The 72,089-nt window shown below is 34.3% G+C and overlaps 2 protein-coding genes across 3 annotated transcripts; one reads left to right on the top strand and one right to left on the bottom strand.

Annotated features, from left to right (window-relative positions):
• Positions 1 to 39,412: 39,412 nt before the first annotated feature.
• Positions 39,413 to 60,163, bottom strand: LOC149580063 (uncharacterized). 2 transcript variants are annotated; one of them, XM_089788799.1, is made up of 2 exons: positions 59,981 to 60,163; positions 39,413 to 39,820 (listed from the first exon to the last, which is right to left on the bottom strand). In XM_089788799.1, the coding sequence occupies exon 2, from the start codon at positions 39,806 to 39,808 to the stop codon at positions 39,521 to 39,523; it is 288 nt and encodes a 95-aa protein (XP_089644925.1). In that variant the 5' UTR covers positions 39,809 to 39,820; positions 59,981 to 60,163; the 3' UTR covers positions 39,413 to 39,520. The 2 variants fall into 2 exon arrangements, with proteins under 2 accessions (XP_089644925.1, XP_089644916.1); XM_089788790.1 differs by having other exon boundaries at positions 60,015 to 60,163.
• LOC149580064 (fructose-bisphosphate aldolase, cytoplasmic isozyme 1) lies at positions 43,255 to 47,460 on the top strand. The gene is made up of 2 exons (XM_089788778.1): positions 43,255 to 43,339; positions 46,266 to 47,460. Exons 1-2 carry the CDS (start codon positions 43,312 to 43,314, stop codon positions 47,309 to 47,311), a joined length of 1,074 nt encoding a protein of 357 aa, XP_089644904.1. The 5' UTR covers positions 43,255 to 43,311; the 3' UTR covers positions 47,312 to 47,460.
• Positions 60,164 to 72,089: the final 11,926 nt, after the last annotated feature.

The raw sequence follows: 72,089 nt of genomic DNA, 5'->3' as shown, positions 1-72,089 counted from the left end.
AGTGTTATAAAAAGATCTATTGTAGTAGTATGAGAATAACGAAAATGATTATGTAGTGCTGTATGATACTCCAAAAGATGATGTTCTAGTAGTTCCTCATGATCTACAATAACCACAACAAAAAATACAACACACCCCAATGAATGTTAGATGATCAACAAGGCTAAGTAGACCTCCATAAATATTTTCTCCCTCTTTGTACTCTATTTTATTAACTAATTTTGGTGAACTTGAGTGTTATGATGAAGCTATGTAGGGGGATACAAAGATTTAGTGGGAATGTGCAATGAAAGAAATAAAATCTTTGCTAAAAAATAAGACATGGGATTTATGCAAGTTTCTTGTAGGTAAAAGGGCTTTATAGAATAAATGGGTTTACATGTTGAAAGAAGAGGATGGAGGTAAGATAAGATTTAAAGTTAGGTTAGTTGTAAAAGGATTTACATAGAAAAAGGACAATGATTTTGATGAGATATTTTCTCTTGTTGTTACAATGACTTCTATTTGTACCAATATTGTGGCTACTAAAGATTTATATTTCGAGTAGCTTGATGTTAAAATAGTCTTTCTTCATGGTGATTTGGATGAAGAGATATATATGACACTAATAGAAATATAAGAGGAGTAACTGAGAGGGTAGGGGTAAATTAGTTACCACAAAAAAAAATCCAAGATCCCTTAAGATATTAAAACAATATAAAACCAAAACTCTGTTGAAACTGAAATACTATTGTAACTTCGTTAGTACAAGAACAATTAGTTTACTAAGAATTATTGTCACTCAATAAACACTAAAATAATAATTTCTTAAGATGTTTAGTGTGTTTAACCTTGATTAACTTAGTTGAAGAATCATAAAGAAAATAACATGAACATAAGAGACACCAAGATTTAATATGGAAACCCAATTTGGGAAAACCACCAATTGCAACTAGTTACATATTTTTCACTCTTTGGAAGTGATCCCTGTTAGGAGTCAACCATATTAAAGGTTACAAAACACACTGTTAGGTGTGACCCTATTAAAATATTTAGTTTACCCTATTAGGCACTTCAATCTAGAAATACCATCTTGTTAGAGGATTTGGAAACTTGTTGTTAGGCTAACTCTATTAGGAGATTTGACTCACTACTAAAATTATTAGAGAGTAACAATGATGACCTAATTGCTCATGCAACTACCTTTTCTGATTTCATATCTATGTTCTAGATTGAATACTTGATCCTCCTTGATTAGAATGTTCTTTGTAGCTCGGTCAACTCAGATACTTTGACATTCTTCCAATTTGCTTCCTTAATTTATCTTTGTCAATCCTATGCTACTTACAATTCAATCCTCAACTTGACCTTATATTTATATGATTTACCTTATCAAGTTGGCTTGAATACACTTTCAAACAAATAGTATTCATCCCTTGAGTTAGCTAGAACTAACCAACAAAACTGTCAGATCCAATATGTTGATACAGGAAAATCTTTTGTTAGCTGACCCAACTTGGTTATCACTAACTCAAAAAAGACTTTTCTTCAAAATTCCTTTGGTAATCAAGAAATCTTAGTTAACATTGGTTCCATGCCAACTTTCCTTAGGTAACCGAGTGAACTCAATTAACATTGGTTTTGTGCTATCTTTCCTAGAATGCTCGACATACATAGGAAACTTCCTTCTATACCCAACTAAGCTCGGTTGACATTGATTTCTTAGTAAAGACTTGACATTTGTGTAACATCAAAGAAAAATATGATTAAATTATTGTATCCAACAATCTCCCTCTTTGACATTGATGGAAACACAACATATCATGATACAAAATTTTTTTTAGAGAAAAATAGAAGTAAGGATAATATCCTTAGTTTCATTCTGATTCTCATCCATGAGGACTCCCTCTATCAATTTGAATTCCCTCTAATATCAATCTCTTTGATTTCTTTGATTGCAATTTCTTCTCTAGTAGAAAACTCTCCTCTTTGAAATCTCATGCCAAAGACAAAAATCATTGTATTTTTCATGTACTTGATGTACTGATTCATTTGAAATTTGCTCTATCAATACTACATCAACTTGTCTGATATTCAAAGTGCTCGATTGATGCATCACTGAGCTTTAGATGGGGAATGAACCCTAGCTTACCTCTTAGATACAAAAATTCATCCTTAGGAAATGGCTTAGTGAATATGTATGCAATCTATTCTTTTGTATTTACATATTCCAATCTCACCTCCTTGTCTTGCACCAATTCCCTCAAGAAATTATATTTTATTGCAATGTTCTTGGTTTTGGTATGCATCACTTGATTCTTGGATACTTTGATTGCATTAGTGTTATCAAAGAAGATAACAACTGGATCCTTGATATCCTCCTTCATACCTGACAATAGTTGTTTGAACCAAATAGTGTTGGAATAATTGACTGCTACAAAAACATATTCTACTTTTGTTGCAGACTGAGAAATATAATTCTGCTTCTTGCTTGTCCAGGATACTAGCCTATTTCCAAGAAAGAATTCTCCAAAACTAGTGATCTTCCTATCATCAACACTTCCTACCCAATCAACATCAGTATATGCTTTCAATTCAAAGTTACCTCCTTTCTTATACCACAAGCCATAACCTCTAGTACTTGTCAAATATCTCATGATTCTTTTTATCACCATCATATTATTTTCTTTGGGATTAGCAAAGAATCTAGCCACCACACCAACTACTAATGCAATATCAAGTCTTATGCACACTACATACTAAAGTTTTCCAATTAATGATCTATATGCAGTCTGGTCTGCCTCTTTTGAATCATCATTTTTGGAAAGCTTATGTCTAGTAGACATAGGTGTTCCAACTAGTCTAGAATCTTCCATTCCAAATTTTTTCAATATTGCCAAGTGATGTATTTTGATTAAGTAATGTAGATACCATCTTTCATCTGTTGAATTTACAAGCCAACAAAGAATTTAATCTCCCCAAACATTGACATTTCAAATTCTTTACTCATTTTCACAAAAATATATTTACACAAGTCATCATTTCTAGTAAATAATATAGCATATACAAAGATTTTTGCCAACACTATCTTGTTATCTAGTCCTTCTTTGATGTATAGGTTGTTGTTATCATTAGTCCTTTGACAACCAATCTTTATGAGATAATTATGTAATCTTTCATACCAGGATCTAGGGGTTTGTTTGAGACCATACAAGGCTTTGTGTAATCTATAAACCATATCCCTCTTTCTAGGATCAATAAAACCTTCTAGTTGCTAAATGTATACTTTTTTTCTAAGATTTCATTCAAGAATATTGATTTCACATCCATCTGATATACTTTGAATCCTTTGTGTGTTGCATATGCAAGTAGTGTTCTAACACCTTCTAGTCTTGCAATAGGAGAAATAGTCTCTCCATAATCAATACCTTCTTCTTGAGCATAAACCTTGCATACTAACCTTGCTTTTTTTCTTCAAACTTCTTCATTCTCATTCAACTTATTTCTAAATACCCATTTTGTGCCAATTACATTTTTATCCTTGGGTCTAAGAACAAGAATCCAAGTTTTGTTCATTTCAATCTGATCAATCTCTTATTTCATTGCATCAATCCAACTTTCATTTTCTAATGCATCTTTAATAGTTCTAGGTTCAAACTCAGTAAGAAAATGTGTATCTTTTAATTTTTTCCTTGTCATTATGCCTTTTGATCAATCTCCAATGATTTTCTTGGGTGCATGATGCCTTTTAACATATCTAGAAAGTCTAGGATCCTTTTTGAATTCACTTGGTTCACCATGATCTTCTGAATCATGCTCAGGTCCAACTATCTATTACTGAGGTCCATCAGATGACTCAAGTGCTTTTCATTGAGATTTAGGTCCTTTAGATTGTGACTCGAGTTACATTGGCTGCAACTTGGGTTTAACTAGGGATTTTGGGGACTTGGGTGGTGAAGACTATTGATTTGTTGGAACATTTGGTAAAGTATCAAGTTCACAATTAACAAAGTTTATGTTATTTTTGGTTCTTTTCTACTTTTTTCTTCACATCTTCTACAATTTCATCAATCTTTACATGTGTACTTTCTATAACTTTGTGAGTAGATAGATTCAAACATTTGTATGTTTTTCTCTTATTGAATTCTTCTAAAAATATGCCTTCATCACTTTTCACATCAAGTTTTCCTTTTCTTGACTCCTTCAAGATATAACATTTGCTTCCAAATACTTTGAAATAACAAACATTAGGTTTATAACCATACCATAATTCATAAGGTATTTGATCTAAGTCTTTCTTTAGCTAAACTCGATTCAAGGTATGAACTGTTGGGCTGATTTCTTCCTTCTAGTATTTGATAGCAATATTCTTCTCTATCATTAGTATCCTTACACAATCCATAATTGATCTATTTCTTCTCTCTACTATGCCATTCTACTAAGGTGTACTAGGTGTAGATACTTGTCATTTGATTCCTCTTTCATTTTAGAATTCATTGAATTCATTTGAGATGAATTATGTTCCTTTATTTGACCTTAGACACTTTAGTTTCTTTTCTATTTCTTTCTCAACTCTAGCTAGATACCACTTGAACCTTTGAAAATATTTTGATTTATCCTTTAAATACATAAATTTCATCATCCTAGAATAATCATCAACAAACAAAATAAAATACTTATCTCCATAGTAGCTTTTTATGTGAATAGGTCCACAAAGTTCTATATAAACTAGCTCCAAGAGTTCTTTAGAATGATAATTCTTTCTTTTGAAAGTTGTCTTTCCCATCTTTCCAATTTGACAATTTTTGTACATGCCCATATTAGGCTTCTTTAGGTTTAGAATTCCTCTGACCCTTTTATTCTTGCTTATCTTGGCCAAGTTATCAAAATTCATATGACACAACCTTTTATGCCATAACCAACTTTCTTCTACTTGAGCTATGAAACATGAATTTTTATTTAGATCTAGGTAGAATAGATTACCTCTTGTTTGATTGTCAGCCTCAAGTAGATTTCATTTTCCATCCAGTAGCTGGGATTTCCTATTCATGAATTCTACCTTGAATCCAATGTTATTCAACTGTATCACACTAAGTATATTGTGTTTCAGTCTTTCAACCCAATAAGCATTGTCACATCTAAGTTCATTGGTTAGTGCAATACAACCTTTTCCTTTCACATAACAAGATTCATCATTTCAAAATCTGACACTCTCACCATCATAGTGTTCCAAGTGCTCGAATTTAGATTTATCACCAATCATTTGGTAAGAAAAACCACTATTTATGATCCATGTATCATTCTTACTAAAATGAGAAATGGTGACCATCTTATCATTCTCATCATCTGATTCATCCTTAATAACAATGTAAACCATTTCATCTTCATCATTACTATTAGAATATTTAGCCATGTAACAAGATTTATTATCTTTATATTTGTAGTCTTTATAGATTTTGAAATCTTTCTTGCCTTTGGACTTGTCATGCTTCTTGTCTTCTTTTCTATTTTTGTTTGAAAACCTAGCATCAATGTGACCAACTTCTTCACAAGAAAAATAGATCAAAGGAATTTTGCCTTTGTATTTTTCTTTTCCATTGGGAAATCTTCTTGCAAGCAATGCTTCAATGACTTCAAGATCATCATTAGAACCATTTTCATATTCACTGTCAGACTTTTTCTCTTAGATTTTGCAACTTTCTTTTTGAATGATAGTTTAGCTTGAAATGGAGACTCAATGTTACCAAAATTAGGAACAAAGTTATCAAAGTTACCCAAATCAAAGGTTGTCAACCTTCACACTAGTACATCCAAAGTTATATCATTCTTAGGATCACATCTCATTTCTTGAATAGCCAAAACTCTAATTTCATAAATAGGAAGAAAATTTTTGAGTACCTTATTGACCATTGTTACATCATCAATTTTCCCACCTAAGGCTTTGATTGCACTTACACTAGCTTTGATTCTTTCATTGTACTATGTAATGTTCTCATCTTCTTTCATCGTCATTTGATCAAACTAAGCTTTAATATTTTCTATCTTAGCTCTCCTTACATTTTCATCACCTCTATAAATATCTTTCATCTTTTTCCACATTTCATGAGTAGTAGAACAATCTTTGACTTCATCAAATTTAACATAATTGAGAGTAGAAGAAATGTTAATCATCATTATGTTATGATTCTTCTTTTTCACAATCTAATCCACAATGAAAGTTCCAGTAGGGGCCACATATTTTATCTTCAAATATTTTAGGCCTTTGTTACCAATGGTTGCCAAATGGAGCCTCATGAGTTCCTCCCATGCTTGGATGTTATCTTTGTTCAGCTTAGGAATCTCCCTTCTATAAGACAACTTGATCTTTATCTTTGGTCCTTGAAACCTTCACTGCAAGCACAAAAAGATCTAATACTAATTGTTGGAAATATAAGAGGAGTAACTAAGAGGGGAGGGGTGAATCATTTACCACAAAAAAATAAATCCAAGATCCCTTAAGATGTCAAAACAATACAAACCAAACACTCTGTTGAAACTAAAATACTAGTATAACTTGATTAACACAAGAACACTTAGTTTACTAAGAATTATTGTCACTTGTAAACACTAGAATAATCATTTCTTAAGATGATTAGTGTGTATAACCTTAATTAACTTAGTTGAAGAATCATAAATAAAATAACATGAACATAAGAGACACCAAGATTTAACATGGAAACCCAATTTGTGAAACACTAATTGCAACTAGTTACTATTTTTTTACTCTTTTAGATGTGAGCCCTATTAGGAGCCAACCTTGTTAAAGGTTACAAAACACGTTATTAGGTGTGAACCTATTAAATGATTTAGTTCACCCTATTAGGAGTGGCCTTGTTAAAGGTCTTTATAAACTTCAATCTAGAAATGATGTAATGCAAGGCAAGAGAATCCCAAATGGAGATGTCCTAACCCCCAGTAAATAACCACATAGTGGAATATAAACAATAACACAAGATCTAATACCAATTTACAAATCTTTATTCATAAAACAACTGATTGTAGTCAATGTGTTAGGTTGTAAGGCCTTCCTAGTTATGGCCAAATATAAAGAAATCATAATATTTCTCCAAGATCCCTCAAGATCCACCTCAAATCATAGCTAGCCTAGATCTATAACACAACAACAATCTGGTAAAAACTTCTAAGATCTCAACTATGTTCGTAAGCCACCAAGCAATCTCCTTATTTCTAAACCACAACCACTAGCTCTTCTCTGAATTCATTATCTAAGCTACTCCTCTAATAATGATATATAATCCTCCAAAGCATGTTCCATAATCATCCTCCAATGATCCACACTAATCCCATAATGATTTCTACTTCAACGCAAGCTCCTTATATAGCTAGCTAAGCCACAAGTTAGCTAGTCAAGCAATTAATTACAATATAGGTCCACATTGGAAGATTAAACCAAAGCTATAACAAACATGAAAAAAAATGACAAGTGATATTTATATTTGCACATGACCCAATAACATGTCCCTATCTTAACAAGATCCCATTTTCTCATACAAAATTGCTCAAGATGAAAACTCCACACGTTTCCACAAAAACTACTTGAAAATTGATACCTAAGGAAAATGACGATATCTCCTAGCTCTGATTGAATTAGAACTTGTGATTTGAACTAAAATTATTAATTTAGGTCCTCTATAATCTATTAAATGAGAAAAATCTAATTCATTAAGTATGACTACGCATCCATCCTGAAACTCATGCACATAAACTAATCATGAAAACTAACAGAAATCAATACTCTAGGAGAATTTCCATTTCTTCCAACCAATAATGAATTAAGACTTTCTCTATTAAATAAATATATTTATATAGGCCTTATTCAATCCTTGAAATTTTCAGCCTCTGAATCACTATGAAAAATTAATTACATGGCCTACAACAGACACCTAGAAATTAGAAAATACAGCTCTAGCAGCAAGGTAAAACAACTCTAACTTCAACATGATCCATCCAATATCTATGAAATCATGAGGAAAGGTTACCCAGTGTGTATCCAAAAAATCACTAACCATGAAATTATAACTCCACCAAAATAGAAGTTCGATGCTCTTGCATCAAACTCCCTAGGTAAATAGAAAAATGTGTCCCATACTTTGATGCCCAAAGAAAGATCTACAACCAATTTCATCTTTACCAAAGGCTTACACTCCATCAAAGTCAATAGGAAAAATATGAAAATCAATCATCTAAGCTTCATCCACTGAAATATTAGAATCAAATAAATCTTAGCAACTTAGTCAACATGCTCACTCCCAAGAACAAACTGAACATCACACTTCACCAAGAATCTTTGTAACTGATCACAACTAGTACCAACAATATCCTCAAACATGTACTCCATGTTAGAAACATCATGTAACTCCAAAACCAAGTTAGAAACATGTAATTTTAAATTACCAATAAGAAAAACATGTAAATCCTTAGCCATGTCAACCACAAGTAAATCAAGAACATACAGATCCACGGTATCATGTAGATCCAAAACCAAATAAAAAACTAGTGAATCCACACCAACAAGATCAACAAGAACATCCATATCCTCAATCAAATCAGCAAAAATATATGAATTAATATCTATATCAATGACCATATTAGAATCCTCATTCATAGGTAAATCATCATAATCAACAATCTCATTACTCACAACAAGATGCTCTGCAACATGTAACTCATCACCAACAACAACTTGATTATCCATGACCAAGTGCTCTACAATTTCCATGTCAAAATCAACCAAAGGCAATAACCATAAGTTGCTATATAGGTTTCACATCAGACTCCACAAACTGATTAGCAAAACTAACTTCTTCCTCCTTGACCTTTCTATGTCATCTTCTCTCTCGAAAAAGTCTTCTAACAGGCCAGACAACTCTCTTTTGGATTGGTAGACTCTAAATCCAATAGCATACAATTTCCTTCAATTGTTTCTCAACTCTTTCAGAAAAAGTAGCATCCATAGCAACATCCACTCAAGCTATTGTCTCATTAATCCTTCTCTTCACTATATCATGGATATTCATAATCATCTCAATGTCCAATCCTCTTGGAGCCATCTTCCAAGATATTCACAAATCCTTTGCTACAAATCCTTCCCATGCTCCTTGTGACAACCTAAAATTTCTTGCAAGTTAGATCTCAACCTACCACCTCACATGAACAACCAGAAAAAAATCACAAGTCTAGGAACATTGATCTGTAATACATAAACTCTCTGTGATCATGCTTAGCAAGATCAACCTTCCATCTTTGTGTCCATCGATCCATCAACAAGTCCTCTACCAATGTAGGTGAGATTAGAATCTACAACCTTGCACCAAGAATCATAAACTAGGACTCCAAAGAAATCAATCCTCAACACAATCACCACTAGATCAAGATCTTCTCAGATTAACTTCTTGCAACCCAAGGTCCTAGTGCAAACTACCTTAATTTCGACAATCTATCCACACACTTAGGAATAACTATGCTTTGGTAAGTTCAAAAAACCAAATCAAACCTTTGCTCTGATACCACTTGCTGTAGTGCAAGGTAGGAGAATTTCTAATGGAGATGTCCTAACCCCTAAAAAATAACTACACAGTGGAATATAAACAATAACACAAAATTTGATACCAATTCACAACTCTTTATTCATAAAACAACTGATTATAGTCAATGTGCCAGGCTATAAGGCCTTCATGGTTATGGCCAAATACAAAGCAATTACAATAGTTCTCCAAGATCCCTCAAGATCCAACTCAAATCCTAGCTAGCCTAAATCTGTAACCCAATAGCAATCTGGTAGAAACCTCCAAGATCTCAACCATAGCCACTAGCTCTTCTCCAAATTTTCTATCTCAGCTACTCCTCTACTAATGATATAGAATCCTCCAAATAATGTTCCAAAATCATCCTCCAATGATCCACACTTATCCCATAATGATTTCTACTTCAACAAAAACTCCTTATATAGCTAGCCAAGCCACAAGTTAGCTAGTCAAGCAATTAATTACAATATAGGTCCACCTTGGAAGAGTAAATCAAAACTATAAAAAAACATGAATAAAACTAAATGAAAAGTGATATTTAGGTCCACACATGACCCAATAACATTTCCCTATCTTAACAAGATCCCATTTCCTCACACAAAATCACACAAGACAAAAAATCCACACATTTCCACAAAAACTACCTGAAAATTGATACCCAAGGAAAACAACAATATCATTTAGGATTAAACCATTAAAAAAATAACAATTACATACAAATATAAAAAATATCAAAAAATAATAGATCACATAGAAAAGAATAGAAGATACCAAGATTTAATGTGGTTCACCCAATCCTTGGGCTACATCCACCAAATAACAAGTCCAATATTTTACGATCTGGTGATTACAACTAGGTTACAATTCGTAATACCTTAAAGCTCAATATCGCCACAAGAACCAATTTTCACACCACACCTTATTATTGGTGTAAATACATATTTACTATTTACACTTACTTAAGTTTACTTAGTTTAATGCATTATTTTATTATTTATTTTGTGAGACACTTAGGAGTTTGTGTACCTTTATGAGTTATCATGTTGACAACACAAAAGTACGCAACTCTAATTCAGCACATGGTGTCTACAACACTAGAGTTCACTTCATTGACTGAGTTGTCATGTAGACAACATAGTTATTCACAATCTCTTTTTAGCAAATGTTGTCTACAACATAAATTTGCATGTTACACCCTTGTAGGCTTATCCTCTCATCATTACACTTACTTTTGTGCTTAATGGAAGATAACCCATATCTAGTGGACATATGCCTGATTGTATGACTTATTATGTAGTTGATTCTTAGGCATTCTAGATGCATCTTAGAGGCCTTTATATAAAGGCACTCCTAGTGTACTTTCATTCATATTGAATCAAATACACTATTATTCTAATCATACTCCTTTATGGTCTATAGTCGTGCTTGTGTTTGAGTTCTTAGTTCTTGGGTGAATTTTTTCCTAAGGAAAATTTTTACATGGTATCAAAGCTTGGAGAATTTCTCTTCACATAGCCATTTGAGACCATTTTTGCTTCAACACCTTAACCCAAATCTGGAGTACCGTAGAAATTGGGAGCATCTAGAGCCAGAACAAACCTCGCCATTGTGTCCAAAATGTCGATTCGGTGCAAATAGGTTATAAATTCAGCTACCCTAGGCCAAATTCGATTGTGAGGCAATTTCTTTTTGCAAATTGACACCTGGAGGCCCCAATTTTCAATTTGGGTATGATCTATTAGATCTATAATTTAATTTAATTTAGATCTACATTTTAAATTCTTTGTATTTTTGTCACAATATTTTGGCTATTTTCATAATTTTAAAAAAAAAAATTTAGGCCAGACGACCTTGCAGAGAATTTTTTTTATAGGTACCGAGCAGTCACACCCCATCCCTGTATAGGCTAAGCATATTCTAATCAGTGGGCATCATAGTATTATTCCTGAGAGTATAGAATAAATTGGTGGCATATTTTGGCTTTATAAATTTTAGCACCACATACATAACTAGCAGCCCAACAAAATTTTGGCTTAGCATTCTCCACTGGTGGCCAACTCACAATGGGTGCATTTTTTTAATAACCAGCTATCTTTGTTCTTAAAGGTCTGCAAATCCTCCAACCCCATGCATGTGGACAAAATTTTATAATTTGAAGCCCAACAGTATAAACTTTTGGTTGTCACTTTAATAGTTACAACAACTATTAAACTCCTATTATGGCACCAACCTTGACATGCGTCACTTGCACTCAAACATGTGTTGCCCATGGCCTCTCACAAAAATCCACATAGATCCTTTCCTAGCTACCACATGCATTGATGGAGATGCCAGCTCAACTAGCCCAACCTCCATAGCACCCAAGACACGTGGCCTGCCAAGTCAGTAGACACATAGGCAGGAAATAGTCAATCCATTTCACCCACCAGTGACACATCAACATTCAGTTGTCAACCAAATCAGCACTTTTCCATACTTTCCATGTGGCATATTTGTAAAGTCCATACGATCTAGTCATACTAACATGTTAGCCTAGGCAGACCTTTTTTTGCTGACATCAACCAAACACGGGAAAAAAATTGATAGTCATCTAACCATCAAAACTAGACCTTTTTTAACTTCTATGATGACCATTTGACTGTCAAATTTAAGCACACAATTCTCTGCCTAGACCCCTCTCCAGATTGCTTTTTGATTTGGTAGCCTAATTTTGTGAGCCCATAACTTGGTCATTCAGACTCCAATTTAGGTGTGATTTTTTTTGTTTTTGGGTAGAATTTCAATGAACTTTTCAATGATGGTGTTCTTTTCAAGTTTTGGTGCAAGGAGTTTTCAAAATTTGCATTTTTGGCAATTGTACCTATTCAATCCTACATTTTGCAACTTCAAACACTCCATACAGGCTCATCTGGACAAGAAAATAGGTTCTATTTTTTTGAAAGTGCATTATTTTTTGTTTGCTTTCTAGATCTATAGTCAAATTCTAGGGTTGTGTGGACAAAAATCTCACTTTCAAAATTAGGGCTTTTTCTGCATTGCAATGCTTTGATTACTTTTCAAAATTGTTGTACATCTGAGCTATAGTGCTTAGTTCCAAATTTTGGCCTCAAAAGATAGTTGTAAAAAGAAAAATTAGAAGTCTAATTATTGGAAATCTAATTGAAAAGATTGTTGTGGAAAGAAGATTGATTAAAAGAGGGAGATTGTTGTTAAAAGAATGTTTTCAATCATTGTTTTTTCATTGATGTCAAACCTACTATTTATAGGAATGACAATTTCTTATAAGATCTAAGTACTATCACTTAGTTGATTGATGAAGAGGATTTAATCAACAAGATGTAACAAGAGTACCTAAGGGAAAGGTTGATTTATGGTTTTGAAATGAAGTGCAAGGATCAGTTAAGACAATGGTTAAATGATGTATTGATAACATATTCATAGACACGAAGGATGGTCACACTTAGAAACATTAGAAGTATAAGTAAAAACAAGGTTGACTATAAAGCTTAAACTAAGTTAGTTAGTGGGTGCCGAGCAAGCTAGTTTAAGCTAGCAAATTTTTAGTTGGAGCCGAAAATATGAAAAATCTAGTGTGAGCCAAGTGAACCTTAGATCCCGAGTGAAGTTCAAGTGCCAAGCAAAGTAACAAATGTCAAGCATAAAAAAATCTTAATAGATGATAAGTGAATTCATAGTAGGTATCGAGCATCAGTAAAACACAGTTGATGCCAAGTAACACAATATGTGTCAAGCACTAGAATTTCAATAGTGTCAAGTTCCTACATTATTGGAAATGACAAAGATTTGCCAAATCTGAGCCAACAAAGTTGTTACCTCAAATTTTTTGAACTAGTTGGATGATAAGGATGACAAGTTGGTAGCATAGAATTTTATGTAAACCATTTTTGCGTGAATTCAAGAGGATTCTTCATGATGTTTCTAGAAGAAAAAAAATGGGTTAGATTCAATGAATCCTACCTAATCCATATGAATTGAAATTAAAGGAGGAAAGAATTGAGCAAGAAAAGAAATTCCAAACTTCTATTTAAGGAGTCATAGGCCAAGAAGCAAGAGCTGCTAGTGTGTCAAATTGCTAAGTGGTTGAAGGGTGTCAAAGAGAAGGCATCTAGGAGAAGGAAGAACAGAGCATAGAGACTCTACTTCGACAAGTGGTCAGAAAGAGAGGATTGCACTGGTACATTGAGCATGGAGACTCAAGGAGACTAAGATTGAGAGGAGGGCAAGCTATCAAGAGTTGTAGAGACTGAAAGCTGGGCAATGTCATGAGTTAAAGAGTGATCTAAAATCTGCAAGCTAAGTTGTATGTTGTAATCAGGTCAAAACCTCTTATTTTTATTCTCTAGCAATTGCATCAATTAGGGTAAAAGAAAATCCTATGGACTTAGGTTGGTCTAACATCCATTTGTAAATCCTTTAACAGGGTGGCATTCCAAGTGAATGTTCTAAAGTCCTCTAACCAGACCCACTTCTAATATGGTGGTTAAATCCTTTAACTAGGTCACATTTAATAGTGTGTTGTAGCCTTTAATAGGGCAAGCCTTTCACGGGGCATCACTTCATAATAGTGAGAATTGAGTAGCATGTTACTCGTGGTTTTTTCCAAATTGGGTTTCCACATAAATCACTGTGTTATGTGTTGATCTTTTTATGTGTTATGCTTGCATGTTGACTTACAGCAACTTGCTGAATAGGAAAGTTAAAGCTTGGATGAATGAGTAAGTTTGATGGGCACACTTTACTTGATGAAAAAGTTTTAATAGGACATTTAGACCTTGAATAATTGATTCACCCCCCATCTTGGTTATTCTAAACTATTTCTAACACACTTTGTACATTTTGACATGTGGCCTAATGTATACACAATACATATAAAGTGCCAAAAGCATCTTTTTTGGGGCAATCTTTTGATTGAGTGAAAGAGGGGGTGTGTACTATGTTCTTGTGTCTCTCTTTTGTGCTCTTTTCATTTTATGCATCATGGCTTCATCTAATGTCCACTTCTAACGTCACATAATTATTCTATATCGAAAGATATTGCATGGAGTATATTAATGGAAAAAGGTTACAATATTTATGTTGATGATACAATACCCAAACCCACCGGTGCTAAAGAACTCATTAATTGGAAAAAAAAAGACCAATAGGCTTTAGGAATTATTAGGAGTTGTGTACATAGAGATCTCTTCTTCCACATTGCCAGTTTCATGGAATCCAAACTTGCATCGAGCAAACTTGAATCATTATATGGTAAGGTGGATGAGAAAAAGGGATTTCAGATTGAGGATGATGTACTTCTCTAGGATCCAAAGAACTTTGACACAATTCAAGATTACATCAACAAAGCCAATGAGTATAGGGTACTACTTAAAGATTGTTGAAATCACATGAAGGATGACAAGTTGATTCATCACATCCTAAAGAGGCTACCTTCAAAGTATGCCTCCTTTGTTTTGAGTTATAATACTCACATGTTGACCATGGGAAGTGCTTACTAGAAGCCTACATTTGATGCTTGTGCAGAAATGTTAATTGTCAAACAATCTCACTTGATAGATTTGGGATTTCTCATGACATCAAAGACCAAAGCATTGGTGGCTAGTGATGATAACCAATCAAGTCAAGGAAGAAGAAGTTCTAACAACAGCAAGAAGAAGTAGTGGAAGCAGAAATCACAATCTAAGACACAACAATCCTCCTCATAGCAAGGAAATTCTTCTTCCAACAAGAAGGGAAGTAATGAAAAGAAGGACAAATTTTTTTGTGCATAATGCAAAAAGCCAAATCATGATGAGCATCATTGCAAGACTAAAATAATCGATGAGTTGGAAAACCTACTAAAGAAGAAAAAAATTCAAGTGCCAAGTACTTCCAAGGATTCAACTCTAACCTCTTCAAAGGGAAAAGGGCAAGCACTTATGGAAAATACAAGTTCGTCTTCAAAATGGATACTTGACTCAAGTTACTCCTGTCATATGGGTTCTTCAAAGGGAGCCTTTTCTTCATTGAAGTAGTCATAGGTACCACACATCTTTGTGGGAGATGATACCAAAATGGAAGTTGAAGGGAAAGAACATGTGGAAATGGAAAATGGGAAATTCAAAGATGTTCTCTATGTTCCAAACCTTAGCTCCAATCTCCTCTCAGTTTACCAAATCACTCACCTTGGAGATGGTCACAAAGTTGAGTTCCTTCTAGATTCAGTGATGGTGTGCAGTCTTAAAGATGATTCATTGGTTGTAGTGGGGAAATTCAATCATGACAAGAGGCTTTATTCCTTCTCCCACTTTGTGCCTAAGTCTCCTTCACAAGCCTTGTTAAATCACATTGATAAAACAAACTATGGCATGAGCAGTTTGGTCATCTTGCCTTCCACCATCTTTAGCAACTTTTCTAAAAACACATGGTCAAAGGTCTACCTAACATCAAATTTTTTAAGGGTGAGTGTTCATCATGTTTAGTGGATATGCATCTTGAAGAGAAGTATGATAAAGGGAAGTCTTCTAGAGCTCTAGTTGTTCTTTAGTTGGTTCACATGGTATTAGTAGGACCCCTTGCAATGACTTCAGTTAGCCAAGGCTACTACATCCTTACTTTCATTGATGACTTTTCACGCTTCACATGGGTCTACTTCCTTCATCATAAGAATGAAGTGGTCGATAACCTTCAAGCCTTTAAGATTCATGTTGAACATAAATCAAGGAAAGCCATCAATCTTCTTCGGATGGACAATGAAAGTAGATATGTGGATAGAAGACTTAAAGATTTTTGCAAGCTTGAGTGAATTGATCTTTAGAATCCACCAACATTTAGTCTGCACAAGAAAAATATTACAATAGTGAGGATTAGGACTCTAAAGCTCATGGAAAGTTGCATGATAAAATCCAAGTCTCTTGATCCAACACTTAAAGTTGAAGCTATTAGTAGTGCTACTCACATACCTAACAAGTATCCTCATAATGCCCTAGATGGGAAGACTCCTTTTGAGGCATGGTGTGGCAAAAAACTAGTTGTGAGTTACTTTAGAGTCTTCGGTTGTCTAACATAGGAAAACCTATCTTCTAAGGGATGCAAGGCACCAACACCTAGGCCTTGTACTTTCATTAGGTATGAACACAGTGTTAAGGCTTATAGAATTATGAATCTAGAGACTCATGAGATTTTTGTGGAGAAGGATGTTCATTTTGAGGAAATCTCACCCAGCTTATCCTCTAATCCTCTCTACACCTCATACACTATGGAAACTGATAGTGACACTAGTGATAGTGCTTCAATAGATTTAGACACGTGGGGTTCTATTGATAGTTACAGTGAGAGGTCACAACATTAGTGTAGTCCACATGCATACATTTCGACAATGATAGGTTCAACATAGCAGGGTACCCTTTGTCTTCCAACTCCGGCAACAATTGATGACTACATGGCAGACATTGTCGGTTTGTTCCTGGAGTCACACACCGCAGATTTGGGAGATAGCCTTGATGATTTACATTTTCTCTTTGATGAAGATGATCCTTCTACAATTGTTGTGAGGGCTCACTCTAACCCTCATGTCCATTCTCTACATGATTGATCTTTACAGGTTGGCATGATTGTGGATCCTTATGTATAGAAGTTGTTGGAGGTCCCTTTATCAATTGAGGAGATAGATGGCTCATTGGAATAGGTTCAACAGACATCCTTGCTAGATCCACATTCATTCTTTTCAGCACTATTGGAAGGGGCGACCATCAACACCAACATAGGGACACTTGAGCAGGTTTTAGGACCACCATACATCTTCAAGATTGTACCTTTGCCATTGTTTCTTCCAAAGGGGAGGAACATCATTTTGTACTCATGGAGAGCTTCTTCCTTGGAGCAGTAATCACTAGTCGACATTCTTCATGGGGAGGGGGGGTGGGGTGGGGACTCCCTTGTCTCTCTTCCTCTTCTTTCTTATGGGGGGGATTTTTTCCTCTTATGAGGTTTTATCTCTCTCATCCTTCACTTTTGTATATACTTGATGTATGTCATAATGGGGGGGTCTTGATTACTCCATCCATCCATGCATCTAGTCCTTTTTCATCTCTCCTTTTGGGGGAGGGTTTTTCCCATGAGGTTTTCCCTCTTTCTCTGCTTTATGAGAGATTACATTTTCATTATGTACATGGGTACCTAACATGGCCCAATAGCTAGGACCCATCTTGCATTTCATTCTAGTCTTTGTAAGCTTAAGGGCATTCCCCTAAGTTGCACTTAAGGGGGTGTTGGTGTAAATACGTATTTACTATTTACACTTACTTAAGTTTACTTAGGTTAATGCATTATTTTATTATTATTTTTTTTTTTTTTTGTGAGACACTTAGGAGTTTGTGTACCTTTATGAGTTGTCATGTAGACAACATAGTTATTCGCACTCCCTTTTTAGCAAATGTTGTCTACAATATAAATTTGTGTTACACCCTTGTAGGCTTATCCTCTCATCATTGCACTTTCATGCTTAATGGAGGATAAGCCATATCTGGTGGACATGTGCCTAGTTGTATGACTTATCATGTAGTTGATTTTTACACATTCTAGATGCATCTCAAAGGCCTTTATATATAGGCACTCCTAGTGTACTTTCATGCATATTGAATCAAATACATTGTTATTCTGATCATACTCCTTTATGGTCTACAGTTATGCTTGTGTTTGAGTTCTTAATTCTTGGGTGAATGACAAATTCTCACACTTATAAAACAATCCCTAACCCTAAGCCCTTTTATACAATTTTTTTCCACTTTAGGGTTAAAACTAGTTACAACATGTTGGCCATAAATTGGCGAATATAAGCAATAGCCAATTGTCAAATATTATCCATTGGCGAATAGTAGCCCTTTCTTTTTTAGTATGCACGATACTTCCCTAATCATTCACCAAAAACTAACAATATCTCCTAGCTCTGATTGAATTAGAACTTGTTCTTTGAATTGAAAGTAGTAATTTAGGTCCTCTACAAGCCCTTAAGTGCAAAAAGGTTGATTCATTAATGATAACTACACATCAATCCTGAAAGTCACACAAAAAATTTAAAAAGTATGTATAGTACTTCCCTCATCAGTCACTACAAACTAACAACCTCCCACTTGGGGACTGATCAGACTCCACACTAGACAACAATCTCCCACTTGGAGATTGATCCTGTAGCAATACCACTACCACATAGGGCTCCCACTAGATCAAACCACCCTAGACTCTGTTGTTCTTTTATTCTATTTAGTCTAGAAGACTAATGAAGCTGAAGAGGAATTTTGCTTCTCCCTTGTAACTACCTTTGTAAAAATATCCATTGAATTTTCATTTGTATGTATCATATCCAACTTTAACTTTTCATCATCCAAATCTAACCAAATGAAACGGCACCGCAACTATAATTTTTTTTCCTTTGAATGTAGAGCAAAATTCTTTGCAAGATGAATGGCACTCTAACTATCTGTAAACAAATAATTATCCCATTGAGGGTGTCCCAATTCTTCTAAGAAGAACTAAAGCCATATTATCTCCTTGGCTGCCTTTGTAGCAGCAACATACTCTTCCTCTATAGTGGATAAAGCATTAACCTTCTGTAACCTAGAAACCTAGCTCACAATTTCTCCATCAATAGTAAATACATAATCCATAGTACTTTTCCTAGCATTAATATCCCTTGCCAAATCTGAGTCATTATAGCCCTATAAATTAGTAGTAGAGCCCCTAAAGTGTAAACACTTACTGGATGTTCCTCTCAAATATCTGAGAATCCATTTGACTACATTCCAATGTTCAATTCCTAGATGACTCATATACCTGCTAACAACTCCCATTGCATGTGCAATATCTGGCCTCATGCATACCATAGCATACATTAAGCTTCCTATAGGTGAAGCATAGGGTACCTTGGACATCTTATCCTCCTCTTCTTGTGTCTTTGGACACATCTACTTAATCAACTTCAAATGACCAGGTAAAGGTGTGCTGACAGCTTTAGCATTCTCCATAGAGAAATGTTGCAACACCTTCTCAATATAATCAACCTGAGATAGCATCAATTTCCTATTCTTCCTATCTCTACAAATCTTCATACCAAGGATTTGTTTTGTTGCCCCCAAATCCTTTATAGCAAATGCATGTGCTAACTGGCGTTTCAACCCCTTAATGTTATCCATGTTAGACCCAGCTACAAGCATATCATCAACATATAAGCATAAAATAATGTATTTGTCATCATCCAACCTCTTAAAATAGACATGATGATCTAAATGACACCTATTGTATTCATGCTCATGCGTAAACCTGTCAAATGTTAGATACCATTGTCGAGGTGCTTGCTTCAAGCCATATAAATTTTTCTTCAATGTGCACACTAAGTTCTCCTTACCTTTGACCTCTACTTCCTGTGGCTAAGCCATGTATATCTCTTCATCTAAATCAATGTGAAGGAAGGTTGTTCTAACATCAAAATCAATGCCCATTTTCTATGTGAATCCTTTTACCACTAACTTGGTTTTAAATCTTTTCACCATCCTCTTCTTTCAACCTATAAACCCACTTATTCTATAAAGCCATTTTACCTATAGGTAATTTGCATAAATCTCGAGTCTTATTTTTTAGCAAAGAGTCCATTTCATCTTTCATTGCCGACTCCCACTAAATCTTATTATCCACCTACACAACTTCATCATAACATTCAAGTTCACCAGCATCTGTTAGTAAAATAGAATACAAAGAGGGAGAAAATCTTTCTGGAGGTCTAATCAGCCTTGTTGACCATTTAACATTTATTAATGTGTGTGGTATTTGTTGTTGTAGTTATTGCATATCATGAGAAATGACTAGAACATCATCTTTTGCAGTATCATCCAACACTACATAATCATCTTCTTTCTTCTCATGTTGCTGCAACAGATCTTTGTACAACACTTTCTCATTGAATATGACATCCCTGCTTCTTACAATTTTATGATTTTCAAAATTCCAAAGCCTATAACCAAATTTATTAATGCCATATCCAACAAATACACATTTTTTGACTTAGCTTCTAGCTTGGTTCTATTTTTAGAATCTATATGAGAAAACGCTTCACAACTGAAGGTTTTGAGAAAAGAATAAATCACCTTCTTACTAATCCATGCTTCCTCTGGAATACCATAGCCCCAAAGAGTAGAGGTACCTCTATTAGTCAACTATATAGCAGTATTGATGACCTCCGTCCACATGTGTAAGGGCAACCCAACATGCAATCTTATGATTTTTGCATGCTCCATTATAGTCCTATTCATATGTTTAGCCACTCCATTTTCCTATGGAGTCCTTGGAATAGTTTTCTATCTATGAATACCATTAGTGGAGCAATAATCTTCAAATTCATGACTATAATATTCACCACCATTATCAAATCTGAGACATTTTAATTTCTTACCAGTCTCATTTTTCAACCAAGCATATCAATTTCTTAAAAGTTTGAAATACATCATATTTTTGTCTAAGGAAATAAACCCATACTTTTGCATCATCAATAAAGGTAACATAATAATGAGATCCATCAAAGGAAGATACCTGAGTCAATCCTCATGCGTTTGTATGCACAAGCTCTAATTTCTCCCTTTTATAAAACTCACTCTCTTTTGTTTTCCATATACACAACTTTCACAAAAATAAATATTAACACATTTCAGACCTAGTAAAACTTTCTTTGAATGAATTAATTTCATAACTTTCTGACTCATGTGCCCAAGTCTATGGTGCCATAGTGCTGTATCAGAATCTACAACAATTATTTGTTCTCCCTACTCAACTGCAACAACTATTCTTGAACATTTATTTTTCTCTGAAATAATTAAAGTAGAAGGAACAATATGACCTATACAAAGATATAAGGTGCCTACTTTCACACCTTTTTCTACTACAAGGGAACCTTTTGAAACATTCCAAATTTTATCATTAAAAGTAATGACACAACCTGCATCACTAAGTTTCCCTACTAAAATTAAATTCCTACTCGGCCTTGGAACATGTCTTACCTCATGTAGTAGCCAATGATTCCCATTCTGCAACTTAGTCTTAACTTTTCCCTTTCCAACAATCTAACAAGGTTCATTATCCCCCAAATAAACAACCCAAAATCCCCTTGGACATAATCAATGAAATAACCTCTATGAGGTGTAGCATGAAATGAAGCAATAGAATCTAAAACCCATAGATCATCAACACTTTCTAAAGAAAGAAGTAAAACATCCTCTTTGGATTTGTTACTTACTATATTTTCCTCCTTGTTCCCTTTTGAATTATCTTCTACAGTGTTCTTTTAATTTCAACAATCTTTCTTCTTATGCCCTATTTTGCTATAGTAATAGCAATCTCAAGATCCTCTAGATTTAGACCTCTTCTCCTTTGACTTTCCTCTTGATTTTTCATGATTTCTAGAATTATTTCCTCTTTCACTTATTCTACCTCTTCTTTGTGCGTTCAAAGCACTTCCTGATGTAGATCCACCTAAGGATTTCCTACAAGTTTCCTCACTCAAAATGACTCTGATCACATCATCATATTTTAGGGTATTAAATCCAACAATAAAATTACTCATAGCCATTACCAAGCCATTTCAACTTTCAGGCAAAGAACACAAAATCAAGAGAGCCCTAATTTCTTTATCAAAATTAATACCCATAGAAGATAATTAACTAGTAATATTATTAAACTTATTTAAATGATCCATGATAGATACACCTTCTGTCATTTTCATATTAAATAAATACTTTATGATAAATACCTTATTTGAAGCAGAGGGCTTTTCATACAATTTCATTGGGGTTTCCATCAACTCTTCTGTTATCTTCACTTTTTTTTTATTAAATGCACTGATGGTGCCAAGCATAATTGAATGCTTCCAAGTGTCTTTCTATCTAAAATATCCCAGTAATAATTTTTCATAGATCCTTGATTCTTAGTTTTTCCTTCCAACAAATTTCATAAATCCTTTTGATAAAGATAGTCCTCCATTTGCATCTTCCATAATTGAAAGTCTACCCATTAAACTTGTCAACCCTCAACTTACCCTTGTCTCCCACTCAACCATGAAACTCCCACTCAACTATGAGACTTCCTATAGAGGATAACTAAAAAAAAACCTTGCTCTAATACCACTTGTTAGGATTAAACCACAGATAGAAATAACAATTACATGCAAATATAAATAATATCAAAAAATAATAGATCACATAGAAGAGAACACAAGACACCAAGATTTAACATGGTTCACCCAATCTCTGGGCTATGTCCCCCAAATAACATGTCCAATATTATTATGATCCATTGATTACAACTTGATTACAATCTATAATCCCTTATAGCTCAATACCACTGCAAGAACCAATTTCTGCATTACACCTCATAGAATAATCCCTAACCCTAAGCCCTTTTATACAAGTATTTTTTCTACTTTAGGGTTAAAAATATTACAACATGTCAGCCTAAAATTGGAAAATATAAGCAATATCCAATTGGTGAATATTAGCCATTGGCAATTAGCAGCCCACATTGACGAATAGTAGCCCAATTTTTTATAGTATGTATAGTACTTCCCTGATCATTCACCACAAACTAACAATATCTCCTTGCTCTGATTGAATTAGAAATTTTTCTTTGAATAAAAAGTAGTAATTTAGGTCCTCTACAAGCCCTTAAGTGCAAAAAGGCTAATTAATTAAGGATAACTACACATCAATCCCAAAAGTCACAGATAGAATCCCATCACAAAAATTGAAAAAAATAATACTCCAAGAGAATTGCGATATCTCCCAACTCATAATGAATTAATAATTTCTCTCTTAACCAAAGATAGTACTCTAGGTTCTCTTTAGTCCCTAAAATTTTCAAATTTTAAATCATTTCAAAAAAAATTTATTACACAACCCACAACAGGCACCTAGAAACCAAAAAATACAACTCTAGCAACAAGATAAAGCAACTCTAACTTCAACATGATCAATCCAATCTATATTAAATCATGAGGAAAGGTCACCCATGTGTCTCCAACACATCCCTAACCATGAAAATCATAACTCTTCCAAAAATACAAGCTTGATGCTCCTGCATCAAGAAATGTTACCTTGTTAGAGGATTTGAAAAATAGTTGTTAGGCTAACTTTGTTAAGAGATTTGATTCACTACTACAATTGTTAGAGAGTAACAATGACTTGACTTGATTGTTGATGCAAATACCTTTACTAATTTTAGATATCTACTCAATTTTGAATACTTGATCCTCCTTGATCAGAATGTTCTTTGTAGCTCAATCAACTCAAATACTCTAATATCCTTCCAATTCACTTAATTTATCTTTGTCAATCCAATGCTTCCTACTCAATCCTCAACTTGACCTTATATTTATATGATTTACCTTGTCAATTCAGCTTGAATACACTTTCAAACAAATAGTATTCATCCCTTGAGTCAGCTAGAACTGACCAATAAAACTATCAGATCCAATATGCTTATACATGAAAATCCTTCGTTAGCTAACCCAACTTGGTCAACACTAACTCAGAAAAGAATTTTCTTTAGACTTCTTTTGGTAACCAAGTGAGCTTGGTTAACACTGGTTCCATGCCAAATTTTCTTAGGTAACTGAGTGAACTTGATTAACAGTGGTTTTGTATTGTCTTTCCTAGAATGCTCGACATATGCATGAAACTTCCTTCAATGCCCGAGTGAATTCAACTAACATTGATTTCTTGGTAGAGACTTGACATTTGTGTAACATCAAAGATAACATATATAATTAAATGATAGTATCCAAAAGGCACAACTAGAGTGATTTAAGGTCCAAGGTATGGAGAATCAAGTGTGCTAATTAAAGAAAAGTTTATATGGCTTCAAGCAAGTACCTCAACAATAGTATCTAAAATTTGACCATTTTATGCAGAAGCATGGATATAGGTGGTGTGATTCAAATAATTTTGTTTAATTTAAGAGGTTAGATTATGATAGCTACATTATCTTATGTTCATATGTTGATGATATGCTTGTAGCTGGGTCTAACATGGATCACATTAAGGGGTTAAAAGGACAATTAGCACATTCATCTTCTATGAAAGAGTTGGGTGCAAAAAAGTAAATCCGTGGTATGAAAATTTGGAGAGATAGGAAAAACAAAAAATTGGCATTATCTTAGGCTTATTATATTGCGAAGGTGTTGCAACAATTCTCTATGGAGAATGGTAAATCTATCAACACACCTTTACCTGGTCAGCTGAAATTGACTAAGGAGATGTGTCCAATGACATAAGAAGAGGAGGTTAAGATGTCTAAGGTACCTTATGCTTCAGCTATAGGAAGCTTGATGTATGTTATAATATGCACTAGGCTAGATATTGTACATGCAGTGGGAGTTGTTAGCAGGAATATGAGTCATCCAAGAATTGAGCATTGAAATGCAGTTAAATGGATTCTCAGATATTTGAGAGGAACATCCAGTAAGTGTTTATATTTTGGGGGCTCTACCATTGATTTATAGGGCTATGTTGACTTGGATTTGGTAGGGGATATTAATACCAAGCGGAGTACTACACATTATGTATTTATTGTTGGTGGGGCAACAATGAGCTGGGTTTCTTGGTTATAGAAGATTAATGCTTCACCCACTACAAAGGCAGAGTATGTTGCTGCTATAGAGGTAGTAAAGGAGATAATATGGCTTCAATTCTTCATGGAAGAATTGGGACACCCTCAGAGGGATAATTATTTGTTTATAGATAGTTAGAGTGTCATTTATCTTGCAAAAAATTTTAATCTACATTCAAAGACAAAACACATACAATTGTGGTACCATTTCATTTGGTCAATTTTGGATGATAGATAGTTGAAGCTGGAGAAGATACATACATATGATAATCCGACAGATATGTTTACCAAGGTAGCAACAATGGAGAGACTGAACTCTTCTTCAACTTTGGTTGGTATTTTAGACTGAATAGAATAAAAGAACAACATAGTCCAGGGTGGTTTGTGTTGATATATCAGTCAAGTTTTTTATTAGTGACACACACTTATTCAGATTCTATATAGCTACTGAGCTCATTGAATAGTTTACAACGTTTGCCATGTAATTTAGTAGCCACCGAGCTTTACAATTGCTATCGAGTCTTTTGAACTAATCCTAGTGATTATTGAGTAGATTTAGTTAGTGTGAAGTCCAACAATTCAAACCGTGCATTTTAGTGTATACCAAGTCTATCAATGGTTACCAAGCTCACAGTTCATGTGATGTGAAGCCAATGTTAACCAAGCATTGTAGTATCTACTGAGTTCATAGTTCATGTGATGCAAAGCTAGTGTTAGCCGAGCTACTTCTTGCTAACCAAGTGATTTAGTGTTTGACAAGTTGCACATATCTACTGAGTCACCAGTGTAGATTAAGTTCAAGACTACTTGAAAGTGATCAGTATGGACCAAACTTCCACATATACCAAGTGCATGATGATGTCGAGCATTAACAATGGATGTCGAGTATCAGAACCTCACCAAGTCAGTCTTCAGAACCCAAGTATCTTCATGTGGGCTAACTTTGTAATATTTGTGTTAACTTGTATCATGGACAACTTTGTAATTTTATAATTTGGATTGGTATATATATGTAATGTATTGTATCATATCCAATGTAAGAGTAAGAATTTGATTGTGAAAGCATATGTATTGTAATATGAATGTGGATGCGAAAAGTTTTGTGAATGCCATGTTAGTATAAGGAGCAATAGAGACATATCTATCACAAAAAGGTGATTAGTACACTAAGAAATCTATATTAGCAAACTCAGTTGCAAGTCAAAGATCTACTGCTTCATCCTAATAGGTGAACTAGTCAAAAACCTTTAACAAGGTAGACCTAACAGTCTTTAATAAATCTCTTTACTGAGTGCACACTTCATTGTATGTTTTTAAATCATCTTACAAGGTGGACCTAGCAGTCTTATTTGCTCCTAATAGGGCAGATCATCAGAAGTGATCAATCTAAGCCTTAATGGGGCAACTTTATGCTGCAGCACTAAAGTTTGTGGGTGTCATCCCCACCCCAATTTCACTTTCTATTTGGAAAGTTTCTGGATCACCAAATCTTTGTGTTCAAATTTTATGGATGCTTTCATGTTTTCAGTTTCTCATGCATGCAATTAGATCAGATGTGATGAATTAAGTGTTAATTGGATTATTGGATTAAGTATGGAAATTATTAAAGTTTTAGAAGTTACTAATTCACCCCTCCCGTCTCAGTAACTTAGCATAGTCTTGAATATTTCCAATAGGTTTGATATTCCAATGGGAGCTAAAGGTTTAGTAGTGCTATGATTAGCCCCCAAGTGGGAGGTTATTGTTGTGGAGTCTGATAAATTCCAAGTGGGAGATTGTTGTGATGTGGAGCCTAATCAGACTCAGAGCTTTATTCGGTGAGGTTTCTCCCTAGATTATTTCTATAGGGGTTTGAGGGAAGCACCCCCAAGACAGGGTCAAGGGGCAGCGCCAGAGGTGCTCTCCTTGTCGCAATATAGGGTGAGGTTGAGGGGCAATACCCACATGAGAGTTTTCAGGGGCAGCATCCCCGAAGCCAAAAATGACCTTATATTGTAAACAGTGTCAACTTTTTTTTTCTATTGGATGACTTATTCTAGCCCTAATTTTGTAAGCAAAAAAAACTTGTATAAAAAGGCTTAGGGTTAGGTATCTCATAATGTATGGTGATATTGTAGCTTCTTGAGGTAGTATTGAGCTATAAAGGATTATGGATCGTAATCACTGGATAATAATAATATTGGACTTATTGTTGTGGATGTAGCCCAGGGATTGGGTGAACCATGTTAAATCTTTGTGTCTTGTATTCTCTTCTATGTGATCTATTATTTTCTGATATTGGTTATATTTGCATGTAACTGTTATTTCTATCTGAGGTTAAACCTAACAAAGAGTAATAAGAACAAATGAAAAAGGAGATGGTATGGTAGGACCAAAAAAAACAACATTTTCATCCACCTTCTAGATAACAACATTAGTCACCAAAGGGATAGCCTAAGAAGTATCAACAAAATTTCTAGCCAAGTTTGACTAGGTGCAATCAACAATAATAAATGGAGAAGATGTAAAACCAATAGGGACAATAGGAACACACTAAGAAAAAACTTCTCTACAATCAAAAGTACCAATAGAAAGGATAGCAATAGTCACAGTAGCACCTAGCATAATAACATAAACAAGACCTAAGGGGGGATCTTGCATATCTGCATGAGAATAATTCTTTGCCATGTAGCATCTAGAGGAGGCACCATTCCACCAAGATGAAGAATTATTTGTCTTACCTCTCTGTAAATCATATTTAGAAACAACATGCCTAGTCTTGAAGCATTTTCTATATCTAAAGGGAACCCCTTCATAATCTAGAGGTTAAATCCAAGAGACCTTAGGAGTGGAAAGCTTGATCTTTGTTGACAATCCTTTAGAAGCATCATTGTCAACCAAACTATATACAAAGGTAGAGTGAAAGATATTAGAAGAATCTATATAAACCAAAAGAAAATTACCTAAATCCTATCTCACTTCCTCATGGAGAGGATCCACCCAAAGATGGAGTGAAAGTTAGAGAAGTTTGACACAAATAGGCATGCTACAAAAAGATTCAAACACTAGGTTAAAGTTCTCATGTCACAATTTTGTCGTCAACGGGGAGAATTTCTCCCAAGTAAAAAAATTCTCACAAAGAATAGCCTTCTATCATGCCCATTTTCAAACTTGGCAATATAGAGTCCTTTAGCCACAGGGAAAATCTCAATAGAATCTGATTAATGGGTCTCCAATGCTTAGAGATCCAATCAGGGAGAATTGGGAGACAAGGCCAATTTTTTTTTTTACCAATAGACAATAGAAAGGGAAGACAGATCAAAGGTAACCTAATCTATCTCAACAACTATGTTAGCTTCCAAATTAATGGAAATATACTTACAAATGGGAAAGGGAAGAGAAACAAGAAAGTCCTTACCTTTTCTAGCAATAACAAAATACATAAAGGAATTGCCAGGACCAACACACATCGAAGAAGGCACCTTCACAAAAGATACCTTATGAACATGACCCTTAGAAAATCCTGAAGGACCAACACCATAAGAGATAATGACAATTAGTCTAGCATCCTTAATAGGCATAGCTTGAACAAGATGACTGTTTGAAATGCAAGCCACCACATAATGGGCACAACAAGAGACGTGTTGTCAAGCGACTTAGAAACACCATAGCCCTACTAGACCCATCAAATGTTTCAATGGTAACCCCCAATAAAACTACATTTTTGTTTGTTTGTTTTATTTAGATTATTGTGTTAGTTATCACAAACATCATATTACATTCAAGACAAATATCTTTGAATTTTTTATTATTGAAGAGTTATGTCATTAAAAATGAATAACGATTATCATTTAAAATATTTTCTTAGTATTATTTATTGGATATTAATTTTAGTTTGCAAAGTCAAACAATCATAATTTTTCTTATCTCTTTTTACCATTTTATCTTATTTATTTATTTATTTGTACTATGGTGCTATAACTTACTATAGAAAAAATTTATTTTTGTTTTTTATTTATTTATTTTAATTTAAAATATATCTATAGAAAAGAAGAAGTAAATTTATCTTTTATATTTTGTATAATTAAATTTATATTTATTTTTAAAAATAACACTATTAAAGTTCACCTTTATTACCATTTTAATGAATTTTCCCACTATAAATAAAATCCATTGAAGTACTTCATAATAAAGAAAATAGCTCATAAATCTTTGTTCTTTATATTGATTAGCAGTAGAAACAATGGCATTGACCCCTTACATTTCTACAACCCTAGGGAATATAGACACAACACACTAAAAATAGATAATTTTTTTGGTAGATTCACCCTCCTTTCTTAAAAAGGTCTCTTAAAGGAAAAAGGGCCACAATTGGCCACTTATAGCACAGAGGCCAAAAGAGGCTATTACAATAAACAAACAACACCCAAACAAGTGAGACAAAATAACATATGGATTTTGAAAGAATAATAAAATGGAGATTTTGAAAGGCTTCAAAAGCCCTCAAAATGAATAACAAAATGGCATCGTAAAATAAGAGGACAACACCCCTCCAAACAAAGGAACATCCCCCATCTACAAAAAATATTTCCACTATTGTAACTAAGGATCCCACTTTAATAGGACCACAAAAGGAAGATATTAAGAGATTAGGAAGCCCATCACAAATCCATCTCACATTTAGGCATTTGTAAAAAGGAGAATACCTCTCAAGATTACTGAACTCCTCCTTCACAAAACAAGTCCCCTCTTTCATAGGAAACTCATCTACATCATAAGTCTATGCATCGCATTAATAGTCATTAGTATTTTGGCAAAAATAATAGTGAAATTTATTGAAAATTTAGCAACATACAAAATAGTGTTTAGGTGTTCTTTTTTTCAAATAGTAATAGATGCTCATATTTATTTTTAAATTTAGTAATTCAATTCAATATTAGTACATAAAAATTAGCTAGGTGTGAAGAAATGTTGTCATCCATAACCCAAAACCCATAGCATTTTCCCACTCTTACTTGCACTACAATTTAGATGCACACCTTCTCTACCAAAGCTTACCACATTGTCCCTTTACTAGATAAATTAAAATCCACACAACAAAGCTCAAAACCTCCTTTCATGGTGCAAGGTGGATACAATCACAACATGGTGTATTCAAACTTAAAACAACTCCCTTCATCAAGCTTTCTCTAACTCTAATGCAATGACATCAATGATAGAAATCAAATAGTTTTTCATTATTCTTCAAGATGTACATTCTTCCTTATGAATTTAATAAAATTCTTTATGTAAAAGATCAAAAAAAATAATCTTTTCTAGAAAGTGTACCACAAACTAAAGATGTCTCATATAAATAACTTTTAAAAAATATAGCTAACCAATATAAGATGGGGACCATGGTCATCCATATTTATATTATGTTGTTAGCTTTCATATTTTCCCTTGTTAGTGTAGATTGTTGGTATTTATTGAATTTTTGTTCATGATTGCATGTCAGAGTAGTCTTTAGGTGACATTCTTCTCATCAATTCCCAAAGTTCTCACTTTGGATCTTTTTCGAGTATCCTTTACTTTGCCTTTTCCTATCCCTCCATGCAAGTTTCTTGTTATGATGCATTCAAGGTTTAGGTGATTTAGGTGTGGTTGGGATGTGTCTCAAGTATCTTCCTAATGAGAAGTAAGTTCTCCAATTGTTCTGAACTACCATCTTACACTAGTATTCCACTTCTTGTGGATTTCAAACAATTGAGTTAGTTTTCCCCTTGGTGAAGTTCATCGAGCATGTATCCGAGGAACAAAGTCACCATGGTGTTAACGAGTGGTACACTTGGTTAATTTATTATGGAAAGATCCACAAAATTATAAGTCAAAGCCAAGATGGTCTCAAATCAAGTTTCAGAGGTGAAATCCATTTCTATCAGAAAAGATGGGTCTGTGGATTTCTAGTTACAAACTGGTAGAAACGTAAGTATTATGTTATGCTTCCAAAGACAACTTGGATAGTAACCAATTCTAAGTCTTTATGTATAATAAGGAAAATTATGGTGCTAAAAGGAATTATTCTAGGCTTATAATGAAAGATCCACACTCAAAATCTCACACCGTAGCCATTAGATCGAGATTAAAGGGAAGATGTCGTGAACTTTTCATCATTCGTGTGGCACCAACATTCGGATTTTTGCATCTATTTCATCAGAATTGCCTCAAATTTGTTTATTCAAATATTTTAAATGACTATTTATCAAGAACTACATCCTTTGCAATCATGGCAAATGAAAATTAGAGCTGCAGTTTATGATAAGCTTATAGGTCTAGAGAGTGAGTTAAAACATTTAATAGATACATCATTCAAGTTTTATGATTTAGGTGATTTTCACAAAAGACTTAACTCTCAGCCTATCCACCTAATTACTCAAAATTTGAAAGAAAGTGGATTGGTGGAAGCTGTTATTTTTCTAATCACTATACAAGCTCCAGAGCTAGTAAGGGAGTGCATAGAGAGATATGATCTAGAGATGAAGCAGCTTCTTGACCAGTCTATCCTCCTCTTGATCAAATAGGCTTTAATGCAGTCTGCATTCAGTGTGCCCTTGAAGGAGGAATATTGTAACATTGACTTTGGCTCCTCTGCATCCATGTTTAATGAGAAGAAGACCTTGAGAAGGGAGGGTATGCAAAGGACCTAGTTTCAAACATTGTTCTTAAAGAAGAGCAAGATGCCAAAGACACTATTTGGAACCAATTTAAAAGGGAGATTGTAGATACCCTGGCTTTTCTGTTTATATTAAAAGGAAAAGAGGAAATTTTGGAATTTATTGAGCACCACTTCTTCCTAGTGTAGGCCATTTGTGTCAAAGATCTGCAAATCGACTGAGCCAAAATCATATACAATGATCTTGCCTAATGGTTGAATTTAGCTAGGGGATTCAAGAAGTTTTACACATCTTCGTACTTAATCTATGCCTGGGCTACACATCACCTATGGCCAGGTCTTCCCAAAATTGAAGACTATGATTAAAATACAAAGGTGTATTAGCTATACCCACATCTTCAACTATAGAGGAGCTATGAGGAGTATGTAACAATCAATAATGCCTTCACGATGCAATTATGTCAAGAATTATAGGGTTTCCCTGAGAGAAGATTTTCACTAGAAGCAATTTCAGCTATAAGCCAGTATGGATGCTCTTTCATCCAATTTCCAAGCTTCTCCTACTTATGGATAGGTGCTTTTGATGGATTCCCCAAAAGAATTCCTAAGTACCTAGAAGGCAAGGTTGTTCTTGTCAAATTGTGTCAGTAAATTCTTGAAGTGAACACCTTATGTTCAAATGTAAAGAAGATAGCTAGGATTTCCTTCCCCATAGTGGTTGGACCCTATTCTTGTGCCTCTAGATCCGATGCTCAGAATACAATCAAGAGCTTTGAAAGTAAAATCAAATTGATTGATTATGAGGTACTCAGGCCTCAATATGACCTAGTAAAGTTTGTGAGGGGTCATTTAAAGCTGGGATATGCCTATAAAAATGTTCTAGACATTGAATATTTTTGGGCTAGATGTCTTAATGAGTATCAAACCTAGGAGAAGTTTTGGTCCCAGTTGACAATTAATGAAGTTAAATTATATAATGACTCTATTGATGTTTTTGATATTGTAGATGATAGCTCCTATATGCATCCCTCATCCTACAAGAAGATTAAAGGCACTCCCATTGCATCTACCCTACCTGCACGTCCTATCATCGATACCATGGAGGTTTAGATGCACAAAATCATCAAGGGGGTGGACAAGTGGATAGAGTGGACTCAGGCAGAAAGAAAATAATGGGAATCACTGGTTCTACTAGTGGAATATCTTCTAGAGCTTCCTAATCAACTGTAGCAACTACCACTATGGCTACTACTCCAACATCTATAGGCCCAACCCAGTCTATTGGCCAAGGTGGAGACCAACCTCTAGACAAGAATGTCCCAATCACTCCTACTTGTGGAGGTTAATCTTTTCCAGATTTGGGAAAATTTGGGGAGAAGGAAGAGGAGAAGGAGAAGGAGAAGGAGAAAGGGCAAGAGAAGTTAGTAGCTAAGCCAACCCCCCCTATTCAAGTCATCAATTTGGATGGTGACACTAACCCCATGGATGGTCAAGAACAAGATACATCACAATAAGGGGATACTTTGGCCCATTCAATAACCAAAGTCACTACCTTCCCCATTTTTTCTCAAAGAAAGAAAAGTCCCCTAGTGGCAAGGAAGCTCTTTGATCCTACTACCCTACAATTTGCAATCAATGTCCTTTCAACGGAGTCATGGTTGGAAAATACCATTGATCAAAAGAAGCAGAGAGTACTTCAGTACTACACTTGAGAGTACTTCAACAAGCACATTTAACTTGAACGTAGATGAGAATAAGAACTTTCTTTTGAAGCTAAAGCAAGAGAGGCAATTTGGGAAAATTGGTTGAGTATGGGTTAATCAAATGAAGGCACAAGGTCCCCCATTAATTGAAAATTTGAGAAATCTACTATTAGATGTTCACAAGTTAAGGGAGGTAGCTTCTAGTCATCAAGTTACCATGCAAAACACAACATATAGACTAACAGAGCAATTGGAACTATTACAAGAAGTGATCGATATGAAGACTAATGTTACCATCTCCCACAAGATCTTGAAAATAGGTAAACATCCATTGTTTCATTGGAAACAATTTTTGGAGTTTATAGTGGAAATTTTTGCAAGATCTGTAAATGAGCTTAAGGATGTGCATGACCTGGTATAGAAGGTCATAGAAAATCTATTTGAATATTTGAAAGTGTTGCACATAGACTCTTATGTCTACCAATGGAAAATTAGTAGATATTGAGATGATGATGACCAAGTTCCTAGCATTTATTAATGAAGATGTTGATCTACTCAATTTCCAGGTGCCAAAAATTCAAGAGCTTTCATCAGCTGATTCAATCTTAAGGTGCACATCAAAGAAGGTCCAATCAAAGGTTGCCAAAGTGGAAAAATTGACAAAAGTGCATGACTACTAGATGATTTGAGCTAACTATATCATCATCCCAGGTGTTGAGGAACTAGACAAAGTAATAGATGCAATGAAGGCTAATCGAGCTAAGGCAGTTACTCCTAAGAAGGCATGATGCTCTGAAATTCTTCTAGACATATGTCATTCCCTCTCTTCTCTCTCTTTTTGTAGCCATTTATGGCATTCTCTTAATACGCTTGGTCTCTATAACGAAAAATGATTCAATCATGCCCTATTTTTAGTTTATTCCATTAAGAGATGCTTTTCACTACAATCATCAAATGTAACTTTCCATTTTGAAGATGCCTATATATGTAACTTTTTGAGAAGTTAATAAGATCGGCAAATTTTCATGGGAAAACCCTTGTAGTTGGGACTACTGATTGTGACTCTGAGTCTACTTTTTATTTTATTTTTCATTTGGTTACTGTATAATATGTGGAATGAATGTGTTGTTGAAAATTGAATGATTGCAAGAAAATTTGGTAGTATTTCCTTCATTCAATGGATTGTAAGCTTTACTCTCTTCAACATAAGCATTATTTTGTTCTTTGTGTTATACACTGTAGTTCATATGTAGTTTAGGTCATTGTATGAGAGGACCTAAATTAGATTAATGAAGTAACTGAAGAGGGGACAATCTGAGTATTGTCAAATATTAGTTAACTCAACAATCCATGGATTGTTCATTCTGTCGTTCCTTCTACTCTCTTGTTGTCATAACTAGTCTTGCATGTTTCCATCCTTGTATTTAAGTTAGGATAGATTGCATTTCATGAGTTATTCCCTATTTTTGAAACTTCTTAGGTTGTTTGAAGTGTTGAACAGTCTAGTTGTTGACGTCTTCTACTCTTTGGTTAAGAGCATACCCCCGAAAATTTAAAAACAAAATTCATTGCAAATCTTGCACCTAAAGGGAGTTGTACCTTTCAATTCAAGGGTTTGTAATAGATTACTACACTGACCCATTATTTTTTTAACTTCTTTGTTCTCTACTAGCCATTTGGCATTTAAGAGGCAAGGTATAAACCAAAGAATTAAGGGAGACAAACTGTTAACCAACACATTAATAGTTTTTTCAAAGGAATCAAGCAACTATAAAACTTTGTTGATATTTTTAGGTTTGCGTATTTTAGTCTTTTTAATTTTCATTGACTTATCTAGTTGGGTCTTAACCATTGTTTATATCAATGGTTGCAACTTGTGACAAGATGGTAGAAATCAAACTTGCAATCAATTCCCCATGTCCAACCAAATTGGCGATGCACTAGAAATCAAGCCAAACAAAGGGGCGAGGGTGAAAAATCACTCAATTTAGGTATCAATATAATCCATCATATTTCTACAATCATCAAAGATCATAGTCCAATGGGAAAGATAATTGCATCAATAAACCAAAGAGAAAGACACATTGCATTGTGGCTAATTGGTCAAGAATGACTTATCTTCAATATATTTTAGGAAACAAATATATTCAACCAATCTTTGAGAGTAACATTATCTAGTGTAAGTAAGTTAGATTCCATAATCCTCACTCTTGAGGTAGGTTACTAGTTCCTCTACTTGTGTGTAGGTGGGTTTCTAGTTGTTCTGTTAGTGTGTTGTTAATGTTTTTACTCTTGATACTATTGTTCATCCCTCACTTGTAATAGCCAACACCTATGTTATGTGTTGATCTCTTGATACCTTTTGATTTTGGTTGTGTAGGGGTCAACCTCAATGTTATACTTATGAGCTTAGTAAAACATATTATTTTGTGTAATGACCAACCTAAAATATTAGCCCTACAAAGCATATATTTTCAAGGATGTGAAATATATATTATTATATGTCTTAACATGTATCATATAACATTTCAATTTAGTTTTTACAAGTAGAAAATAATCAGGCATTATTCTTCCATATGGGAGTATCACCAAGACCTTTTGATGCAAGCAAAAACTAAGACCATGACAAAAAAAATCATCACCATCCTAAGACATTTTGGAATCATTTATATCATGTCCTTAATCTCCTTTCAATCCCTCTAAAAATACTACTCTTGTTAAATTTCCAACATTTAGCCTTAGTGTTTCCAAGAGGTCCAATTCTCACACATAACATAGATCTAAATGTATCTCATTTCCTCCCCTTGCTTTTTAATTTCAATCGCTAGTGCAAACAATTAGGGCTTCCTTTTCTAATCCACACAATTTTTATACTTCCCCACAAGTTATGATACAATCCTTCATTCATTTTGAGTTTAGAGCCGGTACTTTTGAATTTTTTTATTAGTTAACCGTGGAAGCGCCTTAAAGCTAATGCAAGAGAACATCAAAACAAAAAGATTGAAAAAAAAAGGGTGTTCACTCCATATCACCAAAAAACCAAGGGAAAAGAAATGCATGCCAATAAAGAGCACTTACAATAACCCACATCAAGATTGGGTAGAGTATTTACTAACTAATTAGAGTTTGAAAAGAGATGTCAGAGTGACCCACCCTCCAACAACAAATAGCAGCCCATGCAATACAATCATCGAGAACATTATTACAATGAGGGGAAATCAAGGGAAATCCCCTAAGAGAGTCTATTAACAAAAGGGGTAGAGTGTTGACAAGGTGAAACAACATTCACAAAAGATTGGGGTTGGCAAACAACAACAAACATTGTAGGATCCAGTTTTCATTGTTATCACAGAGTGATCTCACAATTTTGACAAAGAACATAACAAACTCATACAATGATTATCATCTATCTTCATTTTCACATCGTGCAATTATGTAACAATCTTATCAGAAGCATTTTGATGCTCAACCATCATTCTACATCCTAGTAATATTATATTTCTTTTTCAAAAAAAAACTATGTTAGGGATTTAGCTTGAAAAATATCACCCAACTCCTAAAAGGATACAATAATAGTTTCTCTATTTCTTTGTGTGCATTCATATTACAAAGTCTACCAAATAAATCCTAATTAGATCCTTCACCTTTTTATTTGACTTTTTCATTCTTCTTGTGATGTAGCAACACATTTAGATTAAGATATTGCAACCCATAGATCTTTATTTGCAAGCATATTATTATTTATCTTGAGCTTCCAAAGCTCATGCTTAATGTTTTTTTCCCTACCATTCAAGTGTCTATTGGTTTAACCTTACCAAGATCTCCTCCTGGGGAAGCTCCCACTCAATGCAATAATAGTACAAATAAACCTTATCCATTATACTGAGAAGTTAAGGCGGTTGAATTCTAACACTTAATGAAAAGAAGCAAGTGCATGGAAATACTTTATAACCTAATCTTTGTCTTGCAGTATTAAAGAAATAAAGAATTTTTACATGGAAAAAAATCGCAATATCTTATGGACAAGGCACATGGGGTGAATTTTTTTTTATTACACTAAAGAATTTAACCCCATTTCTAGTCATGATGAAAATGCCTATATAAGAGCACCTATTAATTGGAGACCAAAAATGTTGATAGCACAACTTAGAACTAGTTCACACTAGCTACAATGTGAAACAAGTAGATGGCAAGTTCCAAAAGAAGAGTGGCCAAACAGAACGTGTTTATTCTGTAATATGGGAGTGGTAGAGATAGAGCAACATTTTGTCAAAGATTGCTTGGCATACAGTGACATTAGATCTGGTTATACAAAGATATTATAGAACAAGGACTTGAACTACTTATTTGAGGAGGTCAAGTGAAGAGAACGACTTTGATTATCAAACTTCAGTGATGGAGAGACAAGTTAACCAAAACTCTGCAACTAGATTAGTTCCACTCCTACCTTAGGGGGTGATCATGTGGGTCCCATAGGCTACTTTAGCCTCGTTGACGTCATTAAAATCTATCATACCATTTAAGGAGAGATAAATGCAAATATATTTAATATATGTGATTGCAAGGAAAGATGCACAACAAAAGTTATGCCATAATACATGTTTACAGGAACTCTTGTAGAAAAATAACTCCACACCCCAAAGGGTAAACTAATTAGCCGATAGGCAAGTTATGTGAGAACATACCGACGGAAAGGCATGATGTCTCACCTGAAAAATTCAATTGGCAGACAATTTATGTTTGTAGTTGTTGGAAAGTGTGATTATTGCCTTCACTAACAACCTGAGAAGCGATTGCACCAAAATTATTCATCTTTCACATTGAATTGCTCTCTCCACGGCATTGTCCAAACTAGCAACATTGTCTAATAAATGCATAGAGATGGACATGAGAAAAAAAGTCCAAAATATTAAGAATCCAAGTGGCAAAATATAGGCAAGTTTTACAATAGGGTATAGAGTTTTAGGTTTAGGATTTTTTATATGTATAGATTTTTATTAGTTGCAAGAATTTCACTTTTTTCTTTGGCTTTTTTTCGTTGTGGCTATATCTTCATGATTTGCATAGTTTGTAGTCGAAACAAATTAAAAGATTAGAAAAAATTCACTACATTTTCAGGAATCTAGAAAATGTCTTTAATGTATTTTGTTTGGAGATTAGTCTCTCCCCTATAAAAGCGAGGCAGTATGGATTGGTTATTATAGTTTTTTGTTTTTATATTAATATCATTGGTAATATAATTGATAAAATAGATTTATTTTTACAATGAGCATGAATTTCATAAGATCAATGATAAGTTAAATAAATTAATAATAATAATAATAGGGACTCATTTTATTATTTTAATTTATTTTTTTCTTTTCTTTATTGGCCACTTTCTATTTTAGATGCATTTTATATTTATGATTTTGTGTATCTTGATTACATAATTTTTATAAAATCTATATGTTTTCAATATAGTTTATATTTTAAAGATAAAAATTATTCCATCAAACATTACATTTTTATTATATTTATTATAAAATGAATAAACATATAATTTGAATAAATTAAAAAAGGTTTCATTATATTCTCACTTGTATTATTAAATGCATGTGTAGATTTCAATAGAATTTACACCACAATACATTAATATGTAAAATGTGAGGAAATAGAGGCACATAAGGAAGTTTAGATAATATTTGGCATGACAATAGGTTAAAAACAATGAAAGACACATGAGAAATAGTTTTATATTTACATTCATATGTTTTTACTTCACCATATCAATATAATTTATCATTTTTTATTAAATTAATTAAATATATGATATAAATTATACATTTTTTAAATTAAATAATCGGTAGATCAAAAAGAAATGAACAATATCAAAAGAGGGGAGGCGAACCTCAACCTCCTAGTTCAACTGGTAATCCATGATCAGTCAACTAGCACAATATGTAATAGTTTCAGGAAGATTACAAAAAGAGAAATTAGATAAGCTAATCTAGAATATCATCACAATCATCAATCCACGCAGTCCATCCCACCTCTCCTTCCATCCAAACAACTTTCTTTCGCTCAAGAATATGAGCAAAGAACTCAAGTCTATTAGAAAAAGGGCCTCTAGTATCCCGCATCTCCTTAATCAGCCGCTTAAGGGCTTCTTCAAAAGCAGCCCGGTCATCAATAATGCTAGCTCGTTCCAGCCCATGTTTCATTTCGTAGATGAACATAGTAGCGTGCCCATCACGGAGAAATCTTTTTAGCTTGTTCTTCTCAAGTTTCATAATGCAGCACACCTGCAAGATAATCTTAAAGCGTATGAGTTTCAATTGAAACAAAGTAAGGGATCTACCAACATCTTGGAATTTGTCCTCAATTCTACTTTTCCAAATAAACCAAAGAATATGAGAAGAGAGAATATTCCAAAAAAAGTTAGCATCCTTCTTGAGACCAAATATGTTTCCAAGAATAGTATCTAGCACAGAGACATGATCAGTTATAGATATTCCAAAAAAAATCCATATAATCCTAGCAAAATGACAAGTAAAGAAGATATGTCTTAAATTATACATTCATTATTATTTAAAATTGTAATATAAGATTTTGATTCAATTATTTAGATAAGTAAATAAAAAAAAATTAAATTAAATTGCTTGAAAGTACAATATATTTAATTAAGCATAATAGACAAGTAAAAAAATTGTTGGAATAATCTTGAATAATTTCTTTTAAAAAAATTAATGTTGACTTCAAGTTAAAGGTTAAAATTTAATTAAATTGTGATCATAATTAGCTTCCAAATTTTAAAATGAAACAAAATATCATTTAAAATTTTGATAAAAAATCTAAAATAGAAATTAATTTAAATAAATAAAATGTTGTAAAAAATTAAGAAAAAATTATGAAAATTAATCTTTAGTACTAATTAAAAAAATTATGACAATATAAAACTAAACTGACATATAAATCAATCGTCGTTTTAAAACTATAAAAATGAATAATATACTTTTATTTCATCAATTAATAGAAATTATCATTTTTTTATTAAATTAACTAAAATATATGATATAAATTATATGTTCATTTATATTTAAAGTTTTAATTAAAAATTTTGATCCAATTATCTAGATAACTAAATAAAATAAGATTAAATAAGATTGTATGATAGTACAATATAATTAATTAATTTGAAATAACCTTTAATCATTTCTAAAAAATCTAAAAAATCAATTAAAAATCTAATAATAAAAAATAGAAATTATAAAAATAAATATCATAAAAATCTTAATAAGAAAAATATAATCAAAATTAATCTTTAATATTAATTAAAACATTATGACAATATAAAATCAAATTGACAAATAAAATCAATCCCCATTTCAAAACTATAAAAATATACATAAACTTGTGGTAAGTATCTAGATGAGAGTTACACATCTTACACATATTTATCTAATTTGAAAATGCAAAACTAGAAGTTGAATATTTAAAAAATAAATAATATAAATCTATATTAGCAAGAATACTAATTAACTAATGGATTATATAAGCATATTTAATTTATAATAAAAGTGGTTGTCAACATGTAGATAATTTTTTATGAAAGTATTATAAAATCAAAATAAATTTAAATAAGTATAATAACTTTTTTACTTTAGTACAAAAAAAAATTCTTTAATATTAAAGTAAACATTATAACAAATAAACAATAGATAATGGTAATATTAGGATAATAGATCAAATAGATTGTGATAAAAAAATTATTCAACATAATCCTCATGACAAAACACAAAAGATGCTAAAACAAAGAGGAGTAGGAAGGCAAGGGAGAGGACGAGGAAGAAGAGGATGAGAAGGGAGAAGGCAAAGGGGAGGAAGAGGAAGAAAAGGATGAGGAGGATACAAGACGAAGGAGGAGGAGATGGAGGAGGAGAAGAAAATGAACGAGGAAGAGGAGGAGGAGGAGGTGGTGGTGGTGGTAGAGAAGGACAAGAATGCGAGGAAGAGGAAGAGAAAGAGGAGAAGCCAAAGAAAACAATCACAGAAGGCAAAGAAAATGTGACATTGATAGTTGATTCACTTCATGAACCCACCGGATTCAAATTGCAAATGTGTGGACATATCGCTATTTACTATGTGAATTAAAAAATGAAAAGCATTAAAGAATGAGAAATTTCTCAAAATTGAAACATGTAGTCCACTCTTTCCAAATGATGCACAATATATATTGCTATCGCTGTAATCTCACTTAGAGGGGGAAAAAAAGAGAGGAATGCACATTCATATTAATACTAAAGAATTTTTTTATTGGCTAAAATATTGCACCTCTTTTGGGTGCAACTACTAGTTGTATAATCAACAGCAAAGGTTATATAATGTGATATATCTAATGGTATGTGATAATAGATGTGCCATAAGTCAATCTTCTTACATTTCCAATGTCAAGTTTCACTTCAAAACTATAGATTTTGGTCAAAGACATTGATTAAACCTTTTTTTCCAAATTGTAAAAATTAAAAAAATGTCTCCAAAACTAAGCAATTGATTATTACCATATTTGTAAATGAATTAAGACCAAAACAACCTCTATAACCCACAAATTCACTTTTTTCACTCAAAAATTGCACTTGTATGTATCCCTCTCCTTCCATCATTGTCATTTTCCCAAATGTTTTTCTTTGCGAGACAGAGAACTTTCCAATATAGCAATTGCTAAATCTTTGTTTGAAAGTTAAGTAAATTGAAATCCCACTCATGAGCCTAACCAACTAAACTTCTGAATGAAGGAATTTTAATGATATTCAAGAGTCCAAAAAACCAAGAATCATATCTTAAATCGTCATTTTGTTCTTCTCCATGTAACCTCTTCCCATGTGCATTCATATCAATAAAGTCTTACTTCTTGAAAAAATGATTTGAACAACCCCTTAGATTGTTTTCACTATTTAGACCTCCCATATCCAATAGCTAGTTTTGCTTTTCCTCCTTTTGTTGCTTTGTATGTTCAACTGATACTTTCTCTTCTGGGTGCGGCTTGACCTCCTTGTGTATATTCGTATTGATACTCCGGTGTTTTTTTTGATTCTGAAACTGTTATTTCTAATATAAAAAATAGCTACAAATATTGAGTAGAAGTCTCCATCCAAAAACTTAAAATATTATTCTTATGCTAATTTGGAATTCAAAATCCAACCACTAGTAAACTATGAGTAATTAGACAAAACCACGTGTCTCGAGAACAACTTCATACTAGGGAAAAACCCATACAAATCATCTCATCACTGAATATAAGACTAAAATAGAAACTAAAATCCTGACGTGGCGTTTGATTTCCAACTAAAAAAGAACTTTCTATCCAAAATCTCAGTCAAAAACAACCACCACTTTCAGCTTTCGGTAAATCTGTGGGCTGTTGCGGATAGCAACCGCCACGTGTCACATTCCCACGGGCCAGGTGTCCAAGGCCAATATAAGTGGGTCGCGGCACAAAGTTTATTCGCCGCGCATATTCCACATGTCATGCCAGCTGGCAGAAAGTGAGTCACCCGTTTCATTATCCCTGTCTTAGCCATGCCGGATGGCTCTCGTGTTGACACGTGTCCACCGCCTCTCGGATAAAACCGACCGCCGACAGAGTTACCGCGATGTCAGAATTCGTGTGCGAATATTCGCCACGATATTTTCCCGGCCAGTTGCCTTTTTAAAGCTCTAGGAACTTCAATTACAACGCAACGTTGCATTCAACATTTCATCTGAAGTGGGCGTTTCAATTTTTCCTCAAGACACAATGTCGGCGTATCTCGGAAAATACACGGGTAATCCCATCAATGAGCATTCATTTCGGTTTCAATCTTTCAGCTCAACAGATGATACATTAGATTTTGGTTTTTCGAGTTTTTTGGTTTTTCTTCTGTATTGAATTTGCTAGAGCTTAAATCCTGCCTTCTGAATTGCAGTTCTTGTATCTATATCAATGAACATTCATTTCGGTTTCATTCTTTCACCTCAACTGATTTGTAGAATTTGTATTATTTTACTGTCTTTCATTCTGTATTGGATTGGTTAGAGCTAAAATTCTGTCTTTGAATGCAGTTTTTGTATCTGTTAAATTGCAGACAAGATGGATTTTTAATTGTCTTAGCTGTAGTTTTTTGAGTTTTGAATGCCTTGAATATATATATAATTCAAAGCTATTAGATTTCCCCAATCCATGGAAACGTATCATTTTTTTTCTGGATTGCATTGTGTAAGTTTATTTAACATGACATCTCTAATCAACATTTCGAATCCTACTGAGTTGAGGAGAAACGATGATGTTAGAAAAACTTACACAATGGAACCCAAAGACATATATATAATTAACCACTGGTTTTAGGTATTAAGCTAACAGATGTTATAACGTTGGCTTCAGTTTTAGGCTTATTCAATTGTTGTTACTGTATATATAGTGTTAGTTTTCACTTGTTTTGGTCTCTTGGCTATAGAGCTAACAAATGAAAAAGAGTTTGTCTGGTGGCAAAGGCAATTGGCAGTTTGATGTCCTATGTTCAATTCGCACTGAATGTAGGCATTGATAATTAATAGAATTACGTTTTCAGCTATTGGGTCAAAGGCAATAATAGGAATTTATGGACTGGTGCGCAATTGATGAAATGTTGCGTGTCATATCCTTTAATGGGTATTCCTTGATATCCTTATTTTAATGAACATTCTGTATTAATGTACAAATCAAAAAGAGCTTGTCTAGTGGCAAAGATTTTTGGTAAATTTATGTACTAAATTCCTAAATGAGAAAGAGCTTGTCTGGTGGCAAATATATTTAGTAAATTGATCTCCCAAGTTCAATTCACAGTGAATGGGAATTGGTAATTAATAGAATTACGGTATGACATTACTGGGTCAGAGGTAATATGGGGAATTTGTGGTCTGATGTGCAACTGATGAAGTATTGCGTGTGATATCCTTACTTTTGTGGACATTCGATGTAGGAAATGCAGGCTATTGAGATTATGTTTTTGGGCTATTCAGAGGTAATATGGGGAATTTGTGGTCTGATGTGCAACTGATGAAGTATTGCATGTGATATTCTTGTTGGACTAACCACCAATGAAGGGATTCATGACATGGCTTAATCGCCTCCTGTGTTCTACAAGTCAAATGGTTGTATCAAATGGTTGTATCAGGCATTAACAGGTTGATCTTTTGGTGCAATGGCAACTCTAGCTTGTAACAAGTGGTATCAGAGCTTGGTCAGAAGTTTGAATCTCCTTGGGTAACAGTGAGGGGGAATTATTGCTCTAACCGCCAACGTTTCCCTTTGGGATTTGTGACATGGCTTAGCCACCCCTGTGTTCTATAAGTCTAGTGGTTGTATCAGACATTAACAGGTTGATCTTTTAGTGCAACGGCAACTTTAGCTTGTAACAATTCTTACTTTTGTGGACATTTCATGTAGAAAACACAGGCTATTGAGATTATGTTTTCAGGGTATTGGGTGAGTGGAGAATTCAGAGAATTTATGGTGTGCAATTGATGAAAATCGAAGATGGTTTGCATTCATACCAAGGGTTTCATTTTAGATTTTTCGTTATAAATAGATTGCAAGATTTAACTTTAGTTTGGACTTTATTGGAATTAATGGAATGAATGGACTCCTGTCGTATTTATCTGTCAATTTTGTTTGTGATGGTTTAGAAATTTTCAGGCTGGCTTTGTTTCTTCCGATGATGGTTGAATAAAGGAAGTAAATTTTTGTGTTTCAACTTTTTTCATTCGTTTTGTTTTTACAGATTTAATGCAAAATGTAGGGAATTGCCCGGTTTGCTGTTTTTCTGCCATTTTTGTTCCGTATTTAACAAATGTTAAGCCTTTCTTTATTCAACATCAATAGGACAGGTTGAAATTAATAAGTGAATTGGCTGCTTTGGTAATTTTCTGCGATATTTTTTTTTTTACATTTAATAAGTTTGAGGCTTACTTTGTTTTTCTCAATGTTAATGCTGACCAACTAGAATAATTGAAAAGGTGCAAGTGTTTCATTCATTACCATCTTTGGTCATTCGATATAGAAGTACATTTACAAATTAAATTGTTAGCAATAGATTTTCTTATGTTTGGATTTGCATTCTGGAAGCCGATTGCCTTACACTAATCCTTTAGAAATGAGGAGATTTCTAGAACATGGTATTTCAGGATTACTTAATTTCAATTTTTTTTACAGTGTGTAACAATGTTCAGAAGACTCGAGTTTGATATAAGATTTGCTAAAGAATCGACATATTGCTTCATTGTTTTCTTTTTAAGAATTTCCATACACAAACCTGTTAATTGCTAGGAGGCAACACTCTTTCCAAAATTATTTTGCAGTATTTTTTATCCTGCAATATTTGACCTTTGCATTTTGGATTCATCAACTCATTTGCTAAACCCCGTGAATATTAAATTTTACAAAATCTGGAGCACGCTTAATCACTATCATGGATTATGGAAACATTTTGTATCTTATTTATGTTCTGGTTCTCCTGTTTTAGTAAATAATATATACTACAATTTTTTATATGTTGGATTTCTGTGTGCATAAGGAAGTTTTAACTCTTATCCAATTTAGTGGGAGATGAAAATTTCCATCACATTTTTTGTGAGCTCAACTGAAACAAGTTTCACCTATTGCCTAAGGTTTGCATACCAAAATTATCTTTTGAGTTCCTTAACTGAACTATACTTTACATTTTCACAATGTAGATGAGCTCATTAAGACTGCCAAGTACATTGCAACTCCTGGAAAGGGTATTCTTGCAGCAGATGAGAGTACTGGCACAATTGGCAAACGCCTGGCAAGCATCAATGTTGAGAATGTAGAGGCCAATCGTCAGGCACTTCGAGAATTGCTCTTCACTGCTCCAGGTGCTCTTCAGTACATAAGTGGAGTTATACTTTTTGAAGAAACTCTTTACCAGAAAACAGCAAGTGGCAAGCCCTTTGTTGAAGTACTCCAGGAAGGTGGAGTAGTACCTGGTATCAAAGTGGATAAGGGAACGGTTGATTTGGCTGGTACAAATGGGGAAACAACAACACAGGGACATGATGGGCTTGCAGCAAGATGCCAGCAGTATTACAAAGCTGGTGCAAGGTTTGCTAAGTGGAGAGCAGTGCTCAAAATTGGCCCAACTGAACCCTCAGAACTTGCAATCCAACAGAATGCTCATGGGTTGGCCCGCTATGCAATAATATGCCAAGAGAATGGCCTGGTTCCAATCGTGGAACCTGAGGTTTTAACTGATGGACCTCATGATATAAAAAAATGTGCTGAAGTTACAGAAAGAGTTATTGCAGCTTGCTATAAAGCTTTGAATGATCATCATGTCCTTTTGGAGGGCACTCTGCTGAAACCCAACATGGTAACCCCTGGTTCAGATGGTCCCAAGGTCTCCCCGGAGGTAATAGCCAAGTACACTGTAACAGCATTGCAGAGAACTGTTCCAGTTGCAGTTCCTGGCATTGTTTTTCTCTCTGGAGGTCAAAGTGAAGAAGAAGCCACCAAGAACTTGAATGCAATGAATAAACTCAACACAATCAAACCATGGACCTTGTCATTTTCCTTTGGGCGAGCACTGCAGCAGAGTACCCTTAAGACATGGACTGGGAAAAAGGAGAATGTGGATGCTGCACAGAAGGCATTCCTTGTTCGCTGCAAGGCCAATTCTGAAGCAACCCTAGGCAAATATGGCGGAGATGCTGGTGTTGGGCTTGCCACTGAAAGCCTTCATGTTAAGGATTATAAATACTGATCTTGTAGTGATTTTACTACACAGTGCCTACTAATTTTACTTGTTGCGTTCTTGATCAAGCTACCAACTGCATTTGATATGATTAAGTAGAAACATAGGAATGTATTTTTGAAATTTTAAATTCAATATTATCTTCAAGTATTATGTAAGTAGGTAGTATGAAGTTTGAACAGTTGGGAGCAGATAAATTCAAGGTTGATCACTTTTTGTTTCCTTATAGCATTAGCATCCTGTTGGCTAAGATAGTAGAAAAAATTGTTCTCCAGAAGCATATATGCCTTATATAGACTCCTGAACTTATCACCATTTATATTTGCATTTGCATTATATGCATCAGATGTATGGGAGAAAATGCACATAGAAAAATAATTGTGACCTTAATTTTCTACCATCTTGTCTGGATATTTGAGAAATATAGTTAGCTTTCGTTTTTGACCAAATGATTTAGGAGATTGTGATATTTACCGAGTCTGCAAAGAATTTCATTTGCATGCCTACATAGAAAGCAACAGTATTACAATGAGAGATGACTTGAATAAATGATTGTTGCAGGAGTAACTTTGAAGAAATCGGTTGTGATCAGTTCCTCTGCTCTACTGTTTACAGTAACCTATACTAATCAGAGGAAACAACTGCTCTACTGTTTACAATAACCTATACTAACCAAAGGAAACAACTAGGAACGTAAATTTTTACTGGTGTTTTTGACAGAATACAATATACATATCTAATATATTTAGATAAAACCATAAGCAGTTTTAAAACTTTTATTAAACTGGATGTCTGTTACCAGTTCATCCCTCATGCCATTTGGATCCAGGTATGATCCATTCGGGAGTAAGATCCTAATCCAGTGCAAGGGAGGTCCATCCAATAGTTGTGATTTAGCCTGTTAGTATATCCCAAAAGAACAGTTAACCCACATTGAACCCCACAAAATTTCCCAGAACCTTCTATCAAGAGAGTCTTTTTAATTTTTGGCTTTTGGAATTCTAGCCAACTATGATTTGATTTAACTAGAACATGAATGACCACCTTGGGTAAAAGAGTGGAAATATCTGCTAAGAGATCACAGTTACCTCTGGAAATGGACTATTATTTGCTTTTCAGAAAAAACCTATGTTTAAAGGATGCAATAACAATAACCATGCATGGCACACCTGATTTAAACAAGACCAATATTTGCAACCAACCATGATCAAGAGTACCATTGACCAATATTATTAACTTCTTAAAACAATTTGAGCCCTAGTGAAGAGGGCCAAGTTCAGTTGATGTGAGATAAACCTTAACCAACCTCTGCTATCTGCAAAAAAACAAAAAATTAATTAATTTCAAAAAGATAAAAACTATAAACTATTTGCCCTTGCTTAAATTTTTTGACTGCTGCTTAGAATTCCAGGTAGCAATGGAGTCATTTCTCCACTATCGATGGCAGAAATTTCGGTTAAATTAGAAATGTGGCCCCTTTGATGTTTTAAAGTACAAATTTTCCCTTGATACCTGTCAATTCTGTGACTACGAACCACACCTACAATGTTGTAAAACAAGAGTGCTTCTCCAATGTCAAAGCCATCATTTAAGGTAACATTATTGCTAGTGCCAAAAAAACACCATTTCACAAGTAATTTTTTGTCTTGGAGAAAAAATGCACACAGGATGGATCAGCTTCTCAAGTTTAACCTTTATGCTTTAATCAAAAGCTGAAAGAAGACAGTGGTCCGAAGGAAGTTATTGTGATGAAAAAGAATACGATGGCTTGAACTGAATACCAAATTCTCTTCATGTATCCAACGCAAGGGTAGTCTTCAAACAGCTCTAGGCAAGTTTCATGAACATGGCCATTCAGTTTAATACATGGGCACATATTGATGAGGAGATGAAAACTAAAGTTTTTATGATCATGTCATATACAAAACTCATATAAAGGTCTCATTTAATAAATCGGTGGTAGTTCATTTGGTAATGTATCAATAAGCTTGAAAACTAATTTGAATGCCTCATTTGCACCCAAATTATTCAGAAATTGTTTTAAATGGCGATCTTTTTAAAATCTTTCTTATGGAGTGTCTTGAATAAAACGAGAAGAACGAACCTTGATTGGATGAATAAGTTGTATGGGTTGTCTGGAGAAAATTTAAATAGACTTGCAGCTTGCTGGTCATATTATAACATCCTCAGATGAATGTCTGTTGATTCATGGACCACTGGGAAGAGCTGATTTGCAGGTTACTAAAATAGGATGCCTACATGAGCCTTTGGACTCTCAACAAATATAAGTTGATCAGAAAACCCTTGCTGCGGGAGTGGCTCAGTGGTGTAGGTGAAAGCTGACTGTACAAAATAGATATTTGTCATGGAGCAAATTAATTGATGGATGACATACACTACCTTAGTTGTAATGAAATATTGCTAGACACCGCATTAGATACATGAAATAAGTTTCAGACATCTTTGTGGTGTAATTCTGTCTGTAGTACTGTTTGTCAATTGCCACCATTGTCACTCGTTTTAGATGGTATGCTCTATGATTAAACGGCTCTGGAAACATCAGAAATTGTCTACACTCACCTTGGTTGGTATGATCCAACAGGTTAGAATTAGATGTTTCAAACTCTGGGTTGCAAGATTGTATTGTGCAGGTGAGTCTGTACAACTGATTTATAGATCTTAATATCCTATTGTAATTATTAGTTTCAAAGGGTATAGCACAATACATATTGCAAGTATTATTTAAACTAAATGCTAAGCTTGTTTGGTGTAATATCTGAATCAAATCTGCTACCATTAGAATGTCAAGTTTTACGTTCGAATCTGTCTAACTGTGTTGTTACAACTGCGTCAAGAGTAAAATCGTTATTTGAAAGGTTAATGCATTTCTGTAGTGAATGGAACAGCTTGCCCATTCTTCATCTTTTACCCTATGTCTGGGAATAGAATTGAGCTCCTTGCAATAATTCCTGGTCAATTAAAAAAACATTGCTCTTCTGATCCTATTATAGGGTTAAAAACTTTTCAAAATAGTCTCACAGATGGCTCCTTTTAAAGCTATTAATCTATCCTTATAAATATTTCCTTTCATAATGATTGGTTCGCAAGGTGACAATTGTACTTCTAAGACTCGGTACCTAGTCATTTATCTGGTTCAAGTTGAAACACTACTATCATCATGAAACTGATTTTGTGGATAAAGCATTTGCAATAAATAAGGAAAAACAGGAATGAATGATAAAAGATACATTATTGGTTCACTGTATGTTTGTGATATCTGTTATTTGGGCCCGCGACAAACAGTTTCAAAGCCACCCTTAAACTTCACATACTAAGGAGAAAATTAAGCTTGGAATAAACAAGTCAACTTTGACTATGTAACACTTTTTCTTGTAATGAAGCTTAGTGTGTGATGTCTTGGAATAAACAAGTCAACTTTGACTATGTAACACTTTTTCTTGTAATGAAGCTTAGTGTGTGATGTTTAAGCCGTCCGTTTCAGTACTAGTAGTGAGTGTGAAATTGTGACTTTCAAACCTGTCCAATGAAGTGACTTCAATGAAACATTAATTTCAAGGGTTAGTATTCAAAATCAATCAAAGGAAACAAATAATGTATAAAAGAGCATCTCATTGTTTTCTAGTTGTGAAGATTCAATTGATTAGGTAGATTTGCTTTCAGAATGTATATCTAATCTAATTAAATAGACAATCACAAAATGGAAGATTCAAATTAGAAATACAACTAAGCGAATTTGATTAATTGATCTAGATTAACAAAAACAAACAAAAAAAAAATGATGTTGAAACCTAAGAAATTGCTATGATAATCTAATTGAATAGACAATCACAAAATGGGAATGGAAGATTCAAATTATAAATACAACCAAGTGAATTTGATTAATTAATCTAGATTGACAAAACAAATGATGTTGAAAGCTAAGCAACTGCCATGATAATCTAATTGAATAGGCAATCACAAAATGGAAGATTCAAATTTTCAAATTATGAATACAACTCAAGTGCAATTGATACAATTGATCTAGATTAACCAAAAAAATGATGTTGAAAACTATGCAATTGCTCTTCTAAGGATGCTAAACTCAATTGGACAGTATGTAGAGATTAACCAAAAAAATGATGTTAGAAAACTATGCAATTTCTATGATAAGGATGCTAAACTCAATTGGACAGCATGTAATTGCATAAAATCTAGATATGAAATGTCCTGATCAGGTGTCAACTTATAGATTTCCAATTTTGGGAAATGGGAGGGAAGAGATTTGAGTTTAAATTCAATGGTTGAGATCGATTTGCAATGAATCATTGAGATTAGGACTTCCGTTATCAATGCAATTGAACACAATGAGTCGTCAAGATTACGACTTTGAGTTATCAATGCAATTGAATCTTTAGTGGATGGAATTAACTTAGGTTGCATGGGTGCACGTACCCACCCCCCGGGACGCGTCCCCAAGAACCAGGTACACATAGCCCAAGTGCTAGGTACTCATTGGAGAGCATCAAGCTAAGGACCTTTATTAAGAATTCTACTTTTTGTTTTGGTTCTGTGTTTGAGTATCAGCTTGTTTATCAAGCTTGATTCAATACAAAATAAGTTCGAAACTTTGATACAATACTGAAACACAGTAGACTTTATCACTGTTCAAGTCAGAAGTCTGTCATTTGCAATATGTTATATGATTTATGATCTTTGTGTTCATGTTAAAAGCTCGCCTTCTCTGTAATTCATCTAAACATTTATTATTTATTATTAATAAAAACATATTACAAATCTGAAACTGAAAACATCAAACTTTTAACACTGCTCGTGTCGAAAAATCATTAATATGACTCATTGTTAGATTATTTATAAATATGAAATTATATAATAGGAAAAATTGACGTACCCAAGCCGTACTGGTACCCTAAGTACCCAAGTACCCCGATCCCACTGCAACCTTGGAATTACTTGTTTGTCCATTTGTAGTTGAGGTGGATAATAGGGCAATTAATTAACTCACATTAGTTAATTTCTCCAGTTATGGTATTTCAATCTCTTGATTTAATTAAACAGCTAGGATTAGTTAATGAATTAATACCGTTGATGACTGATTCTTAATTGCTTGATGAATTATAAAATTGTATGATTTGAAGTCAATTGCATAATGGAGATCAAAATTACTCTTTTGATAGGATTTTGTTCACATGATTAAGACTTGGGGATAATTGATTTGACTACCAATTTTAGGTGATTACACTAGCATATCGTCTAATAGATATTATTAATATCTAGACATTGAATCGCCAGTTATTAATCCTTTAGAGCTATGCTTTTTTTTTTATTCAAAAACTTTTTGTTCCCTAGCATTTTCCAGGAACTTTTGTAAATATGTAAATTGTCGAATTTGAATATCTAAGATGTGGCATTCAATTTCCTTGGGGGTGGGAATGGGAGTGGAAAGGAATCCCTGGTTCGTAACATTCACTAGATTTGATTTATCATAAAGTGTGAAAAATCAACTATTGCAATCACTGATTATTAATCTCCTATCATAAATGATTATGATACCACAGACTTTTGCTTCCTGCTGAACCAAGATACAACTCCTGATCCCAAGCTGAAACAACACCCTGAAGTGCTCCTTTTGTCTGTTGTACTTCCTACCCAATCTATGTCAGTATAGCCTATCAACTTGATACCTTCACCTCGAACATATCTGATCCCATACTCGACTGTACCACACAAGTAACGTAGCACATGCTTAGCTGCTATCCAATGCATTCTTTTTGGTTCAACCATGAACTGACTAAGAGAGTTTACTGCAAATGCTATATCTGGTCTAGTGTTGACCAAATACATAAGCGAACCAATCAACTGTCTATATAAAGTGGGATCTACATCCTTCTCCTTAGTTGTATCTACCTTCCTCCAATTCATGATCATGGGTGTAGACATGGCTTTGCAATCCTCCATCTCGAATTTCTTTAAGATTTCAATGCAATATTTCCCTTGACCAAGGAAAATCTCCCCATCTGTCTGCCACACTTCCATGCCTAGAAAGTAGTGCATAAGTCCTAAATCCTTCATCTTGAACTCTTCTGCAAGGTTCCTCTTGCAATCCACTATGAGCCCTAGTGAACCTGTAAAAAATAGGTCATCCACATAAAGAACAAGAATGAGAATCTCACCCCTAACCATCAAGTAGTAGAGGTTAGCATCTGCTTCACTCTTCACAAAGCCCATTTTCTGCAAGTATGTATCAATGCGCTCATACCACGCTCTAGGAGCCTGCTTGAGTCCGTACAATGCTTTCTTCAATCTGCACACGTGGGTCTCTTTGCTGTGTGCTACAAAGCCTTCTAGTTGTTCTATGTATACCTCCTCCTTCAACTCACCATTGAGGAATGTTGTCTTGACATCCATTTGATGGATCTGCCATCCCATCTGTGCTGCAAGTGAGATTACAGCTCGTATAGAAGTATACCTGGCAACTGGAGCAAATGTCTCCTCATAGTCTATTCCCTCCTTCTGAGAGAATCCCTTTTCCACAAACCTAGCCTTGTATTTCTCGATGCTACCATCTACACCGTGCTTTATCTTATAGATCCAGCGTGATCCAACTACAGCCCTATCTGTTGGTCTAGGTACTACCTCCCACACATCATTCTGCATTATTGAAGAATATTCCTCAACCATAGCATCTTGCCATACCTAATGTTCTGCAACTTCTTGATAGCTAGAAGGCTCACTATCTACCAACTGACTAACTAATGCCACATAGTCATTGAACTTGGCTAGTTGTCTTCGTTGTCTAGTACTCTTCCTAGGAGCTCCCACAAACTCCTGAGTATCCCTTTGTGTATCTGGAACTAGATGGTTCCCGCTGACAACTGTAGAGGATGAAATGTCAACCTCTAAGTCTAAGTCTTCTAGATGCATTTTCTGTTGCACTCGTTGCTCCATACTCTGTGAATCTTCACTAACTGAGTCTACACTCGTACTGGTAATTGTACTTGAGCTTTGCTGCCTTTGACTTGGTCTTGGAGCTTCTATTGGCTGCTTACTCTGATCATTTGCTGGCAAATCTCTGGATCTCTTGAATGCCTTGTCCTCCATGAACTTGACATCCCATCTGACAATAACTCTTTTAGTCCCCGGAATGAAAATCATGTATGCCTTTGAGGTCTCACTGTACCTAACAAAGTACCCCCTCTCTGCAGTCTGATCTAACTTTGTACGTGTATCTCCAAGAATATGACAATATGCCAAACTCCTGAATATCCTGAAGTGACTAACATCTGGCTTCTTCCCTGTGAAAGCCTCCTCTGGTGTCATCTTCCCTAGCACCTTGTGTGGAACTCTATTCTGAATGTAGACTGCTGTATTACATGCCTCTGCCCATAAGTAACGAGGCATGTCCTAGTCATGTAGCATAGCTCTTGCTACCTTTGATATAGAACGGTTCTTCCTCTCAGCAACTCCATTCTGCTGTGGATTGTAAGGAACAGTCCATTCTCTCTTGATTCCTTCTCTGGTGCAGAACTCCTAGAAGACATTTCCTTTGTACTCGCCTCCATTGTCTGACCGAAGAACCTTTATCTTCTTTCCTGTCGAGTTCTCCACAAGAGCTTTGAACTTTTGGAATCGACTGAAAACCTCATCCTTAGTCTTCAAGAAGAATATCCTGGTCTTTCTAGAGAAGTCATCAATAAAAGTAACATAGTACTCATATCCTCTGAGAGATTTCGTTGACATCGGTCCACAAACATCTGAATGTACTAGATCAAGAACACCCTTAGATCTGGTGTCACTCCTTGGAAAAGACGCTTTCGCAAACTTCCCCAACACACATCCCTTACATACATCATCATGCTTTGTGCTCACCTCTGGAACACCTGTCACGGTCTCACGAAGCAATCTAAGTGCTCCATGATGAATATGGCCCATTCTCCTATGCCATAGCTCTCCAAGATCTCTAGGATTACTTTTGCTCATAAGTGCCTTAGGAGTATCAAACTGCAATCTATAAAGGCGACCACTCCTAACTCCAATAGTTATGGGTGATTTCCAATCCTTGTGTTTAATCAACACATGTGTCCCTCTAAAGAGTACATTATACCCTCTATCCTGAAGAACAAATACAGAAATCAAATTCATACCTAAGCCTGGCACATATAACACATCATGAAGAGGAATTATCTTTCCATTCTCCCTCTGAAACTGAACAATCCCTTTCCCAACAGGGTTGAGTTTGGACAAGTTTCCCATAGAAATCTGGATGTTGGTGTCCTCCTCCTTGTAACTGGAGAAGTACTCTCTAACTCCTGTCATATGAAATGATGCCCCACTATCTATATACCAAACACACTATGAGGTTGAGCTAACCATACAAGCTACGAGTGCAAACTCATCTTCCATTCTACTGGAGAGTTCTTCTGCACTTGTTGAAGCTGCCACCTGCTTCTTACCCTTTTTCCTCTCTAGGCAATCACTGACATAGTGGCCAAACTCGTGACATCTAAAGCACTTGACCTTAGAAAGGTCCTTCTTCTTCTTTTCACTTTGTGAATTTGGTCCTTTGCTAGATCCCTTCTTTGCTTTCCCTTTACCCGCTAGGGCAAAGTCCTCTTGTTCCACCTCATTTTTCTGACTCTTGTTGGCCCCATTGACAAGACTTAGTCTAAACTCCTCCTGAGTGAAATCAGTCCATAGTCGATCCCAACTCGGTTAAGTATCTCATCCACTGACAACTTGAACAAAGACACTCCATTGTTTAGTAAACCCATTTAGGGCTATTCTCACTACCTCATCATCACTAGGGCTATCTCCAACAGCTGCTAACTCATCCTTGACAAGTCTGAGCCTGGTGAGGTAACTTGTGACATCTTCTCCCTGATTCATTCGGGTATTCTTTAGCTTCTCTCTAAGAATCAACTTCCTGTTGGTGGTAGCATTCTGGTACAGATTCAGAATGGTGTCCCACATCTTCTTTGCTGTATCTAGCTCCGAGATATGTGGAACAATATGATCCTTGACACCATCAAGGATAATCCTCCTCGCTTTGGCATCGTCCTTCCTATATGCTGCAAGCTGTGTTGCATCCGTTGGTACAGCTACAACACTGGTAGCATAATCCTTGATACCATTCTCTTCCAACAATAAAGAAATTCTGGCCTTCCAGACACCAAAATTTGAAGCACCATCCAATCTGTCTTGATCTCTCAAACCAGCTGAAGCCATCTCAAGGGTTTAAAGCAATAATAAATCTAAAGAGATCAAAATTTCTTTCCTAGGGCAAAACTCTTCTACCCTTAACAATGCTTTGATACCATGTGAAAAATCAACTATTGCAGTCACTGATTATTAATCTCCTATCATAAATGATTATTAAACTGCTGAAAATAAATTTCCAGCTAATATCGAAAAATAACACAACTGCAACTTCACTTATAAAATACGGAAAGAAATGCGCAACACAATGAACACAATATTTTCAGACAAATTGTCCCTGGAAAAACCCCTAAGGGAAAACCAGTTCTACAGATGAGAAATTATATTAAACTTCAGCAAATCAAGAGATACAAAATTCCTTGCCTCTCACTGGCAGAACCCCGACAACCTCCTAATTTCTCCCGCTGATATTCCTCACTGCTATCCCTGCGCTAACACTGCGCCCTTGCTAACACTGCAAGACTGTTTGCTAACACTGCAAACTACTTCTCCAAAGCGCTTCCAATCCAAATGACCCAATGACCCCTTTCTATACTACTCCTGTTGGTAAACCAACGACCGAGATTAAATCTAACCAATGGCTGAGATTAAGACAACTCGACAGCCAATAATAGAATTGGTTGCAAAGTGTCCAAAAGGAATCACTAAAATTAGTAAATAATAACCATTTACTAATTTTTGGCAAGTGGACAAACAACTGTCCAAACCACCCATAAATACAACCACTATTCATAGATAAGGACGAACAGTTGTCCAAGCTACCCATAAATAGTGCTGCTATTTCTGGGTCAGAAATAACAGCTGTCCAACTAACAATAATTAACATAAAGGACTTTTTTTTGTTAATTACCATCCAAGACTGGAGGCTTAATGCTAAGGTGTTTCAAATGGTGTTTGAATTTCATACAATATGGAGAAACTTGTTTTAAAGATCATATGTTATGTAGGTGCTGTCGTCTAATATTCATTGCTATTATCCAATGTGAACTGTTTCCATTTGAACTGGTTGTAAGCTTGACTATATAAACATTTATTTTTAATTCAATTAAAAAATAGAGCCATGGCAGAGAAAACCTTGAAGCAGTGGATGAGCTTCAAAATTTCAGAAGTGATGCAACTTTTATTCCAATAAGGCAGAGGTTTTGTTGCCCACTTGCATATCCGGCAAGCTTTATGTGAAATGTTGCTAATGATAGTGTTGTGAATTAGATATGGACAAACTAAATCTTTCACTTAAGGAAACAATTGTTGGAGTTAATGTTCCAATGTTCCAATGGTAGTCAATAATAAATTTTGCACATGTGACAAGCCTTGTTGAGTTGTGGCAACACAAGTTTAGTTTAGGATTGAGTCAAAGAGTTCTAGTTTGAATTAAGTTCTTATTGTAGATGTCTTGAGTTAGGTGTCCATAAGTTTTAGTAGTGTCAAGTTTATGTGCATGTTGTCGATCATGAAGTAGTTTGTTGTCAATCTAATTAGCAGTCATTTAGGAATGTTGTTGAGTCAAGCTATTGTATAAATTGACATCTATTATCCAATAAAAACAAGCTGAAAGTTCTTTCTTCTCTTCTTTTTTACTATTCTATTTTTCAATATGGTATCAGAGTCATCTCCATTTCCAAAGAAGTCTCGTCCTACTACAGATTTTGTTGTTGTTGTACAACATTGGAAGGTATCTTCGTATTTTTATTTAAAAAATTTTGAAAATGGATACGCTTGTAGAAAAATATAATGGTCAAAATTTTCATACATGGAAAGTGAAAATGCAAATGCAGCTGATGAATAAATGTTTGTGGGACATAGTTAATGGTACTGAAATAGTACCTATAGATAATAAAAAGAAGATTGATTGGGAAAGTAGAGATGAGAAAGCTAAGTCTATTATTGGTCTTGCTCTTTCAGATTCAGAACTATATCATATTGATTTAGAGAAATCGTCTAAACAAATTTGGGATGGACTAACTAAGTTGTTTGGAGCAGAAACAACAAATGCAAAATTTTCTTTAAAGTTGCAGCTATTTAGTTTTAAAATGTCTGATGAAATTACTGTGTAACCACATTAGTAATTTGAAATCTCTAATCAAACAACTAGTTGAAGTTGGTGTTGCAATTGATAAAGATGATACTAAAGTTGTCTTGCTAAATAGTTTGGCTTCAAAATATAGCAATGTTGTTTTTACTCTCAGTCAAATGTCTTCACAGACTTTAGAAAATGTGATTTCAGCACTCTTAGTTGAAGCAAAGATAACAGTTATACAAGATACAAGGGAAAATGCTCAACTCATTTATGCATTATATTCAAAGAACAATATGGGAAAGAGAATGTATGGTAAGAATGAAATCGAATGTTTTTATTGTAAAAAGGTAGGGCATATTGCAATGAATTGTAAAATTTGTGCAAATGACTTTCTCAAAGGTAAAATTAAATAATCAACAAATATAGTTGTTCATGCTGAATCAACTGATGTTATTAGTGATGATGATAACATTGAAAATGAAGATCTTATTTTATTTTGAAGAAGTCTATGCTTTGAAAATAGGAAAAAATGTAGTAGAGGCTAGATGAATGCTCTAATAGTTTGAGGTGCTATAGGATCAGAGAAGTTATACCTTTATGAGGATTATGAGGCATTCCATGTGGAGATAGTGTGTCCAATAGTTCGGAAGATCTGAAAGTCTAGAAGCTTGGCATCGTTTATGAAGAGATGGTGTGTCCAATGGTGTTTCGAAGCTAAATGATAGCTGCATAACTATGAGAGAGTCAAACTCTTCTGTGGCATATTTTCAAAGTATAATTTCTAAATAATGTTTCCTTTAGTTGTCACATTGAGGGTGTTGGAGTTAATGTTCCAATGGTAGTCAATAATAATTGTTGCACTTGTGGCAAGCCTTGTTGAGTTGCTAGCAACACAAGTTTAGTTTAGGATTGAGCCAAAGAGTTTTAGTTTGAATCAAGTTCTTATTGTAGATGTGTTGAGTTAGGTGTCAATAGGTTTCAATAGTGTCAAGTTTATGTGTGTATTGTCGATCATGAAGTAGTTTGTTGTCAATCTAATGAACAGTCATTTAGGAATGTTGTTGAATCAAGCTATTAGATAAATTGACATCTATTATTCAATAAAAACAAGCTGAAAGTTTTTTCTTGTCTTCTTTTCTTTTTTTTCTGCTGTTCTATTTTTCAATAACAATTGTCCAAAAGAGAAAAAGAGTCGATTAGCCGAACAACCCCACAAGTTTTCACTCCATCAAAGCAAGGTTTTTAGTTTAAAAACGTCGAGGTATTTGAGCTAATTTCACAAAGTTGATATAGTCTATAATGCAGCACAGGCATGCAAACACAAGAGAAGACAAAATGATTCAAAAAATAAAACAAAACCCTAATCGAAACGACTCGAAGCAATTACTCCTGAAGGCAAATTCTTCGAGTTAAATCTAGTGCAAAACCTTTTTAAGTAAGCTGAGAGAAAACCACTCTTACTACAAGCTGAGATAGCGTCAACATCATTCTTCCAAGATAAAATCGTCGCTCCATCGTCGAACTCGAGCACCTTGAATCTGTTTGTAGCGTACAATACACACATAAGGAATACCGTGCGCCTTGCAAAAATAAATTAGGAATGATCTAAGGATAATTTCATAATGATTTTCCGAGGGGGGGACGTTTTTTTTTTTTTTTTGGCACTGTCACAATGTAGCAATGTATTATATATATATATATATATATATATATAGTTAAAAAATATTAGTATATTTGGGTTACAAAAAATATGTAGCTAATAAATTGATGAGCATCTTGTATCACTATATATATAAAAGGGAAGAGAAAGTGAAAAAAAATAGAAGAAAATGATTTTTTTAAAAGGGAAAATGTATTTAATAGGTGGCATTATTTAATGTCACTTGTGACTTGAGGGTTTATTTAATGTAACTTGTTAGGCTGACTTGTGGCTTGGTTTGGTATAAATAGAGGGTCTTGTCTTATTATTATTCATTTAGCATGGAGCATAGAATTTAGCATGAGATTCAATTTGAAGGAAGTTAACTAGAGAGAGGGGTAGGTGAGCAAAGTGAAGTTTGTGATCAAAGCTTGTAGCTACGACTTGGGAAACAAGAAGGTTGCTTGTTGGCTTGCAAACAAGTTAGATTCTTCTTGGAATTTTCTAACAGATTGTAGATCTGGGCTAGTTAGGATTTGGATCTTGCGAGATCTTGCATAATTACTATTCTAATTGCTTATGTATTTGGTTGTAACCTAGAAGACCTTACAGCCAAGCATGTTGGTTGTAAATTTTATGATTATATTATGAGAATTGGCATTGTTGCGGATCTAAATCTTTGTGTTATTGTTTATATTTCGATGTGTGGTTATTTGTTGCTGACTAGGACATTTCATTTGGGGATTCTCTTGCCTTGCACTGCATCAGGTGGTATTAGAGCTAAGTTCGATTTTGTGGTGGATTTTTCCTTTTGAAGTCCTATCTATATCTTTGTTGTGAGGTAGAAGATTGTGGTTCAAACTTACAATTGCAAAGGACTTGCAGATAGATTGATGGTTGCGAAGATGAAAAATTGATTTTATTGATCGAAAGTTTGATCTAGTTGGTGATTGTTAAAAGTGTGGATTTATTGTAGAGGGTTTGCGAAGATCTCGGAAGATGTCTCTAAGAAGATTGGACCCTATAACGATTGCAAATCTCCATGATGTGGTGGAGAAGAATATTTGAGAGATGTATTGTCGGTTGGAAGCTAGATTAACCGATCCAGTTAAGGATTAGATAGTTGAGTTTCATAGAGATTTATCAAGTTGGAGTCTACCGATCCAAGGGAGAGTTTTTTGGCTAGTTAGAAGACTTGTTCAAGAGAAAAGAGGGCATGGCAAGGTTGAGGTAGAAGTTGATTTTGTTGATAAGTTTGAGGAGTGTGATGCAAACCCTATAAAGCAACTTGTGGTTGTTGTTGAAGAGGTTCCTAACCTTTTTGATGTTGGAAATGATATTTGTTTTCATGATTAGTTAGATGGATCTAACATGAAAATTGCAAAGCATCTTTTGTGGATGATGAGATTGTTGGTTATAAGGATTTACATATGGATGAGGACTTGCATTCATATGTTGTTGTTGAAATGATTAAGGATGTACCAATTTTTATGGATATGGTTGATATGGATGTTGCTATTGATGTGGAGTTGGGTGTTGTTGATGTGGTTGAGGATCTACATGATATTGTGGATCTCTATATACTTGATCTATCTTTGGTTAACATGATTGACGATTCACATGTTGCTGACTTGGTTTTGGAGTTTCATTATGACATGAATTTCATGTTTGAGGATATTGCTATTGCTGGTTGTGATCAATTGCAAATATTGTTGGTGAAGCATTATGTTCAGTTTTTTCTTGGGAGTGAGTGTGTTGATTGGGCTGCTAAGATTCATTTGATTCAGATGTTTGTATGGATGAAGCAAAGATGGTTGGTGTGCAACTTTGTTCTTTTATTTGGGATGGATTGGAAACCTTTAGTGAAGATGAAGATGGTTGCAAATATTTCTTTTGATATCAAAATGTGGGGACACACTTTTCTATCTACCTAAGGAGTTTGGTGCAAGAGCACCTTGCATCAGAAAATAAAGGGGGACATAAATTTATTTTTTAAAAGAAAAAATAATTGTAGAGGAGAGAGGAAGTGACGGAAATCAAAAGAAAAATAATAATAAATAAATGATAATGGAAAAAAGAGGGAAAAGGGGGCATTTTATAGGTGGCATTATTTAATGTAACTTGTGGCTTGAGGATTTATTAAATGTAACTTGCTACACCAACTTGTGGCTTGGTTTGGTATAAGTAGAGTGTCTTGTCTTGTCATTATTCATTCAACATGTAGCATAAAATTCAGCATGAGATTCAACATGAAGTTAGATAGAGAGAGGACTCACTGAGCAAAGCGAAGTTTGTGATCAGAGCTAGTAGTTGCAGCTTGGGAAACAAGAAGGTTGCTTGGTGGCTTAAGAGCACAAGTTAGATTCTTCTTGAGTTTTTCTACCAGATTGTGGATCTAGGCTAGCTAGGATTTGGATCTTGCGAGATCTTGCAAAACTACTATTGTAATTGTTTATGTATTTGGTCACAACTCAGAAGACCTTACAGCCAAGCATGTTGGTTGTAAATCTTATGATTATATTATGAGAATTGGCATTGTTGTGGATCTAAATCTCTATGTTATTGTTTATATTATTTTGTGTGGTTATTTGTTGGGGGCTAGGACATATCCTTGGGGGATTCTCATGCCTTGCATTGCATCACAAATATTAGTATATTTGGGTTGCATTGCAATGCCTTCCTCAAGACCATGATTATTTATGTAACAAGTCTCATCTACTAGTGCGTACTTGTTTCCATGTTATATCTAATAGTGATATAACTTATTTTAGTAAAATAGTAATAATGATTTTCTTATTATTGAAAAATAAAAAATTAGTCCTATGAAGTCATTTTTAATCCTTAAGTATTGAATTCGTATAGAAGTTATGATAAGAAATTATATGAAAATGGAGAAGAATGGTCTCTCCTTAACTAATTATCAAATATATAACTTAATCTCAAAGCTTCTAAACTCTATAAAATGTTATAAAGTGATTGAAAATTTAGAATGGAACTTTAAACTTAACACAATATAATTAATGCATAGAATGGAGCTCAGAAGTCCTTTGGTTTTTGTTAAATATATGATAATGGGTATGCTATTAAATTTTATTTTAAAAAATCAGTATAAGTTAACTTTATCATGCAATGGGAGCCTTTTCATGTCCAAGTTTATTGTTATCTTGTTGGAGATTTATATGATGGTTGAGATTGACAAGGCCACCTCACATTTTTCCTCTCATGTATTAATATGCAGATTTAAGGGTTTTGGGCCTGGTCTCTCAAAGTTACAAGTCTTGATCTCTAAATAATGAGAGCCTATTCTTATTAGTAATGTTTATATTTTTCCTTTGGCAAAAGGGGTTTTTTGTTACTAATTGTGATGTCATTGTGGATAGGAATACAATCTTGTGTGATTATTTCTTTAGTTGGGAGGATTGCTTCATGTTGATGGTCAAGCCTAGGCACTCGGATTATGAACCTTCTCTAGAAAGTTTAAATAAAAAATTTGTATGGGTTAGTTATCCTACCTTCTCCTTCATTTTTGAATGGATTTTCTTCTTGAGGAAGTGGATGAGGCCCTCAAGGATTTGTAATGGTGGATGAGGATTCCTCTCATATTTACTGCTTAATATTTGTTCAGATTTTGATGGATTTTGATGTCTCAAAGGGGTTTCCTAAGGAGGTTAATCATTGTATCTCTTAAGAGATGTTAGATTTAACTTCTGGACTATGAAGGGATTCCCTTTAGTTGTGGGAAGTGTTTTAGAACTGATCATGTATGATTAAGTGTGATCTCAAAAAATCTAAGAGGGCTACTATTTGGTGGAAAAATGTTTCACCATTACACAATTTTTAAGAACTCCTCCCAAAGAATATTTACTCAAGTGGTTGTGAATGTGCATAATGTGACTTTTATTGATGCCAACATGTAGAAGGTCTTTGGTGCATATCTCAATAAGGTTGTTAGTTCTCATTTAGTTGTGTTAGTTGTGTCTCAGGTTGATTGTGAAAGGGCTTCTACAGTTGAGTGTGTTGTTGGAGTCATCTCTATGGCGATTGTTGGCCATGTCTCCCATGAAGATCCCTATTCTATAGACATTGTTATTGGTGGTGTCCCTATGGATGTTGTTGGCCCTATTCTTGTGGGTGGATGTTGTTTTTTTTATCTCTGGTATCACTTAGTATGCCCCTATAGTTATCTTTCAAGTTGGATTCTTTAGCTTGGTAGAGTGTGATTACAATGGTGAAAGAGGGCTAGATTCTAGTAAAAGGTGAAAATTCTTAGAGACCTCCATCATTCTTTGATCCCATAAAAAAGGGGGTAATGGAAAATCTTGATTCTTTTTTTTGGCATATTGTTCTTCTCATGGCATGTTAGTTTCACATTGGGGAAGCCTATGGTAAAACCCTTTTTATTGGTTAGGGACTGTCTCATGTTGTGGACTTTCTTTAAATGTATTTTGTAACCTCCTTGTAAGTATGGGTCTCTTCAAAACATGTTTCCACTTAATCATGCAAGGATGAATAATAGAATGAGGTCAAGACAAGTTGTGTATAAAAGTAAATAGTTATTTGATATATATTTTATTTTTTGTGAAATTAGTGAGTTCATTTCATGTAATGTTATACAAAAAATATGTATGAGTAACAAGTGTAGAGATCTTGCTAGCCACCAAATAAAGAAATAACACTAACTTAGTCTCTACATAACAATAACTATAAAATGTACTAAGGTAAAAACTGACTACACAACGGTAAGTTGTGAGCGTCTCATCCAGGACATATTGGGTTTGATTATATTTAAGCTGAACTAATAATATTAATTAATAATAATAAATATGGGACAACTAAGGAAAACCCTAGGCTGGCTACATGTGGAGGAGTGTTAAGAAATCATTTTGGCCAATGCCTTGTTGTTGTGGCACTTCCCATGGGAAAGAAAACCAACCACTATGTGGAGGTGATGGTGGCTCTTCAAGCTACCAGAATGGCTAAGGACATGGATATATCTAATATTTGGCTAGAGGGTGATTTAAAAAACATTATCAATTTCTTAAAGGGGATATCAAAACCTCCATGGATTGTTGACTATATAATCCACTAAACTAGATGCATATTTAGCACTATGAAGAAATTATTTTATATCTCATGTCTACCATGAGTCTAGCAAGACCGTTGACTCTTTTACAAATGTGATAGTGAAACTCAGTCCAAAGATGAGATAGCAAGGTGATATGTCCCTCCCTACAGAGGTCATTTCAAGCATTAATTGTGACATGATAAATAACAAAGATGACATTATTCCAAATGATATCAAAGGTGCCTTGAGGTTAAGGTTTTATGATTATGATACATTTTATGGACTTTAAGGACACGTGTCATAATGATTTCCCTCTTTCCTCACATATTTTGTGAGTGAATTTAATCACCTTCTTCTAAATTCCATTCACAATAAAGTTTGGCATTTTCTTCTTGCTTCTCTACTATTTGGTTATTTATTTGGAATGTGAGTTGCATAACGAGAGTATGGGAGGACAACAAAGATGTAGAGAGCCTCCTAGCTATGAGAAATGGTGGAGAAGAATGAAGGTGTGGGAGATTATGCATGTTGGTGGTTTGACGCCCTTCATGAAGTGACTGCATGGGGGAAGCCTTGATGTACTAAGCTCTTTCTCTGGAACTAGAATGATGGACACTTGATGTCTATGGGAGGAGTGTTACTCTTATGGAAAATATCATACCTTAGGTTAAATGAATCTCTATAATTAGGAAGAAACTATGTAGATATAGAAAGATATGTGAAGCTATTTTTTAGGAGTTCAAGGATGATGAGGAGCGTTATGCTCTAAATAAGTACAGTAAAGCTTATTATCCACCCACTTTCATTAAGAATCTTTGGAGGTTTGTTCTGAGAGTATTGTTTATTATGTCACTTTGGATGATATATTTTTTTGTATTTGCTATCATCATTTTGTTCTATTGAATCACTTTAGACATTTTATCAAAATTTTCATCCCCTTTTATCTATGTACTTCTATAAATACTATCATGAACAAGATTAGGGATTGTGTAGTTACTAACCCACCTTTCCATGATGGTCTCATGTTGCTTATATATGAACACATCAAGGTCCATTATTTGAGTCTGGGGATGAGTATGATGATTCTGATTCTCAACATGCTTTTTCTGACATAGAGGATTTGTTGAAAATAATTGATTAATTGTGTATTAGCTTTGTTGTTACACAAAATGTCATATCATTGCTAGTCAGTGTTTGTCGAGCTCACTCAGGTGATGAAGAAAATTTCTTGTGTCTATTGAGCATTCTTAAGTTTGCCAAGTTTAGAGATAGTGTATACTGAGTTCACTCAGTCGTTAAAGGAAAGTTTGCAGAAGTTGAGTGTTAATCAAGCTCACTCGATTAATAAAAAAAATGTTGGATTGAACCAGTGTTAACCAAGCTCACTTGGTTTCCAAAGGAACTTTGTGAATACGCAATGTTAACCAAGCTCACTTGGTTTCCAAAGGAACTTTGTGAATATGCAGTGTTAACCAAGTTCACTTGGTTAAAACAAGAAAATTATTTATGAGTTAGTGTCTACCGAGCAGGGTCAACTAACAAAAGATTTTCTTGTTTTGGCATATTGAGTTCAATTGATTTAATTGTTGATTCTAGCTGACTAAGAAGATGAATATTAAGTATTCTAAGTTGTATTCAAGCTAACTTGACAATGTGTAAGATATGTGTGTGTGTGTGTGTGTGTGTGTGTGTGTGTGTGTGTGTGTAAGGTCAAGTTGAGAATTGAATGAGTGGAACATAACAGAAAATTTGATGATGTTTAAAGGAAAGATGCATTCGATCAGGAAGGATCAAGTATTCAAGCTAGAATTGAGATCTGTAATCAGCAATTTAGTTGCATCAGAAATCAGGTCATTTCATTCTTACTCTCTAACCATTGTAGTAGTGATCTAAATCTCTTAACAAAGTTGGCTTAACTATTATTTGCAAATCCTCTAACAAAGTGGCATTTCTATTTGAAGTGTCTAAAGACCTCTAACAAGGCCACTCCTAACATGGTGATTAAATCCTCTAACAGGGTCACACCTAATAGTGTGTTTTGTAACCTTTAACAAGGTTGGCTACTAATAGAGCTCACTTTAGAAGAGTGAAAATTAGTAACTAGTTGCAATTGGTGGTTTTTCCCAAATTAGGTTTCCACGTTAAATCTTGGTGTCACTTGTGTTTATGTTATTTCTTTTATGCATATGCAACTAAGTTAATCTTAAGGTTAATTACATTAAGATCAGTATATTCAGTTATTATCGAGCTATAGTATTTGCTAGTGTAAATCGAGTGTGTTTTCCGAGTTACAACATAGTACAATTTAGTTAAGATTTTGATTTGTATTGACAACTATAGGATCTGAATTTATTTTTAAGTAACTGATTCACCCCTCCCCTCTCAGTTACTCCTCTTATATTTCCAACAATTGATATTAGAACTTTTGGTTCTTGCAGAAAAGGTTTCAAGGACCCAAGCTAAAGATCAAGATGTCTTACAAAAGGAAGATCCCAAAGCTAAACAAAGATAACTTCAAGGCATGACAAGAACTCATGAGTTTACACTTGGCAACCATTGGAGATTCAAGGCTAAAATATCTAGACACCAAATACAAGGCTCTTACTAGAACTATGACTATTGAAGAAATTGCAAAGAAGAAAAGTCATAATATCATGATGATTGATATTGCTTCATCTCTTAGCTATGCTGAATTTGATGAGGGCAAAGATTGTGAAACTACTTATGAAATGTGTATCAAACTAAAAGTCATCTATGGAGGAGATGACAATGTAAGGAGAGAAAAATTTGAAAGTATTAGAGGACAATTTGATCAAATGAAAATGAGAGAGGATGAAAACATTGCAAACTATGTAGAAAAAATCAAAGCCAATGTTAGTTCTATCAAAGCCTCTAGAGGAACAATTGAAGATGTAACAGTGGTAAGAAAGGTACTTAGAACTCTTCTTCCTATCTATGCAATTAAATTATTTGTTATTCAAGAGATGAGATGTGATCCAAATAACAATATAACTTTGGATGCTCTAGTTAGAAGATTGACAACATTTGAACTAGATAACGATGACAATTATACTCCTAGTTCTAGCAATCTTGAGTCTGCATTTGAAGCCAAGGTATCACTCAATAAGAAATCTAAGATCTAAAAGAAAATAATCTAAAAGTGAAGAGGAAGACAATTCTATTAGTGATCTTGAAGCCATTGAAGCATTGCTTGCAAGAAGGTATCCCAAAGGCAAAGGCAACTATAAAGGTAAGATTCCTCTAATTTGTTTCTCTTGTGAAGAAGTTGGACACATTGTTGCAAGGTGCTCAAATAGAGAAGACAAAGATGAAAAGAAGAAAAACAAGTACAAAGGCAAGGAAGATTTCAAAAAATAGAAAGACTGCAAGGTTAAAGGTATGAAATCTTGTTTTATGGCTAAAGATTCAGAAAGCAGTGAAGATGATGAAATTGTTTATATTGTTGTAAAAGATCAATCTGATGATGAAGGAGATAAAATGACTCTTTTCTTGTGTTAGCAAAAATGATACATGGATTAATGATAGTGGTTGCTCACATCATATGACTGGTGATAAAAGAAATCGAGCACATGGAACATTATGATGGTGGTAGTGTGAGATTTGGAAGCAATGAACCTTGTTGCATAAAGAGAAAAGGTTGTATCTCACTAACCAATGAACTTAGATATAACAATGTTTATTGGGTAGAAGAACTAAAGCATAATCTACTGAGTGTGGCACAGTTGAATAACATTGGATTCAAGGTGGAATTCATGAATGGGAAGGCCAAGTTGCTGGATGGAAAAGGTAATCTAGTTGGGTCTGGCAAAAAAACAAAAGGTAACCTATTCTACCTAGATCTCAGTGAAATTTCATGTTTTATTGCTCAAGTAGAAGAAAGTTGATTATGGCATAAAAAGTTATGTTATGTGAACTTTGATAATTTGGTCAAGATAAGAAAAAATAGAAGAGTAAGAGGTATTCCTAGTCTGAGGAAAATTGATATGGGTCTATGAAAAAATTGTCAAATTGGTAAGATGGGAAAGACAAGTTTCAAAAGAAAAGACTAACATTCAGAAGAAGTCTTGGAGCTAGTTCATAAAAACTTATGTGGACCTATTGGATCTAGTTCATTCAATAGTATTTTATTCTATTTATTGATGATTATTCTGGAATGATGACTATAATGTATCTAAAAGAAAAATATGAAGATTTTAAAAAATTTAAGCGGTATCTGACAAGAGTAGAAAAAAAAACTAAAATGTTTGAGATTAGATAGAGATGGTGAATTCATTTCCAATGAGTTCAATGAATTTTGCATTGAAAAAAGTAATAAGAGACAAGTATTAGCCTCTGGTACACCTCGGTAGAATGGTATAGTTGAAAGAAGGAACATATCCATCATGGATTGTGCAAGAACCTTAATGATAGAAAAGAGTGTTACAATCAAATACTAGAAAAAAATAATTAGTACTACAATGCATACCTTGAACATAGTACGGTTGAAGAAAGACTCAAATCAAACTCCTTATAAATTATGGTATGGCTACAAACCTAATGCAAGTTTCTTGAAAGTATTTGGTAGAAAATGTTATAGCTTGAAGGAATTTAGGAAAGGTAAATTTGATGTCAAAGGTGATGAAGGCATATTCCTAAGATACTCTTGCAGAAGTAAGGCATACAAATGTAAGATCATAGAAAGTGCACAAGTGAGAACTGATGAATTTGCAGAAAAGAGTGAAGAAGAAAGCAGCAAAGAACCTAAGGATTACAAAAGGTTTGTTTACTATGAACCTGATACATTGCCAAATCTATTTGAAAGTTAGGAGGCCTCACCTCCAGAGTCCCCAAAATCTCCAAAAGCTACCAAGTTGCAACCAGTGCAACTTGTGTCATAGTCTAAAGGACCTAAGCCTCGATAAGAAGCTACAGAGCTAGTGCTAGAACAAACTAAGTTAGATGGACTTGAGTCATAGACAATGGGACCCAAGCTTGATATAGAAGATCATGAAGAGTTTAGTGGAAAATTTTCTAAATCCAAAGCACCTGTGTTAGCAAGATATGTCAAAAGGCAACATGCACCTTCTCAAATCATTAGAGACAAGTCAGATGGAACAATGATAAGAAACAAATTGAAAAGTACATGTTTGCTTGCTGAATTTTAACCTAGAAATGTTAAAGATGCTTTGGATAATGAAAGTTGGATTGAAACTATGAATGAAGAAATAGAACAAATAGAGAAGAATAATACTTGGACTCTTATTCCTAGACCCGAGGACAAAAATGTAATTGGCACAAAGTGGGTATTCAGAAATAAGTTAAATGAAGATGGAAAAGTTTCAAGAAATAAAGCAAGGATAGTTTGTAAAGGTTATTCTCAAGAAGAAGGTATTGATTATGGTGAAACTTTTTCTCCTATTGCAAGATTAAAAGGTGTTAGAACTTTACTAGCATATGCAACACATGAAGGATTTAAAGTTTATCAAATAAATGTAAAATCTGCATTCTTGAATGGAATTCTTGATTAGGAAGTCTACATAGAACAACCTGAAGGTTTTGTGGATTCTAACAAAGAGATACGGTTTGCAAATTACACAAAGAGCTTGGTATGAAAGTCTTCATAAGTACTTGATAAAGATTGGTTTTCAAAGAACAAATGATAACAACAGTTTGTATATCAAAGAAGGACTAGACAAGAAGATTGTGTTGGCATAAATCTTTATGGATGACACTTTATTTAAAAGAAATGATGACTTATGCAAGGCATTTTCAGAAGAGATGAGTAAAGAATTTGAGATGTACATATTTGGAAAGATAAAATTCTTTGTTGGATTGCAGATCTAATAGAAGAAAGATGACATCTATATTACTTAATCCAAATATATCACAGAGATACTAAATAAGTTTGGAATGGAAGATTCAAAACTTGTTGGAACACCTATGTCTATTGGACATAAGCTTTCCAAAAATGATGATTCCAAAGAGGTAGATCAAACCACATACAAATCAATGATTGGAAAATTGTAGTATGTAGTACACACAAGGCTTGATATTGCATTAGTAGTTGCTATGGTGGCAAGATTCTTAGCCAACCCCAAAGAAAATCACATGATGGCAATCAAGAGAATTATGAGATATCTAAAAGGTATTGAAGACTATGGATTATGGTACAAAAAAGGAAGCAATTTGGCTTTGAAAGCATTCACAAATGCTAATTGGGTAGGAAGTGTTGATGATAGAAAAAACACAAGTGGTGGAGCATTTTTTCTTGGTAAAAGACTAGTATCTTGGACAAGTAAGAAGCATAATTATATTTTTTAGTCCACAATAGAAGCAAAATATGTGGCAACAATAGTTAATTGTTCTAATGTTGTTCGGTTCAAGTAGCTGTTGGCAAGTGTAAAGATATTGATCAAGGATCTAGTGGTTATCTTTTGTGATAACACCAGTGCAATTAATATATCCAAGAATCCTGTGATGCACACTAAAACCAAGCACATTTCTATAAAATGTCATTTTTTGAGAGAATTGGGACAAGATAAAGGGGTGAGATTGGAATATGCAAATACTAAAGAGCAAATTGCAGATATATTCACTCAGCCATTGCCTAAGGATGCATTGTTGTATCTAAGAGGTAAGTTAGGGGTCATTCCCCTATCTGAAGCTCACTAAATGCAGTTTAGTGATGCATCAACCAGAGCATGTTGAACATCAAATAGTTGATGCAATATTGTCAAGGCACATTGCAAATGAATTAGTACATAAGGTACATTGATATTCACTAAATATTATCTTTGGCATGAGATGTCAAAGAGGGAGAAGTTTGTAGTAA

Source organism: Cupressus sempervirens, chromosome 1 (genome assembly GCF_028749045.1).
Source record: "Cupressus sempervirens isolate cs-2001-9-10 chromosome 1, ASM2874904v1, whole genome shotgun sequence".
NCBI classification, from domain to species: Eukaryota; Viridiplantae; Streptophyta; class Pinopsida; order Cupressales; family Cupressaceae; genus Cupressus; species Cupressus sempervirens.
Note: the sequence above shows the minus strand (reverse complement) of the source record. Positions and strands in the feature narration are given on the sequence as shown.

Excerpts from the sequence above, each read along its gene's own strand:
- LOC149580064 (XM_089788778.1), top strand. The coding sequence starts at position 43,312 with ATGTCGGCGTATCTCGGAAAATACACGG. Across the intron at positions 43,340-46,265 it reads GTATCTCGGAAAATACACGG|ATGAGCTCATTAAGACTGCC; the intron begins GTAATCCCATCA and ends TTCACAATGTAG.
- LOC149580063 (XM_089788790.1), bottom strand. The coding sequence starts at position 60,068 with ATGGAGCGACGATTTTATCTTGGAAGAATGATGTTGACGCTATCTCAG. Across the intron at positions 39,821-60,014 it reads TGACGCTATCTCAGCTTGTA|GTGTGCTGCATTATGAAACT; the intron begins GTAAGAGTGGTT and ends ATTATCTTGCAG.